We start from the raw sequence: 67,802 nt of genomic DNA on the forward strand, positions 1-67,802 counted from the left end.
ATTTAAATGATTCTGCTTGTTTCGAAATTACTTTTTTTTTTTGAGTGCGAGAAATGTGTCATCGTGGTGACCGATACGAGATCGCGCCCTGGCCGGAATCGGGGGAGAATTTCACGGGGCAAAGCTCTGAGCTCGTGTTTAACTCGTTAAAATTCCAATAATAATGACAAGGTAAAAGACAAGTAATAACACAAAAGGCAAGTGGTAACATGTAAAAAAAAAAAAAATAATAATAATACTAAAGGAACGATAATCGTACATCGTACGCCATATTTGTAAAATAAAAGAATTAATCGTGATGGGTGAATCTAGACAGATAATCTTTCATTTCAATTCAGCTGTAAGAGCAATAATTTTTTATTTCAATTCACGCGCGCGGCGCGGACTGCCCAATGCTCGTGAACGTTACCGTTAATCCGACAAGTCGTTTACTCGCGATAACGCGCAAGCACGTGATGTTCCGCCGACGCGCGGTCGTTTTCATCGAATGGTCATTAATCATTCGGAATATGCTGGCCACAGCCGAGCGTGTTATAGATTCCTCGCGTGCGCACGCGATTAGGCACGACCTTCATGACCATTCATGAATTAGGCGTCGGTCGTACACGCACGCGTTCATTCTCTCGCTCGCTCATATGGTAACCGTTATTATAGTCGCCGTAAACGGTTTAACCGGGACACTGAAGTCGGGCTTCCGATATCGTTTCGTTAACGAGACCGACCGCCAGTCAACCGGAATCGTTCTAATTCGTCGACGCCAGGCCAACAGTGGCCCGCGGGCGAAAGGCCGGCTCGCGAAACATCTCAGCAAGAAGCAGCACGGCGGAAAGAAGTGCTGAGTTTTGCATAAGATGCATGTGCGTATATGTTCACGTCATGCCTCGTGGCGGAAATGAATCGCCTTCTTGTGCCATTTGCAGGAGCCGAGAGCGTTGCTGAATTACGCCGTAAATGATAACGCAACTGATCGAGCTTCGTTCTTTTTCTCTGTCTCTCTCTCTCTCTCTCTCTCTCTGTCTCTCTCTTTGCTTCCCACTTGTTTTGATCGCGTCGTCGTGCACGACAGTAATTTAATCCAACTTAATTTCACTGTTTGTGCAATTTGCATAATCATCGCGCGCGATGATATTTCGCGCCGATAAGCGTGTATTCGCGATCTAAAGTATTTTATCGTTAATTGCGCGCTATTCGCGGAGTAAAGTCTCATTGGGCGAGATGATGGCTGTCCGGAAGTGTGAGGAACTGCTCTCTCGGTCGGGAATACGGTTAAGAGGAAATTTCGTACAGCGCTTTCAGAGCAGCTATCACAGAATCGCCTCTCGTTTGAAATTGCATGCAGGCTAACAGGCTGGCTAATGGGGTCATCACCTGAGTGACGAGTCGCGGGTCACCGAGGCTATCGCTAGTTATCACTTAGACCTCGGAAGCTAATGTAATCATACCGAGCGACCCTGACTCAGTCGCGTATGCTCCTTTCAAGCTCAACAGCCGAGACTCGAGAATTTAAATAATAACAATAATAATAATAAAATTTCGTGATCGAGTCCGGAAATACTTGACAATTTCGCGAGCGGACCTCAACAATGAAAAAAGGGTAGAGAATTAACAATTTCCTAACGCAGCTCAAGAATAGACATGGACTATCGTTGTGGATGATGGTGTATCATCGGACTATCAACAGCCGTTGGGACACTTTCGCGCATCAAGGCACATTACGCTGGGAAGAAGCGCGGCCGATCGAGACAGAAATTCCCGACTGGTTTTCGCGCGGCTGCGAAAAATCGCTAACGCCGAGACGAATCGGCCGAGGCGGTGTAATCTGGAATTTCCGATTAATCCTGGGGACGCGTTTACAACGCGCGATATTGTGGCGCGTCGATTCGTCTCGTGTAACGAGATATAAATCGTCAACGCCTCTCTCTCTCTCTCTCTCTCTCACCCCTTTCTCTCTCTCGCTCTCTTCCACAATTTCCTACTCACGCTCGCGACTAATGCTATTATCGTCCGCGTGTGTTATTAAAACGGTACCGCGTGAAATTACACCCCGAAACAAATCGATCACAAGGCGCATCTCGCTCGGGCTCGGAGAATCGTTTGAATAACCTTCTTATCTTCTCGCGTTCACTCAGACGCGTATTGCCGCGGCGGCCGCGTCGGACCGATCGACGACCCGAGCCATGTTCACGGCGGTCTCGATTACATAAGCCGGGATATAATTAGCAGCCGCACACGCGTCGGCCTGCGGACGTGCCTCCTGATAAGCACGCCATTTTATCGCGCTGAGAGTACCTCCGACCCGTTAGACCGCGCTCATTGCAAACTAGACTAGACCGGGTCCAGAAAAGAGCTCGTCGATAAGGGCCCCAGCGTCGGTCCTCGTCAAAGAGCCCCGTGAAACCCTCATCCCCGCCCGCGATCGCTCCGTCCTTTTTTGTATATATATTAGGTCAGTCGGAAAGTTCCGTACGTTTTTTTGCAAAACGTATGGCTTTATTTAAGAAACAAAATGAAAAAATACATCAATCCAAATATTGTCCATCGTTAGCGATGATTTTTTTCCATCTTTTGGTCAGCAAGCGAATTCCGCGGCGAAAGAATGACTCATCTTTGGAGGTTATCAGTCAGAGACCCATTTTTCGACGTCTTCATAAGAATTGAAGCATTCGTCAGCAAGTGCGTGTGCCATCGACCGAAACAAGTGGTAGTCGGAAGGGGCACAGTCTGGTGAATAAGCCGCATGGGGTAACACTTCCCAGCGAAATGCTTCTAACGTTTCCTCGACAGATTTTGTGACGTGAGGCCGAGTGTTGTCATGAAGCAAAGTCACTTTATGCTGTCTCGTTCATATTCTAGACGTTTTTCGTGCAATGCTCGACTCAAACGGATCATTTGTTCTCTGTAGAGATCCTCTGTGACTGTTTGACCACTTTTCAACAGCTGATGGTACAGCACACCCTTCTGATCCCATCAAATACGGAGCATTGCCTTCTTTCCGTAGATATTCCGCTTTGGCGTCGATGTTGAGGGTTGGCCGGGATCGCAAATAGTTTTTCGACGTTTGGGGTTGTCAAAATAAATCCATTTTTCATCCCCAGTGATGATACGATGTAAAAACCCTTTTCTTTGTTGCCTAGCAAGCAGAATTTCGCAGGTGGTTTTTCACCTTTCAATGTCTCTGGGCTTCAGTTCATATGGGATCCATTTTCCTTCCTAGTAAACTTTCCTAGTAAACTTTTCCTAAGGTTTTCAAACGATCGGAAATGACAGATTGAGCACAATTTAATGCTTCCGCAAGTTGCTTTTGCGTTTGACATCTTCGTCCACCAATGCCTGCAATTCTTCGTCTTCGAATACTCTTGGACGTCCAGAACGCTCTTTGTCCTCTGCATCAAAATCACCACTTTTAAAACATCGAAACCATTCTCTGCATGTTTTATCGGAAGGAGCATTATCACCATAAACTTCTACAAGTATTCGATGAGCTTCAGCTGCAGTTTTCCTCCAATTGAAGCAAAAGATTAACACTTTGCGCAAATGACGCTTATTTGGCTCAAATTTCGACATTTTCGATGCAGTAAAAAACAATGTTATTGATCCAAACGTACACCTTTATGTACTGAATGTTATTGACAGATGTTCAAACAAACCATTAAGCTTCGTCTAGACATTAGAGGTTTACGACAGTTCTAGCTATGGCTACTTGCCGCTAGATGGACGGAACTTTTCGATTTACCTAATATATATATATATATTTTTATATTTTCAACACTCGCAGGTGCGAGCGAGCGACCGCAAAGTCAATCGCCTAATCGCGGTTTTCTGCGCGCCTCCGTCGCGCGGTCGGGACAAAAGGAACACCGAGGGGCATCTATCGGGCGTACCGATCGCGGCGCGCGTCGTTATGTGGAACGGCTGCGATATTGCGGTACAGTTACCTTGACACAGGAGAGAGCACAGCTTCGCGGCCGCGCGTGAATCGAGGATGAAAACGGGGCCGTGAATGCGAGCGCGCGCCCGCGCCGCGAGCCGTCCGGCGAAGTTGTAAGTTGAGGTGCCGCGTGAACGCGAGAACGCCGTGAATTGTATGACGCGGTGGATCGCCGCGCAGGATGCGTCCTGCGGAAGGATAGCTCGGGTGATCGTGTGATTTTGCATTTGCATGGCGCATCGCATCCCAGATGAGAAGCGCGAGAAACGCGGGTAGCGCGTACGTAACGTGCGTGAATGTGTCTCGGGAAGAGAGAGAGAGAGAGAGAGAGAGAGAGAGAGAGAGAGGGGGGGGAGAGAGCAAATGAGCGTAATGAGGATTCGTGGCAGCGACGGTTTTAGCAAACAGAGCGTGTCCGCGGAGAAAAAGGCGAACTGTCGCGCGAGACTTCCGAGACGATCGATTCCGATCGATCGCGGCCGAATTCGAGCTCACGACTCGAATTCGCGGCGGGAAAGCAATAACGAGGCGAAACCTAATCTTGAGCAGATGCGCTCGTTGCGAATCTGTGTTCTCGTGATATTACTTTGTGTCAGCTTGATCAAACGAGCCGCGCGCTACGCTCGAGCAATCTGGAACGCGCATGTGCGCAGAAAAGATTTGTTTCCTTTTTCCGGCGGGCACCCGCGCGCGTTGAGCAATTTATGCGGGTACTATTACTGCGATTACGGTGATGTTCGCGAAAATTAACTCAATAAGCGCAACGGGGGTTTCAGGCAGCCTGCTGTCATAATCGCGACGGCGGTAGCTCGTGATCTTCTCGTATAATCGTGGGTGATTGATGTCGAGCGATCAAAGTGCGAAACGCGTCTTGTCTTGGTTCTGAAAATTCGAACTTTGTAGGGACACGCATGTGCCAACTCGATCGGCAATGACGATAAAATTGCGCGCTATATTTTATTTTACTAATTTAGCAGAAATATACCCAAAGAAAAGTATTCTATTTGTAAAGCAATTTTGCCCATAGTCTCATATTCTAAGCGAAGTCTTTTACAGAAAAAGGATTCCTCTTTCGATAAAGCGATGAAAGTGAATCATTCATCTAGGATTTATTAGATATTATTCTAACTGTTTTCCTCTTATTTCAAGAGGATTTCCTCTTATATCAATCAACTTTCCTCTTATAAGAAGAGGAATATGTTGACTTGAATGTCGGCTTCTTTTGTCCAGTCATGTTTTACCTCCAGACAAGAACGAAAAAATAACTATATGCTCATGGATTAGAATATTCGGAACGTTTTTTAAAAAAAAAAGTATGAGTGTCTGTGACGAGCGTAATAACGAAGATAATTTACCCATATTTGGTCAAATACAGTTTATAATATATGCAAGAAGTTGATTAATATATTTCTTTCTTTTAGTTATGTTTCATACAATTGGCTATGATGAACATCTTTATAGCTATAAAGTCCGCGAGAAAACTGATTGGAAATTTATTTGTTATGATAATCTTATTTCATTCGTGCCTACTTATGGTAGAACTGAAGGTAAAAGTACATCTATATACGAGAGTAGTCTCAGAAGTACCTGACCTAATAAAGAAAACACAAAAAATTTGGGAAAAAATATCTTTATTTCTCTACATAGTCTCCTCATAGCTCAATACACTTTTCTCAGCGATGTTCAATAGCTTCGATACCCTGTTTATAGTGGGAATCGTCGAGCTCCTCAAAATAGCCATTAAGACACCTTGATCCATTGTTTTGACTGTTCCTTCGTCTCAGGTGTGAAGTGATGGACCCATGTTTCATCCATAGTTATGAATCGACGCAAAAACTCGGTTTTATTGCTGTGAAACTTCGCCAAACACTCGATTGAAACATCCTAACGGCGCTGGTTTTGTTCCATTGTGAGTAATCGCGGCACCCATCTTGCGCTTTCTCATGTCCAAATTTTCAGTCAATATGCGATGCACAGCACTTTTGGAAATGCCTACCATGTCTGCTAACTCGCGCACTTTCAGTCGACGGTCATCCAATACCATTTTGTGGATTTTCTTCACCATTTCTGGCGTGGTCGACCTCATTTGGTCGACCACTGCGATGTTCGTCTTGGCAGCTCGTACGGCAGCTCGTTTAAACTCTGCCATCCAATATTTTACTGTTGTAAACGAAGGAGCAGACTTCCTCAGAGTAGAATCTAGCTCCGCTTTGATATTGGTTAGACTGGGGCCTTTTAAATGAAAGTACTGTATCACATAACGATGACCAATTTTTTCCATGTTTACAAATTCACTGAGAGCGTTCACTATTGATGGCTGCCAAACAAATACTAAACAACGTAGCGTCGTCAAACTTCAAACTTAAGCTTTATAAGGTTGGTACTTTCTACCATAGTCATTCTTTTCAAACAACAACCGCCATCTATACGTCAGGTCAGGTACTTCTGGGACTACCCTCGTATATATCAAGTTTTCCAAAAGTAACGGACCCCTCCCTATCTCAGAATCTATGTAATATAGAGAAAAATAACTCGAACAAAAGTTTTAGGGTTCATAAAGTTCTATTTTTTTGTGATCTCAAATTTGACCTCGACCTCGACCTTTCAAGGTCATTTGAAAGTCAACTTGCGTTTTTTAAACATATTTTATATTTTAAATAAAATTTAATGATTTTGAAATTTCCAAAAGTCGGTAAGTTAAGAAAAGTCAGGGCGCTATTATAACAATATATTCTTGAGATTAAATAGAGCAGAAAAGTCTGGTACCACTTTTTCTTCCGACAAATAGTTACCGAGATATCGTAAGTTAAATATTGAAAAAATTATCAAATTTTCTTCAAATAGCTCAAAAAATATTAGGTAAATGAAAAAATGTTTCAGACAAAACTTGTTCAAATTAATTAGTAAAAAAAATAGTAATTAGTAAAAAAAATGAAAAACAGGGGTTCCCATTAAAAAATCGCAAGTTAACTTTCAAATGACCTTCAAGGTCGAGGTCAAGGTCAAATTTGAGGTCACAAAAAGAACAGAACTTTATGAATCCTAAAACTTTTGTTCGAGTCATTTTTCCCTATAACACATAGATTCTGAGATAGAGGGAGGGTCCGTTACTTTTGGAGAATTTGGTATACGATTATTGTATATTATTTTTCGCCATACATTATAATAATTTTTCAAATTAACTAATATAACCAGTAAGAATAAAGTACAGTAAGAATAAAATACAGTAAGAATAAATAATAATCCTCGTAAAAAAATATTAAATAATCTGTATATGAGAGGAAATTTATATTAAAATCAATAAAATGCATTATACATATATATATATATATATATATATATATAACATATAATCTTTTTAACTTTAAGAATAATATGTTTATAACATTTTACTCTGAATCTTAGAGGAATCCTCTTAAGGCCGTAAAAAGGCTATAAGAATAAAATTCTCTAAAGTTTATGTGATTCCGCTTGTTCTGAAATTACTTTTTTTTGGATGTACAAAATTCCTTCAAAAGTATCGCACACAGAACTGCGACGAGAATCTCAGCAAAACTGCCGATAAGCGCCTATCGACAAATGGATTCTTTTCACTCAATCGAGCAAATTCGTGAGTGAATCGTCAACGTGGCTGAAAAATCGGCGGAACACGATGGCGACCACGTGTACACAAAGCTCGGAATAAATCGCTCGAAATAAATAGATCGATCTGCCGCGGTCGTCTCTCCCGACACTCGCTGACGTTTCGTTCCCGTCAGTCTGATTCGACACGACTCCATCAGCGCGGCTCGTCCGGTAAGCTATTTGACGTTTTTACTGAAAATATCTTCCTACCGCGGGGTGTCGGCCGCGCGAGAAGCTGCGGCGGGGCGTTCTCTTTCGACGTGCAAAATAAGTGGATGTGGCACGGCTATGACGAGCGAGCGAGCGAGCGAGCGAGGGGCGGCGAGGGGCCCGACAAGAAACCAAACCGAGTAAGACGAACCGGGAATCGAGACGAGATTCAATCTCAACGGGTGAATCCACCGTGAAACGTCGCGATTCCCCGCCGCGCGCGCCGGCGTTTTCACGCGGCCTTCTCGCCCATCGCTCTCACCATTTTCTCGCATCATCCACTTCTCGCCGCTCTTCTTCGCGGATTTTTCTCTCCTTGTACCACTCCTCCCTCCCTCTCTCTTTCTCTCTCTCTCTCTCTCTCTTTCTCTCTCTCTCTTTGCTGTTTTCCCAATTCGCAACGCCTGCGGCTTACTTTCGGCACAAATGCTCTACGCTACAGGGGCGGCCCGGTAGCTTTTTTCCGATCTTTCTGCCGACGCAGGAATCGTATCGCGACTCACGCAGGATGCCGTTATGACAAAATAAGGGTCTTCGTTTCTCGATTTAAATATATCGCTCGTGGACGCGCTGCGCGCACCACCGTCAACGTCGCCGCCATCGACGTCGTCGTCGTCGTCGAGCGCGCGCATGTCGGTGCGCTCCCTATGTTTAAGCTCGGTCATTACTGGAACTACTGTAATCAGTACTAATACACGGCTGGTCGGTACTAAGAATTAACAATTTCCGCCAACCTAGGGCTCCTAGTGCCGACTTGGCGCGCGTTGGCGAGGCAGTGCGGTCGGTGCGCCGCGGCCGCAGCCGCGCCGGGCCGCGGTAAATCAATAAAATCGTAAATAGGGGCCGCGATGAGTTCTAGGGTGGGCGCGGGGAGGGGGGGAAGCAGTGATACGTGTGGAAGAAGCTATTTACCACGATGATAATTTAGCGCGGGCAAGACGCGCGGCCGGCCGCCCGCGCGACCTAGGAAGCGCGTGATTAAATCGTTGTATATCGCAGTAAACCGCAAAGTGTAATACACGGTAATGACGTACCGCATTCTCCCGAGCGCGGCAAGAAGCAAAATTACTCTATCAGCGTGGACGTCAATTTTAATTGCAGCGACCGATCGCCGGTTAATAACACGACGCGCGTCAAATGCAATACCGAGATGCAGACGTTGCGTACGCCGGACTTTTTTCTCTTTTTCGTGTCAGCCAACACCGTCACGTACGTCGCGTCGTGTATTCCGCTCTATCCGGAGGATCGACGAGATTCAATTAGAGAAGCGCGCTCCGGCGATGTTGAAGGAAACATGGATATGTTACGTGTAATATAAAAAAAGATATGCATACATTTCTTTACCTTCTCGATCTTTCTGCCCGCATCTGCCCTCATTCGCGCAACGAAGAGGTAAAGAGGACAACATCGTGTACGTGTAAATCGTGGCTATTAAGGAGAACATGCGGCGCACTAACGCGGCGTAAATTTCCTAAATGACCGAGGTATTCGTGAGACGCATGACTTTGTCATGCGTGAATAAAAGTAGGCGAGTCTCGAGTTGAAGTTTTGCTTCGACAGTGAAACGACTTCGGTGTCGATTGCTTATGTTAACCTAACTTAACCTGCAAGTTCCGTCAAATTCGAAGGATATCATGCGTGAATGAAAGTAGGCGAGTCTCGAGTTGAAGTTTTGCTTCGACAGTGAAACGACTTCGGTGTCGATTGCTTATGTTAACCTAACCTAACCTGCAAGTTCCGTCAAATTCGAAGGATATCATGCGTGAATGAAAGTAGGCGAGTCTCGAGTTGAAGTTTTGCTTCGACAGTGAAACGACTTCGGTGTCGATTGCTTATGTTAACCTAACCTAACCTGCAAGTTCCGTCAAATTCGAAGGATATCATGCGTGAATGAAAGTAGGCGAGTCCCGAGTTGAAGTTTTACTTCGACAGTAAAACGACTTCGGTGTCGATTGCTACGTTAACCTAACCTAACCTGCAAGTTCCGTCAAACTCGAAGGGTCAATGGAGAAGTTTGGGAAAATTGTAAACAGATTGTTGTGTCACTTTGATGCTACGAACGTTTGATCGCCGCGTTTTTTGCGTATAAATATTTCGCCGAAGCATTTGTAAGATACGGATAATCAGAATTATTTAACATTCGTAAGAGCTTACCCAAATCGCAAATTGATTCATATCGCTCACGATACGAAATATGAGCAAAGTTCAAGGAGATTCATGTAATTACTTTTCGAATAATAATAATTACTTATCGATACGTCGATCTTGCAGAAAATTCTAAATTTCGATTCGGTTGTCGGTGTTGTCTGATTCGCAGTGAGCTCATCACTAGAAATCGAAAATAGGTACGCACCAAAAGTTTCGCCCGTGCCGCTCGACGATCGATTATCGATTAATGTGCGATCGTTGATTAACGCTGCACTTTCGATCGATTTGTACCTTGGCGTGGGATCATTGAGTGTCTCGCCAATCAGGCCGCAACTAGGAGCTGCACTTCATCTTTTTTTCTCTTTCTAAATCTGCAAAAACAAAATAAAAAAAATTTTCAACACCTGTTTTTATTAGAATGTCGAGTGAAATGTGACGTTGAAAATGGGACGTTGAATAATAATAAATATAGTAGAAATGTAAATATTTGTCGCTTCATTTCCGTGTGCGCGCATTTGCTCATTATTATTTATTAATATTTATTAAATTATTTAATATTTGTTTATGACGTGTATATATACTATGTCCGCAGTTAAATTAGTTACGCGATTAATGTATAATTAATATGATATACATGATACATTGATTAACGAGATAAAAAATGACATACAAGGCGGGTAAAATAACAAGATAATTAAATATTAAATAATTATTAATAACGATATTATTAATAATAATAAGTATTACTAAATAATAATTTATAACCTGAAAATGGAGAAAACGGTAGGAGATAACCGTTTATACAGCATCGAGGGACAATAACCTGCGTAGCGTAATAAAAAATTCTTCATTGACCCTTCGAGTGTGATTAAATTTGCAAGTTTAATATAAGACTAGATTTTCAACTGGACATCTTATGAAGTCCAGGTTGCACATCGACCAGCATCACTTGAACGAGCGCTGAACGATGCTGCTAGTTTACACTCTATTCGACTGTCCGGTTGCCTACTTGGACGATTGCCGTTTAAAGACCTCGTATAATGTATCTCCTCCATCGTCGAGGAGCTGGATGGAATCCGTCTGTGGACAGGCGACACCAACGGTATCCACTGCTCACAGCCACGAACGGCGTTCCGCTCGACGACGTCGGGTGCTCGACGAAGTCGTCGTGCATGCCAAGATAAACCCGTCGAGACAAGTGGTACACCCTAATGCACATTTGTATACTTCGCGACGTCTGCATACTCGGTAAACAATTGCAGCGCTGGCTTGGTTTATTTGTTTTGTGGACATACCACTAAAGATTCGCGCGTTTCATGGAATATAAATAGCTTTCGTCTTCGTCAACGATCGACATACATAAAGTTTGCGGATAAAATTGCATATGAATATAAAATGCGCAAAAATATAAAATAATATCGAATAAAAAAAATCGAATAACTGTTTTAATAAAAAAAAAAAAAACAAAAAAGATACTTGTCAGAAGTGGGATTCGAACCCACGCCCACAGAAGTGGACTGCGACCTGAACGCAGCGCCTTAGACCGCTCGGCCATCCTGACTTGTGAACCGTCCTCGTATAAACTGTAGAAGACTCCGCTTCATATACTAAATATAGAATATTTTTTTCCAACTCGATTAGATTATTATTAGAGCATACTGTTACGTAAGGTTAATGTCCGCGGACGGGTAGATAATAAAAATTCTCTCAAATTAATAAAAAAAATGTATTGTGAAAAAATCATCGTTGGGTCATGCTAGTTGTGAGTATTACAATTTGTTAATTTGTTAATTTTTTTAAATAATTTATCGCAAGGAGATGAACATTGCGAAACGGCGCGTGTGTGTGTGCAGAATCGTACATGAACAGTCTTCCGGAGAAGATATCGCCTCGATAAAAATATGATGATTACAAAATCAATCGAATGTAAATTATATATATATTACAATTTTTAATAATAATTTATAAATTTTCCGCCTCTCCAGCGGAAACATTTGCAGCGCCTCCTCGTAAGATCTCGCAGAGCTCGCACGTGTTTTACCGACGAAGAAAACGTCACATGCGCTAGGAATTCGCTCTACCGACCACTGTTCAGACAGTTTTGTCCAGCCGGACGTCGGTCAAAAGAAAATCCCGTGGAGGCGCGCTTGTGAAACAGCGAGAAAAGCTTTTCCCTCAACACACACGGACTTTCACTTCCGTATGTAAAGACTCGGCGTACTACACGTGCGTTCCGCATTGTTACCACGTAACACTCCGACCAAACATGTGACCGAGTTGCTTAACGTTCTCTCCCGCGAGTTCCCCGACATACGCCGGAGTACTACAGATAATTACAACAACGTGCTCTCTTAATTATCCCCTCTGAAACGCTGAGGATCACCCAGATTGCAAAACGAAACGCGTAACACGTGGCTAACGCGCGCCAGTCTTTTATCACGTGCTTCTCAAAATTTTTTTGTTTACACGTGCCATAAATTCTTCCTCTCCTTCTTCTTCTTCTTCTTCTTCTTCTTCTTCTTCTTCTTCTTTTCCTTCTTCGATACTTGGGATCTCGATATCTAATCTCGAGTGAGCGTAAACGCTGCCGCCGCCGCTCAGAGATTATCGATCTTACGCGCGAAATGTGCGATAAATTCGCGCATGAAGTATAGCCGATTCCCCGGAGCGCTACTTATCTTCGAGATATCGCAGATTCTCCTTAATTTATAGTATCCGTGATACTCCTTGATCATCTGCGGTTATTCAAAATTCTGCTCCCCGCTTACTTCGCGAGCTCTTACATCAGTTTAATGACATTTTCCGTGACACCCGAGAAATATATATCGCACGTCGGCGAGGAAATCTATATTCCCCTTCGGAGATCCAGAGAACATCTCGAGCGATTCATCGACGGCACGTAATCTCGTCAATCGTATAGAATTATACGGAAAAGAATGTCACATAGACACGCATGAGGGGAACGTGATATGAGGATTTACGGAGAAGGAGCGGTCGCGCAATTGTCGTCGGCGATCTTCGGTCAAATTCGGATGAAACGTTCCGAGGTGTGTGGTCGAACATATGGTTATCACGTCGACTTAACGATAATCATTTGTTAACGACAACATCGACGGCTTCAACGGAAAAGAAAAGAAAGAGAGAAGGAGAGAGTGAGCGAGGTAGAAAGGGAGAGAGGCGCGAAAGAAAGAAAGAAAGCGTTCGCTCAATGTCATCGCGCCGGCGCTGCAAATACTTTCGCGAAGCATCGAAAGCAAGGAGAGCAAAAGTTCGAGACCGATCTCCCGCTTCCTGAGAGCGAGGACCGGTTGGTAGCCGCGTGCGCGTGGCCGATCGCGTAGAAAGCTCTCTCGGTTGCATAAGCTGCAACCGGATCTCGCTGCAGCAGACGTTGTTTCCGAGAAAGGGAAGGAGATGAGAGAGTGAAGAGCACCCGGAAGGACGTTTCTGAGAGATTCGGAGAAACTGTGAGCTTCGGTGAACCGCACTTGCGTGCATGATCGCGGCGATCGGCATACCGGCGGCAGCTGGGAGAGAGGGAGAGAAATCGTGCAACGCGAAAAGTCCCTTGCAATAATTTGACGCGTGTTGACCTTACGTAAACGTGAACAAAAGTATTCTAACAAAAAGTATTCTATTTGTAAAGTGACTTTTCCCATATTCTATGCGAAGCCTCTTACAGAAAAAGAATTCCTCTTTCGATAAAGCGATTAAAGTGAACCATTCATCTAAGATTTAGAATTTATTAGATATTATTCTAACTGTTTTTCTCTTATTTCAAGAGCATTTTCTCTTATATAAATTAATTTTTCTCTTATATGAAGAGGAATATGTTGATTTGAATATCGGCTTCTTTTGTTCACGCATGCTTTACCTCCAGACATGAACGAAAAAATAACTATATGCTCATGGATCAGAATTGAAACGCTTTTTGAAAAAAGATACGTGTGTCGCTGTAACATATGACGAAGATAATTTACCCATATTTGGTCAAATACAGTTTATAATTTATTGCAAGAAGTTGAATAATATATTCTTTCTTTTGACTATGTTTCATACAATTGGTTATGATGAACGTCTTTATAGCTACAAAGTCCACAACAAAACTGATTAGAAATTTATTATTATTATTTGTTATGATAATATTATTTCATTCGTGCCTATACTTATTGTGTGTAGAATTGGAGCCAGAAGTACATCTATATATTTAAATTACTTTCCGCTATACATTATAATAATTTTTTCAAAGTAACTAGTATAACCAGTAAGAATAAAGTACAGTGAGTATAAATAATAATCCTCTTGAAAAAAGAGGATTAAATAATCTGTGTATAAGAGGAAGTTTATATCAAAATCAATAAGATTTACATTATACATGTAACATATAACCCCTCTAGCTTTAAGAATAGTGCGTTTATAATATTTTCCTCTTAATCTTAAAGAAATCCTCTTGAGATTATATGTAAGAATAAGGTTCTCTAAAATACACTGATCAAAAGAAATATGGTATAGATAATTTATTGCCGAAAATTGGCCAGCTTTGACTGCCGATTACTTCGCGAAAAATTATTGTAGACTAATGAATATTTTTTCAAAATGAAGCTTGAAGCCTCTACTTTAAGAATGTATTTCCATTTCTTGCATGCGATGCACTCCTACCCCTGTAACCCCTGACATCTGAGGGCATGTTTGGTATATTGAAAATTGCGAAGTTTGACGAAATGCACGGCCGTGGACAATTTTTTTTCAGGGACGCCGTTTGCACCGTCATAAAGTTCAAATCTTCCCCTTCAATTTGGAAAAAAAATGGAGTCAATAATTACTATACTAAGTGACGAGCCATAGGATCCTTATCTCTTCTGTCACGGACGCACATACACATGTGTGCGCACTTGGCCGAAGACTAAAAACAACGATATTTTTGAAGAGCTGTAACTTGGCGAAAAAAAATTGTAGCGACTCCATTCTGTTTTCAAATTGAAGGGGGAGATTTGAACTTTATGACGATGCAAACGGCGTCCCCGAAAAAAAATTGTCCATGTCCATGCAATTTTCAGTATACCAAACATGCCCTCAGATATCAGGGTTTGCAGGGGTAGGGGTGCATCGTATGCAAAAAATGGAGATACATTCTTAAAGTAGAGACTTCAAGCTTCATTTTGAAGGAATAATCATTGGTCTACAATAATTTTTCGCGAAGTAATCGCCAGTCAAAAGTGGCCAATTTTCGGCAATAAATTATCCATGCCATAATTCTTCCGAGCAGTGTATGTAGATGATTCCGCTTGTTCTGAAATTACAATTTTTCTGGGTGAAATAAAAGTGAAAATAAATCCGTAAAACGCACCAGGGGATTGCTCAATTTTCGCCGGATCGAAGCTTTTCGCGGCTGCTCCCGCAACATTTCAAATAGCGCTTGTATTACGAGTGCGAGCCACGAAGGAGATTATTAATGTTGCAACCCAGGAGCGGCAGAGGGGACGGGGGAGGGTGTAATGGAGAGTTTAAAAGAGTATTTGCCGAGTGCGGCCGGTTTATGGCCGGCGCGGCGCGTTCGAAACTTTCCGGAGCGAGACGGATATAAACTTTCGAGCATGCACGCGCACACGCGACGCATCGCGCTAGAAAGTTGTCGGATTTGTCGTTACCGCGGCCGCGGCATAATCGATAAGGGTCGACTTATGCTTATCCCGCTGTGAAACAGAGTAGCGGCTGGGGGAGGGGATATTCGCACTTTCGGAGTCGCGCGACTCGAGCCGAGGACCGATTTGCGAAGCGTCGCCGCGTATTTTACGCTCGCCGCATTCGAGACACGAGCCATGGCCGCCCTCTCTCATCGATTCCTCGCCGCGACGCGAGGAGCAGAATAAAAGTCGCGCGCAAAGCTCGCGTACCGCGCACGGTAGGGACGGCTTATCGCCGTAGGCATGATGATTGTGCGCTCGAAATTATTCCCCTCGTCGTGCATCCCTCCGTCGCGCGCGACTCTCTTCCGCCGGTCTCTTCTCTGCGACGAGGAGCGCAAAGTGCTGCATGCGGTACATATGCGGGTACATACGGTACATACGGAATATACGCTACGTACAGTTACACATATGGAACACACGATACGTACAGCGGTACATCTGTCTCGTCGATTCCCGCCCACTCGGCGTGTTCCTATTTCTCGCCAATCTCCCCGCCGCCGGGATCAATCATTCTCACCCTTCATTATGTCCATTATTTCAGACGAGGAAGACCTCGGCGACTGAAGAAGCTGTACGCGAGCCCGCACCGTGGCCGAGGACCTTCTTTCAAAACTCCCTTTCTTTCTCTTACCTTCGCGAGATTGAAATTTGACCGTCGTGCAGAAGGAGGACGAAGAGGAAGAGATCGCCCGCTCGACATTACTGCGCGTTCTATGCGAATTCTCTCGCTTTCTGAGCATATAAATATTAAAATTTCTCGCTAGCCGCTCGCTCACCGAGCGATTTCAATTTCTGACGCGTTGAGACATATTGCAAGACGTAACACGTTGTTAACGAACCGACGACTTGCAGATAACGCGGTGGACGCAACGACTGGTACAATTAAGTGATAAAAATGAGGTAATAACAACATTATCGGACTGGCTATAATTGCACCGCGCGCGGGCGAAGACCTCTCTCTCTCTCTCTCTCTCTCTCTCTCTCTCTCTCTCTCTCTCTCTCTCTCTCTCTGCGTGGCGCACGGTAACAGGTAGATAGCTGGTACCTGGCGCATAGTAACATATAAATAACTCCCGAGCGGCTAATACGCGCCAAGAATGTAGTCAATGCGATCCTTTTGCCAATTAGCCGTCCCTCTAATTAGCGCGCGTGCGATGCGCGCTGACAGATCGCCGTCTGTTTTCTCTAACGCGCTCCATTCTCTAGCACGTTTATCTAATAATGTAATACAAAAAAGGGGGAGAAAAATGGACGGAGGAAAGTCCAACGAAAAAGGCTCTCGCCTCGCGCATGAACGCCTCTGTCCGAAATCATTCTCGTCACGCGCGCGGCTCGACGGCGAGCGAGCGAGCGAGCGAGCGCTAAAAGCTGCATTCTTCATGCCGGCGAGATTTTCGGAAAAATAACGCCGCTGCCTTTACGTAAACAGCGCCGCCACTGTGTCGGTGGTTGCGCCCAACGACCCGTTGGCGCAACAGCACCAATTGCAATTGCGGTTACGTAACCGCCGTCCTTTGTTATTACCGTTCGATTAATTACCACGTTCGATTGATAAATCGCAAATGGAGCGTGTCCGAGATCGTAGGGAGTTTTTCGCGAAGTCGCGAAAATCGTACGATCGTCGACCGGCGGCGATCCGTGAAAAGTGTCGTTCTCGTTAAAAATGAAAGTGGCTGGACGGGAGAAATAACATGCGTGTCGTATCGATGCGTCTCGTCGCGGAGAGAGGGGGAGGGAGGGAGAGAGAGAGAGAGAGAGAGAGAAGGGGGGGAGATTAAGTAACGACAGCGTCTCTCCGATACGTATTGCTAATGATCCGTTATCGGTGCGGCGCGTGCGGTGTTATCGACACGACTACGGCGAGTCGGCCGAGCCGACCCAGGTCTTCCAGCGGCGGAGCGGTGGAAAAACCGGTAGCGCCACGACATTTCTTCGCGACCCGGAGGAGGAAATGCATTTACGGCGGTAAAGTGCATCGCCGAGAGAAAGGGGAACCTATTATCCGCCGGTGAACGCCGCCGCGGACTTTATTCGCTTCATTCAGTGCGTGATTCTTAGTCTCATATGTGCGGGCACCTTCCTCCTCGCTCGGCAGGAACTCTCCGCACCGCGATTCCGCTCCTCGCGCTCGTTAGTCAGTGATAAAGGAAGACAGGCGTGCGGGCGGACCGGCGAAGCTTCAGCCGCTTCGCGCGCGCGACGAAACTCGCGTCGCTCTTCTTCGTCGTCTGATCGGCATTTTAGCGGAACTCGAGAGTGAGGGAGAGAAAGTGAGAGAGAGCCGCGTCGCGCGTTTAACGACGAAGATTTCGACGAGCGAGCAACAATTCGCGAGAGTGCGAGACGGCAGAACTGACGTGTCGCGATCAAAGTATTCGGAATATATTTCTTCTCTCCCGAATTTTCGTCCACGCCGCTGACGACGCTGAACGCTGAAGCGACGTTCCGGCAAGTAACGAGTCGGCGATTTCCAAGCCGCGATTCTTCGCCGCGCTCGCTTTCGTCTAGATCGTCACGAGCCGCAGCGAGCACGTGCTACCGGCTCGTTGGCCAAAATCAGCAAGCATCCAGCGAGCATCCACGAGGGAGCGCGGTTTCCCGAGCGGTTCTCGGCATCGTTCGCATACCACCTGCGTATCTTTCGGAGCATGCTCGAGAATCCGCGCGAATAAATACCTGTCGGTTAAAGCGGCACTGTTGTTCCGCCGCGGAGGAGTTGCATCGTGAGCTGCTAAGATGACGGTCGCTGGAAACCGCAGCGACAGAAACCGATGAGAGATCGAGATCCCCGGTCTCTCTATTGGACGGGATTCTAGTCGGTCGTTTCTCTGTTTCCCAAAGTGCGAGCGAACTCTTCTGCCGACGCGAGAGGTGATTGTCCCGACGACGCGACTAACGACGGGAACATGACGCGTACGTTGAACCGCCTGCTGGTGACGCTGTGCATCGTGCACGTGGCGATCGCCGAGAAGGAGTCCAACATTCTGAAGCTGAGCAGACCGCAAAAGATCAAGGCTACCACGACGGAGCTTAACGCGACCGAAGACGCGGAGGACAAGGACGAGTCGAGGAAACGAGCGTCTCCGCTCGGCTTCAGCAGAAACAATCCGGAACTCGACTGGAAGAATTACTTGAAGACGTTGGACGGAAGCGAGGAGATGCACCGGGACTTCGACGTGGATTTCATGAAGGAGAAGCTCGAAAGAACGGCCAACAGTATACAGTGGCTCGCCGATCTTTACGATCCTCTCAGGTGGGCCAGAGTGCCGGGGAAAGTTCGGGACGAGTGCAGGAGGGATATGGAGAGCTTCCTCGGCGCGCTGAGGGACGGGAAACTCTGGGCCGCGAAGAGTAAGTGAGCGATTGATTAAAATGCAAACTTCCGAGCTTCCCCTTCGCCCCTTCTGTGCGAGCGTAGTTACGCTCAAATCGGAATCAAATCATCTTTCGCATCGCGTTTGGACGCTTCGACTGACTGGGACGCGACCAAGACTTGACTGGGTCAAGTCTCATGACTCGACTATCAAAGATCATTTCAATTCCTTCGAGAGATTACTCGAAACTCTTGGTCGAGGATAATTTAAGCTTATTATTCTGACAGGTCCCGGGGTGAAGAATTTTAACGCGATGAATCCGAGCACGGCGAAAGAGTGATTGCGGACTGCGAACAATAGCTCGCTTGATTAAAAGAAATTCGTTCGGAGGGTAGATGAGCCGGTCTGACTCTTCGGGACAAGTCGCTGATTAACCGCGCGTTATCGAGAATATATGTGTGGTTGATGAATATGGAGGAGGAGGAGGAGGAGGAGGAAGGAGAAGGAGTCTGGAAGCGTTTATGATCGGTCGGTTGGGCCCGCGGTTGTTCAGTCGAGCGAATTGCTGAAGACGTCATTATTCCATGGAACCTCACAATTTCCCTCGTAATGGTCAAAACGCCCTGACCCAGTTCCCGGTTTTGATTGAATATACCACCTGACACTTTATGGCGATGCACGAGACTTTACTTTACGTGATACCCGCGGATGTTGCATTACCGAGATGGATTTTGGTCGCTGTTATTTTCAAGATGATGCTCGGCAGGAGAAGAAGAGTCAAGAGCGAAGACGCGCAAAGAGCGAGTCGCACGAGCTGAGATATTAACATAATACGGAGCGACGTCTCGCTGGTGCATGAGATGCGAAAACGCCGCTGTTATCGCAATTTGGAATTTATGCCGGAGAAAGGGAGGAAGAGAGAGAATGTTGAGTAGAGGAACAAAGAAAGAGAGAGAGAGAAAGAGAGAGAGAGAGAGAGAGAGAGAGAGAGAGAGAGAGAGAGAGAGAGAAAGAGAGAGCTCTCGATGTTGATCGCGGAATATTATCTTGTTCTCTCTGCAAACTTCCACACTTGTTTACGTTTCATTTTTACGCCGTCACGCTACGTGAGTTTCCCGATAATTTGCCCACGGGATTAGGACTTTTCCATACGGGCGCGAATTTGAGAGTAAGCCTTTCCTCTTTCTGCCTGCCCCCAAATTACCCCGCGAACAAATGCGCGCGGATCGTAGGTCGGAAAAGCGCAGAGAGGGATGAGCAGATATTTACTACGCGCTGCTTGGAGCCTCTCTTCCTTTCTCTCTCTCTCTCTCTCTCTCTCTCTCTCTCTCTCTCTCTCTCTCTCTCTCTCTCTCTCTTAGTTCAAACGCAATATAGTCGTTCAAAAACGCATTATACGAGCGCCTCGTCGAGAAGTCCAATATGAGCCTGCTATAATAATAGTATAAAATATAGTACTGGCGACCGTCTTCACTCCCCCCCCCCTGACTGCCTAATTATTACTCTATTACTTTATATTACTCTATAATTATTTTAATCTATTATTATTTATACCACTATTCCTTATATGATTTTTTGTATTTTATTTTATATTATTCCACTACTTGTTTATACTTACCTTGCATATTCTTTCAACTAATGTGTAACTCAAAATTTTTTCTATCATTTTTTACTTCCTTGCGCTTGAAGGGATACCGTCGCAGCGGCGCGATTCTTTAACTCGTTATTGGAGTTAACGAAAGTGTCGTTAGCTCTAATAACGAGTTAAAGAATCGCGCCGCAGAGCGCTTAATAAATAACGCTCTCTCTCTCTCTCTCTCTCTCTCTCTCTCTCTCTCTCTCTCTCTCTCTCTTTCTCTCTCTTTCTCTCTTGCTCTCGCTCTCGCTCTCTCGTCCTCTCTCTCCTTCTAATAACCCAACGAACCGGGCTGAGCAGAATTTCCCTTACGACATCTCGCGGTGCAGATTCCGCTTCCTTCGGAAGCGGAAGCTCCTTTCGCGGTTCAACGATACCGTTGATTCAACGAGATCATTGTTTGCTTCCATCCGAATGGATTTTATACGGACGGGAACATGGGACGCGGTATTTTACAGTGAAACTAACGAACGATGTATGTATACAGCCCGATCTACCAATCACAAGCGGCTTGCATGATTAACTTTCCTCATTTCCGCCTCCCCCCCTCTCCCCACGTAATTAACACGATCGACGATCGAGCGAGGACGCAACGATAAATTAGGACCGCCACGCTGGCCGTGACACAGAAAACGAAGCTGGGAAAGCGGCCGACAGATTCGGCAGGGAGGAGACGAGCCGGATGCGCAGCCGCACGTCGCCAAGTCATATCCGCGGTGTGCGGGGATTTACGGTAATTTCCGGTCATGCGGCTCGTCCGCATGATCGATGCCCGCAGTAATAACTCCGGCGGATGTGTCGCGGCGGCCAATTGCCGCGCGCTGTCGCAGCGGTGAAAATTGCAATACTGCGATCGCAGTCGCGCGACACGCGACGGCCGTCGCCTCCTCCTCGTCGTCTCCGCGCCGCTGATCTCCAGGACGAAGCGCGCAACGCGTGTGCGCGGACTCGAGGACCCGGGGACCCCCGCCCGGGGTCCCTTTGCGGGGCGTGTAATTGCACTTAGAAAGCGGCGCTAATTGTCGGAAGTAATTTTTCATCGCCGACGCTATTAACGGCACGCTCGCGCCGCGCCGCGATAATGACGCCGTTAGGCGCGTTTAGGGAAAAAACCTTCGCAAGAAGCGTCGATTTTTTGCCCGTTTGCTCGTTTTTTCCTCGATTTTGGAATCGAATTTTATGCCAAAAGATAGTTTCATGATGAGACATTAATTGCAGAACAGTTTTACGTTGAGCATACGATTGGTTTCAAAGATGTAGATATAGAGGGTCAAAGTGGTCACTATCTACTAAAAAAGTATGACACTAATAACGCTTTATCGCGCGAATTTTTGCAAAATCCGCTATCTATGGGTTCTTTGAGTTGCTGATTATGAATCTGATGTCAGATTTAAAAAATTCAAGATGGCAGGTGCAACACATGGCGTACACGCATAGTGAAACAATCATTTACTTTTATTGGAACTTTATTATGTTGTGGTTTTTTTTTGGCTAGCTGATTGCGAATTTTCTATTAGGTTTTCGAAAGTAATTTTTTCAACGACAATTTTTGAGTGGAAAAAGTATTTTTTTTATTGTTTTTTTATAAAAAAGAATATCAAATTCAAACTAATACATTACATGACGCATGAAGAATAACGTGATAGTTTTATTTGTTATATTTAGAAGCTTTTTCATTGCAGTAAATGCAGTAAAGGTAAATGTAAATCTAATAGAAAATTCGCAATCAGCTAGCCGAAAAAAACCACAACGTAACAGTTCTGATAAAAGTAAATAATTGTTTCACTATTATTGTGTCCGCTATATTACATCCGCCATCTTGAATTTTTTTAATCTGACATCGAATTCGTAAACAACTCAAAGAACCCATAGATACTGAATTTCGCAAAAATTTGTGCGATAAAACGTTATTAGTGTCAAACTTCCTTAATAAGTAGTGGCCACTTTGACCCTCTATATTTATCTATGAAACCAATCGTATGCTCAATGTAAAACTTTTTTGTGATTAATATCTTACCACGAGCTGTCATTTCGTATAAAATTTAATTTAAAAATCGGGGACTGAGAAACGGGCACTTTTCGCGGAGGTTCTTTCGAAGGGCGACGATCGCGCGCCGACGATTCGCGGAGAGAAAAATGCGTCCGGGATTATTGGCGGATGCGAGTCCGTCCGCGCGGTACGGTAATTAACGAAACTTGGGCAATTATCGGGCAGCCGGTGGGAAAAAGTCGCATCGACTCGATTTCGCGCGGCCGCGACAACCTCGGCGAGGTTGTTTCTAAACGCGCCGCGCGGGACGCATTGTGCAAGCCCTTTCGCCGCCGCGTCGGTCGATCTCGCGGCTATTATAACGTAACACCAAGTCATTATATTCGTAGAGCCGGGCTATACCATTAATCAGTCGGACGCGTTACGCCATTGTCGCAAATTCCAACGGCGATGAAGCCGCGGCTTTTACAGCGGCCGAACAATATCGCGCGGCCGCGCTGCGGCTACATGTATGTGCCGTCATGCCTGTTCTCTCTCACCGCGAGAGGCTGCGATACATCACGCGAGCACGGGCGCAGATTGAAATCACGACGAGTGTCGCGAGCGAACTTTCGCCGTTCGCCGGCGGGAAGCCGTCCGATGGAAGCATCTTCGATATATCGCGTCCTCCGCGCGACTCGAGAGCGATCGATCGACGGGGCTGCCTGCCGATACGTTGCTCGCGAAAAATCCGCCTAATCGCCCGCCGGCTCTCTTCTCCCCTCCCCCTTCTCTCTTCCTGAGAAAGCCGAGGACTCTTCTGGACCGTTTCTGTCGTCTGTATTCCTTGCTTTTAAATCGCATGCTCTATAATTCTGCTTGTTTCTTCGCTTTTCACCGCAGAGCAAAGCGCGTCCAATCATATTCATCTTGGCTTCATGTATATCTGAAAGGCTATCACATCCCATGAGTTTAACCTTTTATATCCTGACGGTACTTAAAAGTACCGCTCATATCACAGGGTGTCCCATTTTAACTTTCGCATTAAAAAATCTCGAAAACTATGAAAGATATTAAAAAAGGCTAAAACACATTTCCCATGATTTCGAAGGGGAAAGAGAATGGCATTATCAGTTTTTTTATTTGGAGGGCATTTTCAAGGTCAGTTGAAGGTCAACTTAATTTTTTTTTTTTAATAGAAAGCCCAATTTTTTATTATATCTTCTTTTTCTACCTCTAATTAACAATTTAACAACTTTTGTCTCTGAAACATTTCTTTATTTGCCTAATATTTTTTGAAATATTTCAGGAAAACTTGGTAACTTTTTCAACATTTAACTTACTTACGATATCTCGCTAACTATTCGTCGAAAGAAAAATTAGTATTAGACTTTTGAACTTTTTGAACATTTTCTTCTGTCTTGCCTTGCATTCTTGTCGATGCTTACAAGTAGTACACCTTAAAATCATTAAATTGTTGCGGAATTTATTTTCTTATCAATCCTCCTATTAATAATTTTATGCATTTTATCGCAACTTTATGCAATTTTATCAATATATTAATAATATTAATGATATGCCAAGAGCCATTTATTACACAAAAATTTAGTAAGAAAGTCTTGGGTAAATTAATTCAGGATATAAAGGGTTGATCAATCGATTCGTCCATCTATCTCCGTAGCCGCGTCAGCGGCTCTCGGGTTTCGGCGCGGCGGAAAATCGGCCGCGTCCGTCGACGATCCGGCACGGCGTGTGGCCGCACGCGGCCTCTCCGACCGCGCTTTCTACTCTCGCGGTCAGCGCGAGCCGCTTTACGTAACTGACAATGAACCCTCCGCCGACGGCGCAGCCGTGCGATCGGCGCTTTCGGGGAACTCTCGAGACGATGAAACTTTAGCGCGCAGACGGCTGTAAAACGACGACGACGACGACGGGAGTGATGAACGAACAGGCAACGGCGAGGAAAATCGCAGCTCGCGGAGTAATTGCGTAAAGTGTATCTCTTACATTCATTCGCAGTGTCAGTTGCAAGCATACGCGGCGACGGCCGCAAAAGTCGGCTCGACGTGGACCGTCACAAGAGTGACCTCGATATGACCTCAAAGCAGGGAGGAAGTTTCCGCGACGGTTTCTCGGGTCCTGCCGAATGGCACTCCCACCCACCCGTTTGCGAAAGACGCGCGAAAAATTGCCGACCGTAGCTTTCCGTCCACGATTCGCACGATTGCACAACAGTTTGCACACGATTTCATCGGGAATATGGCCGATATCCAATGAGAGAGAACTTGCCTTTCGAGAGACGCGTTCTCCCATCGGACGTCGGCTGCCTGCCGAGCTTCATCGGGTAAAGCGCGTACAAATTGTTACGCTAACGACAAGACGCGGTCTCCGTACCTCTCACGCTTCCGATTGGCTGTCGCGAGGCATCGTCGTATTCGTAACGGTGCGAGTCGAGCCAATTCTTCGCCGATCATCGTTACGACGGACGTCGCTCGCACGACAGATGCAGATACGGCGGGCCGTAACGAGCCGCGCGGCGTCCGTCTCGCGACCTCGCGGGAGTACGCTTTCCCAGGAGAAGCGTGGGCGTTCGCGTGTCGCACGCGACGTGTGTCTCGGCGAATTCGTCGTCGTGTTTTACAGTCGGCAAAGCCTACGGTCGTCGCCGGCGCGAGCCGGCGGGAAAGAGACCGACGCTTTATCTTCCCTTTCGTTCCGTCCCGATGACCGACATTATTTTTCAGCCGTTTCACTTTGGCCTTTTCTTCCCAGTGTCAGACGCGAGCGGCCGCTACTCCTCGCAATTCCATTTTGGTAACGGCTTCTGGCTAGGCTCGAGTATCCTCTGCAGGGAGCTCAATGTCGCCCACGGAAAAAATACGAGGGAAATTGACGACGACGACGACGAGGCGGAGGGCGAAGAGAGGCCGGGAACAGGGGAGCCACCCTTTCCCTTGAGATTTCACGTCGCGAGGCTGTACCTAACGTTGCCGAAGGAGCTCGATTTTTCGGTGAGTCGCCAAACTACCCTCTTCCGCGAGACGACGAGAGAGTCTGGCTCCGTCAGGCGAGAGAGAGAGAGAGAGAGAGAGAGAGACGGCACTCGCGCGCGTCCGCCGACTGTAGACGCGTGTATGCGCCGAGGGAAAATGCGCGAATTCGCAGACCGCGAAAAGTCGGCGGTGCGACTGAATGATTGCCCGGCGGGGGGGGGCGGGGGGGGAGGTTTCTGCTCGGTCGACCGTCCTCGCTTATCTCGCGCGAGTTTTCACACAGCCGAGTGTGTCGAGACGAATATTCCCGGTATAACTGAGCGGCAACACAGATATCGCTCCTCGAGAGCTGTCACCTGCTCCCTGCCTCGGTCGCATGAACTGACCTCTTTTCTTCTGCGTGCGCGGGCCTGACGAATTTCGCCGTCTTGTGCTCTCGACGCGGCTCATCAATCGTCGCGCGACTCGGGTGCTTTGGGTAAAAGTACCGCTGTCGCGCCAATCTCCAGCCCTGGACATTCTTCTTGCTCCGCTTCGTAGATATGAATATTTAAATTTGCACAAACGGAGTGTGCGTATGCACACGTATGAAAAACATACGCGTTGAAATGTTTGTCGTGGCGTTTTACACGCTTTCCCGTTTTCGGAAACTTGTCCCGACGCTGCTACTTTTACCTCGCGTTCGTGCATTTTAGCGACGATGATAAAAGTCAGATTTCACTCGTTCCGGTTTGCTACTGCCGCCGCTGATTCCTCAAGCTGCTGGCTTCTCTCGCCGCTCGAATCAAGCGACAGTCCCGAATATATTTCACTCCCATCGCGATCGCTACACTTAGCTGCGTCGCTGTCGTCGCGATTCGTCCCTCACACACGGATCGCTACGTGGCGCATAATAGAAGCGCCGAGCGAGGCGCGAATTACCGCGCATTTTGCAGATTACTGCCGATTTAGCCCGACGAGAGTAGAGTTTCATCATCCCGGCAGAGAACTCGCGGCGCGCCGCGTGCGATTATGCACCGGCGAGAGAATTAATTAAACGCGCGCGCTCGCGGGAGACGACATGGCGCGTTAGCCACACACGTCCATCGGATTATTCACGAACCATTTGTTTCTGTATATCATTGGATATCTGTCAAAGCGGATATCTGACGGAGTCCCGCGCGCCGCCATGACGACAGCCGCGCGAGATTGACGAGGCACGCGCGCGATCGTCCGCAACGACCGCGAATACATTGCCGGTCTTTATTAGTCGCTTCGTCGCACGCGTAAGATTGATGCTCACAAGATGACCGTTGCGCAAATCCATTGTCGCGAGCGCGCTCAACTAGCTCTTCGCGCTTCGTCCAGTTGCTCGCGAGGAGATGAGCATGCCTCTTGCCGCGAAAATCGAGAAAACGTCGGAAAGACGCGCAGACTGAAAAGTACACACGGAGAGAATTTGTATCGGATAATGCGGGTATAGTGTGTTATTCAATAAAAATTCTCTACGTACTGTATGTACTGGCGTATCTAAAATATATTCACACCGAAGCCGAAAATTTCGATGTAAGGTAAACGTCTCAATGGCCGGACACGTCCCGGTATTCGACCACTTAAAAAAAAATATTTACTATTTATTTTAACAATATTTATTTTAATAATAATGGAAATAATAATTATTGTGGGAAAAACTCCAATACTTGACGGTTGGAGGAGTTGGGAAAAAGTATATACCCAATTTGATACTTTTGTATTAAAATAAAAATTAATTAAATAAGTACGTACCTATGGTTTGGCAAAATAATGGCCAATCGTTCATCAAAATAAATTCATCAAAAGATAATATATATATTTATATTATTCCCCGTTACCCACATACTAATTTTCTAATTGCGGTCAGACATTGGGACAAATTATATCCGAACATTGGACCAAAACCTATTTCAACTGTCCGATCACTGGTACATTAATGCGCTTCATTACTTGTGTAAATATTTCACACTAATTATATATTATTATTTTACATTAATAATATATATATATTCTTTTTTGTATATACCATATATATATATATATATATATACATTTTTCTCTACTTGAGAGAATCTTAAATTTTCAAATAAATGCAAATATTTATGTCAAAACTATTCTTAATATTATATATTGCATTTTTTGTGACGACCTACGCTTAAACGTCCGGTAATTTTCTAGGACATTTACCTTACGATGATTATCAATACTTTTTATCAGATATCTCTTCGTGAAGCGAAGAGTTTGTCAACCTCCACGAGCTGCCAGACTCGCCAAGACGCGCGAATAATTCGCCCGTCGTTTCAATTCATCGAGAAAAGACACCGAGAGAGAGAGAGAGAGAGAGAGAGAGAGAGGGGACACCGTACGCGTCCGAGCCGACGGTCGTTTTTGTCAAGTCGGCAGACTCGCAACAGCTGGCGGAGTGGTTAAACGTCCGCTAGGGATAGAAGTTTCGGCAATCGCACAAATAAGATTACCCTGACTTGAATCCCAATGTTATCTTCCTCTCTCTTTCTCTCTCTCTCTCTTTCTCTCTCTCTCTCTCTCTCTCTCCCCCCCTTGTCTTGCGGTTAGTTCCGTTTCAAGCACTGAAGTGCCCCCACCTGTCGTACCATTGTATTACCCAATTGTATTACCCAGCCGAATTCGGGCGATATCATTATTTATTAATTAATCGCGTTTGCCGAAGTAAATTGCGACTTGCGGCCGGCTGCCTCCGAGGGCTCGTAAGATCGGGGTTGTCGCTAAATAATGAACAAAGGCGTCGAGGGCCAAGACTAGCCTATAAATTCAATCCGATCGATGTCGCGCGGCTGCAGAAAGGAAAGAAAGGAGGTTCTCCTCTCTCTCTCTCTCTCTCTCTCTCTCTCTCTCTCTCTCTGTCGGTCCGCCGCTAGTGTGACGCGCGTGCAAAACGGGTGAGAGAGGAAGGGGGAGGAGAGAGTCAACGGAAAGGTTGGAATATTGTTTTTTTCCGCGGCTGCGGCCACAGCTTCGTTCCAATCGCTGGCGCGATCGATACGTCGACGCGGCCAGACAGGGATCATAAATCGCGATTGTCGAACAGCCTTCGCCGTCGCCGATGCATTTTTGCGCACGAAATTTGCGCGATCCTTTGATCCGCCGTAGATTACCGGATCCGGCTCACGCATGTCCCGGAAATGAGCTCAAACTGGCTCCGGTTTGCCGCCGCTTTTTCGCAAAGTGTGCACGAGCGCGAAAACAGCGCGCGTAGTACAAGTAACATTGTAAAATCGCCGGCTGTTTTTCAACGGCGCGTATTTTCCCGCCGCGAGTTTTCCTCCTTTCTACCAAACGAGCTGTATCTTCCTTTCTCTCCCGTTAAATTAGCATTGTCCCGGATGACCGGCGGGCGGGCCGGGATATCGAGGGAGAAAAAAGAGGGAGCGAGAAAAAGAGAGAGAGAGAGAGAGAGAGAGAGAGAGAGGGGGGGGGGGAGAAATACCCGTCCGCCTCGCGGGGGTTTATTAGCGAAGCGGCTTCCGCAGAGGATACAGAACACGCATTAACGACATACCGTCTCATTCTCTTTCCAGACACGTCAGGTGTTTTTGGGTCTCTGCCTGCCGAGTACGTGCGACCGCGCATCTCTGACCTCGATGCTAAGGGCCAGCGCCGATAGGGTCGAGCGCGAGGGCAATTCGACCTATCGATCGAGCGGCCCGAAGATTCACGTGGTTACGGTGAAGCCCGTGCCGTCCAGCAATTACTGCGCTTGGCGGGATCCCAAATTTTACGTGCTCTCGTGAGTAAATCTAAAAATCCGCTTACGACGTCGGGGCAACGTAAATTGTCCCGCCCGCCCGTCCGGCCGCCCCGGACAAGAGCTCTTCCGACACGGTAGACTCTCGCGGCCGATATGACTTCCATGCGGCGTCCGCGATATCAGCGTCAATTCCGCAGAAATTTCCGCGGAAAACGACAGACCGCTTTCGTTTCCCGGCTCGCGCTTTCCCGCCGCGAGCCGGAGCGACGATGACGCTCCCGCCCCCGCCCCCCCGGCCCGGCCGATCGCAGCGCTAGGAAAAAATTATTCATGCGAGTTTCCGAGTGAGACAAGCACTTGGGTCACCTAACGGCGCGACTTGGAAAACTTGATTCTGGGACACGACGCTACGGCGGAACTCGCTTACTCATCGCGCTTTCGGTAAACGCCGTTATACTTCCCCTCCTCCCTCGTCTGCTCTCCCCCCCCCCTCCCCACCTCTTTCTCCGGCTCGGATTCGTGAACATCAAAGTTGATATTGCTGCGATATTGAAGAGGGACCTCGAGATACAGCAAACCGAGAGAGCAGTCGATTTCTCGCGCGCAGATCGATGCGTCTCGACGCTGCAGTTAATTTAAACGCAACTTTGCCCGACGTGGCGAGCATTTCCAGGCGCGTGTCGCTTCGAGGTAGAAAGGGAGGGAGGGAGAACAATTCGCGGATATCAAACTAAACGACGCGTGCAATTCTCCACATCGACGACGAGCGAGTCTGTTCCACGAAGGACGCGATATTCCGAAGCGTCCACGGGCCACACGTTAACGATCCGAGTTGAAATTGCCTGCCGAAAACTTTAAACGACTCGACGCGACGCAACGCTACACGCTGCCATTTTATTCAGGCTTTTTACGAGGCGCGTTTTCGACTTCCTGGCATTAAATTTACGTGTGATGGGGTAGACGGAAGATCGCTCTGCGCTGGTCGATATCAACGACCGCGTTAATAACCGCGGCAGGCAGTCGCACATTTTGCGTAATGCACGTTTTATTTTGATAAACAAACGTGGAACTGTGCACGAGAAAGAGAAAGATAGAGAGAGAGAGAGAGAGAGAAAGAGAGAGAGAGAGAGAGAGAGAGAGAGAGAGAGAGAGAGAGAGAGAGAGAGAGAGAGAGAGAGAGAGAGAGAGAGAGAGAGAGAGAGAGAGAGAGAGCGAGAGAAGAGGAGGAAAGACATAATTATATATTCGAAATACGTTCGAATTACGTTCGAAAAGATGCGAAAAGAAGAAATGGCAAGATGCAATTGCCAACACGCGGAAATTCTGCAATCGCTCGCTACGTAACGCGAAACGCAAAGCGCGGGAAACACAAAACACGAAACGAGAGGGTTCATTTTCCCGAGTAATCCCCATGCATCGCCCGTCTCTCTTGTAAATTTGGATCCTTTTTAATTCGATACAGGCGACGCGGGCGCGCGCAAAGGAGAAATACGACGTGATTAAACGCGCGCCCCCGTGACGAGGTTTAACGTAACGGTAATTAATTACGACCGCACTCATAACTCGCGCAGCGGGCTGTAAACAAAGAGCGAGCGCGATTGCGATCGCGTGGCGACAATAATTCTGAAAAGTGTCGCCGGCCCGGTAAATTCCAAATAACCGCGCGGCGACGGAAATTTCCTCGTTCCGCGCGAACAAAGGTCGCCGTTCGCGCGTGTGCTTAATCCTCTGTTGTACGTTTTTTTCTAATGAATCTAATTTCGTGAAACTTGTTACTCGGGAGCTTTTAAGGTCGCTGAATACAAATCCAATGTGAAAGATACAAAATTCGAAATGGCGGATCCAAACTTTTCAAAATCAGCCGAATTCGCTTGAAATGTGCTATTTCGGGGCTTTCGAGGTTGCTAATTACAAATTCGTTATCGAAAATTCGAGAGAATGATGGATATATACGACACGGTTCGATTGATACCGGTCAAGTTGTCCGGTTCTCAAGCGCAGTCAGTTATAGCGAAACTGCTTTCATTTCTATAATTATATTCGCTATATGAGATTCGTCATTTTGAATTTTATATTTTTACACCGGATTCGTATTCAGCGACTTCAAAAATCCCCGAGTAACAAGTTTCAAGCAAATTGGCTCCGTCATTTTGAATTTTGTATTTTTCACTCCGAATTTGTATTCAGCGACCCCAAAAACCCCCAGATAATGATTTTGAAGTACATGTTATTGTTTAAAATTTCATGTAAACGAATTTATTCTCTGAAAACGATAGTTTTGTTCACGATATATGCTTATTGATAACAAATTACTTATTTGAAATGACTCTAAAAGTTGACGTACTAGTTAGAGGGACATTTTAGTAATCCAACAATATGCTAAAGAAATATGTGAAAAATTTAAATGATTGGACAAACAAGCTTGGATGAAAAGTGGCACTCTGGGAGGGCCACTATGCAGCGAAGGATTAAACGATATATCGCCGTTGCGCGGCGAGGGAACTTTTCCGATGAATCTTTCATATGCGCTCGCAGGAGACTAATAGTCGGTAGCGCTATTACGACTATACGCCTTACGTCGGCGGTACAAACGCAGGTTGAATTAATGGAAATATTCCGAAGGAAATTAAATCTCACGGAGGAGTCGGAGTAAAGTAGCCATCTGCACTGCCAACTGCACTCCTGAATCTACGACTTGAAATTTGTTTAAGCTCCCTGTCTCTCATTTCTCTTTCATCCTTCCCCCCTTCTCTCTCTCTCTCTCTCTCTCTCTCTCTCTCTCTCTCTCTCTCTCTCGATTTCTTGCGCGCACGTGCGGCTTAAATGTTAGAAACTACGAGAAGTCTGAAGATGTACTGCAGGTAGATGTACTACAGTTACGGCTTTCGAAAAGCTCGATTCGGGGGCGACAGAAGTTCTATCGTTCGACTTTGTCTCTGACGTACGTCGGGAAAACGAGAAGAGTTGGAAGAGAGATAGGAGGAGGAAGACACGGAGGAAGAGGAGGAGGACGCATGGGGCTGAGGAGGAAAACAGATTCGACAGAGGAGTCGGCTAATTTTCACCGCGAATTACGGCCGAACTTCGCACAGCCGAAGTTTCCCAGCATCATTAGCGGAGAAACAAAGGGAGGGAGGGAGATGGGTAGAGAGAGAGAGAGAGAGAGAGAGACATGTAAGCGGATCCTATGGCCCTTCGTGCCCGGCCTGCTTCTTCCCGCGTTTGCGATGGAAAGTCTTTGGCTTTGGCCGACGCGGTTTTCCAATCGACGCGAGCGCGATCGCTGACACGCTCCATTACTTATTACGTGGCCGAGATACGCGAGCGAGAAACGCACTTATGCGCATCTGACGCGACCGGTTACATAAGTGCGTCGCTCCCGTGGAAGGAAAGTGCGCACGGAAAGTGTGTTACGCACGTGAACAGCTAGCGGATGCAGATTCGCGAGAGAGCAGGCAGTTCGTGGCTACGTCACACAGTGGGACCAGATGACATTCTTTGGTTGAAAATTCTCGAGAGACCTGAATTTCCAACCGATCGTCGACACCAATGGATGAGGTTGATCCTGAATAAATTCCGAAGGGATCTGTCTTGCCAAAATAAAAAAAAAGGTTTTTCTCGAATTACTAGCCCCAAAAGAGGAAAACTTATCGTTAAACGTGAGAAACTTGTGAAATACTCATTCTTCCACACTTATTTCTATCTAATAGCGTATTCAGCGGATTGAAGCTATGAAACAGACACCTCGGGATTTATCGATCTTGAAGCAGAAATCCATTAACCTAAAACTCATATGCCCAAAATACAAAAACAAAAAATCAAATATAGACCCGTTGAGCACAAAACCGAGGGATTTTGAGTCTTAAACCCATCAATTTAGGAAATCTAGGAATCTATCGATCCGAGAACTTTTTAGCTCGTGAATGCATGAAGCCGTATATATTAAGAGCCCCAAATAGTCCAAGAACCCAATCTAGTCATAGCTCGAGAACCTCGACGTTGGATATTCAGCTAAAACATTAAGTTCGAGCCTAGAAATGCTGAATGACAATGTTCTCTATGTTTTTACTTATTAGGTCCATATGGCTTAATTCCTTCTTAATGTGGACTGAAATGATGAGCTTTGAAATTCTGAGTTTTCTAAAAGGTGATTATAAGTTCTGGGGTCTCGCATTTAGTATCCATAGGCCCATTGAGGTCGAACCCAAGACACTGTACTTTAAACGATGAACTTTTAGGACAAACCCTAAGACTAAACCCATGAACCCTGGAGCGATAATTTTTTCAAAATTTCGGCTGGACAAATCTCTTCGGAATTTATTCAGGATCAAGCTCATCCATTGGTGTCGACGATCGGTTGGAAATTCAGGTCTCCAGAGAATTTTCAACCAAAAAATGTCATCTGTGCGTTCACTGTGCGTCGTCTCGACGCGCGCGATTCTGTGAATGAGCGGATGTATGCCCGCAATTTTCCGCGCACCATGCGATCTTGAACCGCGAGAAGCGGCGCAGACAGATCGCGATGCGTAATCGCCCCACGTGGAGTTGCACTCTCAGTCGCTCTCAGCCGACGAGATCGATGATACTTGGCGATTAACGCGAAGAGCGAAGAAGCCGCACGCGTCCTTCTCGCGCCGGCGAGCTATCGCTTCGCCGAGACCGTATACGTGTGCACACGCACACATGCACCCGGCGCAAGCCGAATACACGCCAAAGCCAACCGACAACTCGGCGCAATTTCAGCGAGAGCCCGGGTTACTCGTCCGGGTAAACGCTTTCGGGATTAACTTGACTTATCCGTTAAGTAACTTCGTGGGGCGTTCACTCGACTTGATCAGCAAGCCCTCGATATTTCGCGAGGAGCTCCGAGCGCAGCCCGAGAAAGCAAAGTTCGCACCGCGTCGTACCGCCGTAAGTGTCATCCAACACGGCGATGGGGCAGCGGATGTCTCCCGAAGGGAAGAGAGTCATCCACGTCTGTGTGATGACAGCGACGTCCGAGGATTCGCGTTTCTCCGCGGGAAAACGTCACTAGCAAGCGTCGCGCTGCCGCGCGTCGTACTTTCGCGAGATTGCGTGGTTTCACTCTCGCGGTGGTCCCTCTCGGCGTGATCGTCGCCGATCGGCCTCGGCCACGGGACGAGGGGATTCGCAACCGCCGCGACCGTCGCGTCGGTCGTTGCACAACGCGCCAGCTGCCGCAAACAACGCGGACAGCCGAGCGTCGCCGCGACGCGACGCGACGCGACGGTGTCGCATGAGCGCGTAATTGAGTAAGTGTCGTTGCGCGCACGACGCGCCTCGCTCGAGGATGTCACAGTTAATCCTTGCTAACCCGCGGCCTCGCCGCCCGCCTGGCTCCTCCTGACACGTTAGCGCAATGCTCGCTCGTACGAGAGCCGTCTCGTAATGAACGTTATGCAAATTGTGTAACTCTTCCTCTCTCTCTCTCTCTCTCTCTCTCTCTCTCTCGCTCTCTCTCTCTCTCTCTCTTCCCCCCTGCTCTTTCTCTGTCTCTATTGGAAAGGCGACTACGTCTAACGAGAACGGGATATTTAACGTTATCGCGATCCTATATGTTGCATAAATTGCCCGCGCGATATGTCAACGCTCCCCGCACTTGCGAGACGCGCTTCACGGCCGTGCGTTTGGAAGAAATGCGTACGCCATTGATTCACCGTCATTATCCTCGATCCTTTGCTGCATAGTGGTCCTCCCAGAGTGCCACCTATCATCTCTAAGCTTGTTTTTGCAATAATTTAAATTTTTCACATATTTCTTCATTCAGCATATTGTTGGACTACTAAAATGTCTCTCTTATTAATACATCAACTTTTAGAGTTATTTCGAATAAGTAATTTGTTATTAATAAGCATATATTGAACAAAATTGTCGTTTCAGGAGAATAAATTTATTTATATGAAATTTTAAATAATAACATGTACAGTCTGTAAAGTAAGAGCGTATACGGCATAAATGGCAGTTGGCTTCAAATATCGTTCTAGTTTTTTTGTGAGCCGATAGATGAAATCTTTGTCGTGAATGCTTTGTCACAAAAGATTCGCGCTACGAGGCTGTGTTTCTTTGTGTTCCCACCCCAAAGGACCAAAAATGTCATATGCAGTGGCTGCTAAATACATGGGAAAGTCAAAATCGTTCGTCGCTAAGTGGGTTCAGCAATATAAGAAGATAAAAAATGTCGATGACTTGCCAGAACGTGGCGCTCGATAGGCAAAGTGACGCCGAATATGGAAAAAAAATAGTGAATTTGCGGATAAGCGGAACCCGACCTTAATGCTTAAAATTCATGAGAAGTGTTTGTTGCCGACTGCTGAACGATGCTTCATAAAAAAAAAACGAGGACTGGATCTTACAGGAAGACAACGAGCCAAAACACCGGAGCAAGCTTTGCACCGAGTGGAAAGAGCAGTCTGGCATCGTCACACTTGATTGGCCATCGCAGTCGCCAAATGCAAATCCCATTGAAAAGTTGTGGGCATATCTCAAGCACAAGCTTCGAGGAAAAAGAGTGTGCACTTTGAAGCAGCTGACACGACAAATTCGTCTCATTTGGAGATCTTTACCGAACGAATACGCAGTCAACTTAGTGGAAAGTATGCCTCGGAGATGCCAGGCAATTATCAATGCCGGTGGTGGCCGCTAGACTCGTTATTAATGGTACAGCATTTTTCTGCTCATGGAGTACAACAAATCCATGTACTTAAAAATCATTAAAAATAAATTTTCCTACACATTAACCCGTGCACGCTCTTACTTTACAGACTGTACTTCAAAATTTCATTATCTCGAGGCTTTTGGGCTCGCTGAATACAAATCTGTGTGTGAAAAATACAAAATTCGAAATGACGGATCTCATATGGCGACGATCAACATACGAGGGTAGTCCCAGAAGTACCTGACCTGACGCATAGATGGCGGTTGTTGTTTGAAAAGAATGACTATGGTAGAAGGTACCAACCTCATAAAGCTTAAGTTTGAAATTTGACGACGCTACGTTGTTTAGTATTTGTTTGGCAGTCATCAATAGTGAACGCTCTCAGTGAATTTATAAACATGGAAAAAATTGGTCATCGTTATGTGATACAATACTTCCATTTGAAAGGCCTCAGTCCAACCAATATGAAAGCGGAGCTACATTCTACTTTGGAGGAGTCTGCTCCTTCGTTTACAACAGTAAAATATTGGATGGCAGAGTTTAAACGAGCTGCCGTACGAGCTGTCAAGACGAACATCGCAGTGGTCGACCAAATGAGGTCGACCACGCCAGAAATGGTGAAGAAAATCCACAAAATGGTATTGGATGACCGTCGACTGAAAGTACGCGAGTTAGTAGACATGGTAGGCATTTCCAAAAGTGCTGTACATCGAATATTGACTGAAAATTTGGACATGAGAAAGCTGTGCGCAAAATAGGTGCCGCGATTGGAACAAAAACAGCGTCGTGAGGATATTTCAATCGAGTGTTTGGCGAAGTTTCGCAGCAATAAAGCCGAGTTTTTGCGTCGATTCATAACCATGGATGAAACATGGGTCCATTACTTCACATCCGAGACGAAGGAACAGTCAAAATGGATTGGAAGGGGAGAATCGGCTCCAAAGAAGGCGAAGACAGTTCCATCTGCAGACAAGGTCATGGCGTCAGTTTTTTGGGATGCGCGTAGGATAATTTTCATTGATTATCTTCAGAAAGGAAAAACAATCAACGGCGAGTATTATGCGAGCTTGTTGCAGCGTTTGAGTGATGAAATCAAGAAAAACCGGCCGCATTTGGCGAAAAAGAAAGTCTTGTTTCATCAAGACAATGTACCAGTTCACACATCCGTTATCGCGATGACCAAAATCAATGAGCTAAAGTTCGAATTGCTTCCTCACGCACCCTATTCGCCAGATTTAGCCCCCTCGAATTATTTTCTGTTTCCAAACTTGAAGAAATGGCTCGGTGGTAAAAGATTTGTCGACAATGAAGAGGTGGAGTCTGCGGTTGATGGCTATTTTGAGGAGCTCGACGATTCCCACTATAAACAGGGTATCGAAGCTATTGAACATCGCTGGGAAAAGTGTATTGAGCTATGAGGAGACTATGTAGAGAAATAAAGATATTTCTTTCCAAATTTTTTGTGTTTTCTTTGTTAGGTCAGGTGCGCTTCAGGGACTACCCTCGTAACTGGAGAAATGAAAGCGAGCTGACTGCGCTTGAGAATCGGGCAACCCGACCGGTATCAATCGAGTCTTGCCGTATATATCCGTCACAACCCTGACATTTCGAATTTTCGATAATGAATTTGTAATTAGCAAACCTCGAAAACCCTGAGAAGTAACAAAAATTCAAACGAATTCGGCTGATTTTGAAGATCTCGTCCGTCGCATTGGATCCGCCATTTTTTGAATTTCATATTTTTCACACCGGATTTGTATTCAGCGGCCCTAAAAACCCTCGAGTGGCAAGTTTCACAAAATTATATGCATTAGAAAAAAATGTGCAACAAAGGATTAATCCCGCTCGCGCCTTCGCTCCCTTCTCTCCCCGCCGCCGTGTTTGTGTGGAAATAAGACGCTGTCGAGCACGAAGCTTCACTCGCGCGTCGCTGTCATTGCCGTTCATTCATAAATGCCTGTCTTTATCGCGACCGCTTGTAACCGGCTTTGCAAACAGCGCGCGCGAGCAATCGCCGAATGCATACGCGCACACACGCAATTATAGAAACAGTTGCTAATTAATCACAAAGAGCTAATAGGAATTCTGGGGCGCGGGCGAGAACGAGCGAGGCGGGATTAGATTAAACTCTCCTCGGGGAGAAATCGCGCGGCGAGCGATAGCGCAATTGTACGGTATTTCTCGAGCGCATACAGCGCGCGCCGCGGTAAGTCGGTTTATTTTTGTGACATTATTGCGTTAAATTGCGCGATATTGCAATGTATATATATGTATGTATGTATATATACAGCGTCGCTCGGTCAGTCGGTTGCATAACATGGGCGGGACAATGTTGCAACAGCCGTGAACGGTACGCGGTCACTTAGCAGAACAGTGTGAGTCGCACTAATCAAGCGCGAGATATACGAGAAAGCAAAGATCTTTTTCCCTCCCCTCTTTCTCATTGCCCTCCCTCTCCTCTGCCTGTCGCCGGATCCGAGCAATCTTCTCGACAGCGCGGAACGTTAATCGCCGTATTTGCCCGCCTCGAGGGGGACGCGCGTTGCACAATTCGAAATTGTGCGCATTACAAAGCATCCGCGTCGGCCAACATGGCGTCGATCGGCGCCGAAGGGAGAGCAAAAAAATCGGCTTCCGGTCGATCAATTTTGCCGCGTTGGCACACTACCCGCGCGTATTGCATATTACGTTACGCCACGACGTTACTCCTGGCGAAACGAGAACGCGTCGTCGGCCGCCGAGAGTTCGCAGCAGCTGACGAGGGTCCGTCCCTTCGCGACGAGCCACGGACTCGCGACATTTTTCACGAAGCCGAGCGACACGTCTGTGAGTGACTCCGTCGCTCCGTCGGCTCGCGGCCACCTTGCGAGCCGCAAGGAGCCCTGCACCCTCGCCGAGAACGCGGCGATTCCGCGGCGATTGTGTCAAGATCCCATCGCCGTTGATTAATTCAACGGAAGGGACTCGGTGAATTTTCAGCAGCGCGTCGGTCTCCGACAGCTGCGCTCCCCCTTTTGCCGCCAAACGAAGAGAGAAAGAGAGAGAGAGAGAGAGAGAGAGAGAGCCTTCGACCGCGAGTTTCGATATTCGAGCTCGGTCGACGATCCGCTGGTTGCTGTCCCACTTCGCGGCCGCACTATCGTCGAGCGACGCGACGCGTCCTTGCGCGTAATGCACAACGATGAAATAACGAGAACGCGACGACGCAACGCGCAATTGTCCGGCGGAGCAATTGCATGGGTTCAACTTCCAAGGAGAGTTACAATCTAATGGTTCGATTTCACGGCTCGGACTTTGTTAAAAAGTCGATTTATAGAGCGACAGAGGCGCGACGAGAGAGAGAGAGAGAGAGAGAGAGAGAGAGAGAGAGAGAGAGAGGTGGAGGGAGAGAAGAGGTCCAGCAGAAATTTCGCGGCTTTCCGATACGCGCGGCCGCACGGCCGACACGCGTTCCCGGCAGCGAATTCCGAACGCGCGCAGCGCAGCGCGGACATTCGGCGAATTCAGCGTGAAGTAACAGACGCGCGCGAATTCGAGTCCGAAACGCGACGCACCGCGTTGCGAACGCGGACGGCGAGGCTAATAGCCGGCGCGCTTAAACTACCACCACCGAGAGATGTTGGCTCGCATTTATTATTGAGCCGTGAAATATCCCCGACGCAATTTCGCTGGCAGCGTAGCGGCGAGACGAAAAATATCACGGTAGTTATCTGGATGCCGTCTGCCGAGACGACGACGCTGATAAATCAAGCGCGATAAATAAGGCTTCACGCAGCGACGTGACGCGTTAAAGTTACTATGGCCTTAAATTACCGCTGAATCGATGATAGTCGCTTCGCCCCTCGCGCGATGGGGCCTCTCTCTTTCTATCTCCCTCTGCCCCCCTCTCTCTCTCTCTCTCTCTCTCTCTCACTCTCTCACTCTTGCTTTTCCTCTCGCCATGATCCATAATGCCGAGTGCGGTCCATGAAAACCGCGCTCGGCAATGTTAAAACGCGATATTCTCCCGGCGATTGTCCCGATACTCCGGACGATAAAAGGACGTGCCGTTTGAACCGCCAATTATTTCCACTAACGAGCTGCGCTAAATGATGATTCCATTTGCCACCGGAGCCGAGCGTGAAATCCGGCCGGATAGAAATAAGAACCTCCGGAGTGGAAGTGGCGAAAAACAATATTATCGAGTCGCGCAAAGGCAAGCGTCGAGCAAATCCTCAGCGTTTCCGCCTCCGCGCGTTGGCGCCGTATATCCCGAGTAAATATCAGATTAAACGTACATTATGTTTCCGGTATCCGGGGGGGGGGGGGGAGTCGCAACGACATATTGCGACCTGAATTTCAAGATAACTGGAAGCTCTCTAGCCTCTCGTCCTTCTTACCCCGCTCTCTCTCTCTCTCACTCTCAGTTTACCGAGTCGCTTAGTCGCGGCAAGAAAGCGCGCCGGTCGTAAATAATCCGTCCCGGCTCGCGCGATACATCGAGGAACTCGACGCGCAATTCCTCAAAAAATCGCAGCGCGTTACACCGATCGTAGATCGCGCGGCGCGCTCGGGCAGCCCCGGGCTCGCGATCAATCTCTCGTTACGGCGATGCCTTAAATTCCGTGCCCGGAGCACATTCTAAGCGATATCCATCGCTGTTCGCCCGGCCGCTACAACGCGAGAGCCCCGGGATAATATTTACGCGATTACGTTCGGTTGCACGGTCGGCAAACAAGCCACGCGCGCATGGAAAGCGCTTATGTTTCTCGACACGGCAAATTCTAAATACCCGTCGACGCTCGAGCGTCGAACAAAACCTGAAACACTCATGCGACACTCGCGCAGAACGCCGGGCAGCCGGGCTGTCAGCCAATTTCCCATCGTCCGTGTCATTTTTTCGCGGCTCGTCTCGGCTCGTCGAATTCACTTCAAACCATCGATCGTGTCCGGTCGACAACTCGTTCTGGGAGCTCAGCGCGTCCCGCTCGATTGTTCCCGCTGGAGGATTCGAAAGGAAATTGCAGCTGACCCTCGAGAGAGTCGCGCGAGATGCGACGTCCGACTTGCGTCGGCTTGTGCAATTACGCGTCGCGCGCGCGCGCGCGCGCGCGCATTTGCACACGCATTTGCGGACTTATTGCGTAAGATCATAGAGAAAGCCCGTCGCTCTACGCGTGAAAGTGTCCGTGCGCCGTCGTCTGCATTCCGACGGAGTGCGGGTCCTAGCGGATGCAAATCATGTCCGGAGTGCGCGGATCGGCCGATCAAATTGTTTACGGAAACGCGGAGCGCGCGCGTGCGCGCGGAGCGAGATGACGAGTATCGATCGATTGAAAAACGGGAAGGAAAAGGGAACGGACTGCCTCGGATTTGCGTCAATACGCGCGATCTTTGGCCGACCGCGCGATTAGCATATCGTGTGGGGGATTGCGAGGTGAAACGATCACTCAGCGCGCGTGCGCGCGATTGCGAAGCCACGCGATAGCGATAAATACTCTCGCGCTTTCCTGCCGCGGCCGAGAGAGCGCGATAGACAGACAGACAGACGCGATAAATGCGAAAGGAGATCAGAACGGGAGCAAGGAAACGCGATTAAATCGCGTGAATGCGGCTCTCGGCTCTCTCGGTGACATGGAACGGAGCGAGACGAAAGCCTCGCGGCCAAACCGGACGCGCGCGGAAATCGCTGCGAATTCGGTACATTCGGCTGACTCATCAGCGAAATCGACAGCTTGGACCAGATAAAAAACAGAAGGTAAAACTTTAGAACAGAGCCTTTTCCGAATTTTGATATTTATTTGCTACTCTCATGGTAAAAATCTTTGTTGTGACTCCGACGATGATAATCAATCGGGGGAGCCCGAAAAAAAATGTCACCTATTTATTTTTTAGACAATTTTTTTGGTAAATATTCAGAAGTACTGTTATATCAAAAACTAAGTTTTCTTGTTCGGTAATGTACAAAACTAGCTGTAAAGAAACAGGTATACAAAGTTTTACATATATATTAAGGGAGAGGAAGGAGGGCTAAGATCTTTGTGGGAAAAAACATGAAAATTTTATTCCATATATTTAAAATTTTTAATATTGATTTTATACTGATTGAATACCGCTCACAGTTGTTACTCGAATTTTTCGCCTTAAACTAAACAGATGAGTCTACGATATACTAAAAATGGATATTGAAAAGATTAGCAAGAGCCCTACACAAGATAGGACGTATCATAAATTACAAGCAAAATAAGGCAGAGCATTCATTATTCATAATCATGCTCTGCTTTAATCAAAAGCACAAATTTATATTATAAAGTCTAAATTATAGCGGAGAATAGTTTATGTCTTTGGCTTATTAAAGTTCATTGAGTTTTTTATACTTTTATTCAATAGTTTAAATTTGGTGCATTTTTCCTTCAGACTTTTATAAGATCCGAAAAAACTTGAAAAAAATAGGTCGGTAACATTTTCTTCGGGCTCCCTCCATTGATTATCATTGTCGTAGTCACAACAAAGATTTTTATCCAGCAAGTAGCAACAATATATCCAAATTCGGAGAAGGCTCTATTCTGATGTTTTACCAAACAAAAAAACGCGATTATGAGCTGATCAAGCGAGAGGGGAAGAGCTGCAATTTGTATTCCAGCGCAAAAACCGCCACGTAGCGCGAACCGCCGGCGAGGAGATTCGACGCCTCCGTCCGGAATCGATTTATTCCGTCACGCGTTCGAAACTCCGATCGGAGAAAAAGAGGGGGGAGAAAAAAGAGTAGCTTCTTTCGAGGAAGCGGGTGGATGAGTCGCGAGCGGCGACGGTGGCCAAAGGATTAAATCAGAACGGCGGAAATACGGGACACGGGAGGGCGTGGAGAGACGCGAGGAGGCGACCGGCGCAGGAAGGGGCCGAAGGAAAAAGTCGCGACAGGACTTCGTCCCGACGAAACTTTTGTTTCCTCGCTTCTTCATCGATAGCTTCAGCCCGCGCCGTCAGACCGCCCCGTTAAAATGGGTCGAGTGTGAAAAAAGAAACAGACGGGGGAGAGGGGGAGGAAGAAAGGAAACGTCTCGCTATTCCACATTTTGCGCAACCAGCAGCGTTTGAGCCGAAAGCCGCAAATGCGCCGCCGCCGGCGGAAAGAGGAAACTCGCGCGCGAGACTCGGCGACTCACCCCCGGCCGACTCCTGGAAGAATAATATTTTAAAGCCGACAAGGAAATATAAAGCGGAATTTCCTTCGCGGCCGTTAGCCGCGAAAATAAGCGCGCGGCCCGAAACTGTGCGGAATTCATTGTCTGATTCTCCCCGCGTTTTACCGCTCCGCTCCTCGATATATTTCCTTGTGTTTTCGTCGTCGGCGGTCGGTGACGCGCGAGCCTCGCCGAGATACACCAGCGACAACTATAGCTATTGTTTTCCGCGATCATACGTGCAGCGTTAATGAACGCGCAGACATGAAAGAGAGAAAGAGAGAGAGAGAGAGAGAGAGAGAGAGAGAGAGAGAGAGAGAGACAGACACATAGACAAAGAGGGAGAGCGAGGAGCAACGAGAACGGGGAGCGCTTTTCATTTTAATTTGACGTCGACGCGTCAAAGAGGGTTCCTGATATCGCGCTGCGCTGTCAATAAACGATCGATCGAGATCGCTCGGCGGGCGCTACATAATAGCGGCGACGATCGATCGGTCGGTCGGCCGGTCGGAGCGAAAATCGATCGGCAAACGCTCGTAAATGATAAAATATGGAGATGCTATTAAATTCTCATTTAATTAGCCGACAGCACGCCTGTCCGGCTAATTATAAATTCCAGCCGTGCGTTAATCTCCAGCTCTCGGGAAAACTCGATATTCATGTCCGGCATAGTTCCGCGACGAAGCCCGGGGACGTTAATTTTTCACCGCGGGAAACTGTTGTCGGTCAGATTTTATTCCGATCGCGCGACTAATCGAGTCGATGTTCGATGCAGATTTCCCGTCGTAATTCGGAGAACCGAAGAACCGCGAAGTTGCGGTGATCCACCGTTCTTCATTTTCCTTTCCTTTCCCCTCCCCGCCCCTGTCCTGCCCCGTCCGTGGGCGATGAAATTCCGCGAGAAGAACCGAGGACGGAGACTCGAGACCGCGCACAATTTAGTACGAATAATTACGGTGCGGTTTGTCCGAAATTCGCTCGGCATTCGCTCAGCGATACGAGCGTAAACACAGCTGCGCTAATCTCATTATGCGTTCTATCTTCACATTCCTCGCGAAAGAGAAGTCCATCTTGCGTTCGTCGGGCACGCGCTCGTGCACGACGCCTGCGCAGAGAACGCGGGTCTTTCATAATACTTTCCATAATATATATATATTCAGCACTCTCAGCACATTTAATAACACAAACATACGCGGTGGAAGCGCACACGTGGCTCTCACCTTCTCTCCCCCCCCCCTCCCACTCTCTCTCTCTCCCTCCCTCTGTCTCTCTCTCTTTCTTCTTTCTACCTCTCTTTTTCTCTAATCGTAGCTAATGCGCTCGTTAATTAATAAACGTTCTTAATTTCAACGGAAAAAGGGCGAGAAGGGGAGAGAGGGCGAGAGGCCGAGAGGGGGAGAAATTAAATTGAGGAACGAGGGGCGAAAATTGCGCGGTCAGTTTTTCCGAGCTTAATTTCTCGAAATACACACACACACACACACACACACACACACACACAAAGCCGCGGTAGCCGGTTGCGCCGTCCGGCCGGAAATTGAAAAAATTGGCATACTTATTGCCTCGGTAATGTTTGATTATTAAAACGCGGTGCGAGAGGAGAGGAGAGGGGGATATGAGCGCGGCGCGGCTCATGTGCAGGTGCAATCCGTTTCCTGCCGTCGCGCAATTTTTCCGAGGCCGATGCGCGTTCAGCGTTCGCAACACGTGAACAACGCATATCCCGGAACTCCTGGTCGCGTCAGCATCAACATCTCAACGCGCATCCCCCCTGCCCCCCTCTCTCTCTCTCTCTCTCTCTCTCTCGCTCTCTCTCTTTGTAGTATACAATGCACGAGCGCGGTGAATGCAGAAGTTAGTATTGTTAGCGGTGGACAAAAGCGCGCGTGCGCGCGCGAACGGCTATGTAAAGGACTTCTTGCGTTTCTCGAGTTTATGAGCAGAGTGCAAAACCGTGGCTAAACGCGCCTACTCCCCTCTGAAGACCCGGCCGCCGCGCCGCCGTTAGTCGTTAGTCGGCCCGTTTAATCTTTTGACTTGTGACGCGGGCGCGCCCGGTTAAACGCATTAATTCCGCGGCCCCTTCCGGTATTTTGCGATGACGACTTGATTCCCGCGTCAGTCAAGTTGCGTCGCAGCGGAGAGCAAGAGAGAGTTCTCCTCTATTTAGAGGAGAGATAATACCATCACGGCTGGCGCACACGCTCTCGAGGCGCCCGCCCGGGCCGAGGATCGTTTGACGATCGACCGCGGTCGCCTCCGTTCGTACACATAATGGAACTTGCCGTCGACTCTTCGCGCGACGCCCAGCCGTCGGGTGGGATTTTCAGCTGGCAATACTTGTAAATTCCCTTTACAGGAAAGAAGATAAAAGACAAGGGAGACAATGGGTGCGTCCACGACACTCAACGGTTGTGCAACTGTTGGTTGAGTGATATCGTCCTGAACGCTACTGAGCGATGCGCTCACTCGCAACATGTTGAGTGAGCGGGCGCCATTTGTCTCATCATAAGTATTCGTCGCTACCTTTACTGATCAGTCTCCGATCCAACATGGCGCAGCCTATGAATAAAGAAAATAACAAGGAAAATAGTCATATAAATTCAAATATATACAGGGTGCTGAATTCCAAACGTAACAGATAAAAAATCTCGGAAACTATGAAAAATATTAAAAAAAGCTAAAGCACGTGTTCCATGATTTCGAAGGGGAAAGAGAATGGCATTATCAGTTTTTTATTTGGAGGGAATTTTCAAGGTCAGTTGAAGGTCAACTTAATTTTTTTTTTAATAGAAAGCCCAATTTTTTATTATATCTTTCTTTTTCTACCAATTAATTTTAACAACTTTTGTCTCTGAAACATTTCTTTATTTGCCTAATATTTTTTGAAATATTTCAGGAAAACTTGGTAACTTTTTCAACATTTAACTTACTTACGATATCTCGCTGCACTATTCGTCGAAAGGAAAAATAGTATTAGACTCTTTTACTTTATTTATTATCAAGAATATATTACTGTAATAGTACCCTAACTTTTGTTAATTTATCGACCTTTGGAAATTTCAAAATTATTAAATTAAGTGTAACGAGGAATGTCAAGGATGATGTAGAATACATTCTAACAGACACATATGAATTATATTTATAAAAATACTTAATAATTACAAAATACATAAGCGTGTAGACGGGCCGTAATATTTAGTACGTTTATGTGACATTTTTTCCGCGCAACAAAATCGAGCAGAACTCTGATCAATTGCAATTCAGTGTACATTTCTATTGCTCACTCATCGGATGCTCAACTGTTGTGCAACTGTTGAGCTTCGTGAACGCTTCCAATGACAGGGCCGAGAGACGCTTGTCATCCGCCGGAGATGGGTCCGAGAATTGCGGCCGCTGATATATACGCACGGGGCGAGGATTAACCCTCCGCGAGGAGCTGCGACGACCCCTCGTATTTCATTCGAATCAGTCTTATAAATCGCCTGTCTTGTCTCGTGTGTCGGCAATCTTTACACGCTGCTCACTGCGTACTCGGTATGCAAGCGTATTATTTCACGTAAGAGCGTGTCCTCGCATTGATCGAACGTTGAAATATCCGGCCGCTGGCCGGAAGTGCCGGAGACTCGAAACTCGAAAAATACGCCGGCGGCCGGCCGGTACGGAGGGTTGATTTCGCGGCGGTTATCGTTTTTCTCCGTGTCTTTTGCACCGCCGCGCATTTCTCACCGGAGGTCGACTGTTATTTCAGAGCCATCGGCGGCGCGATACTGTTGCTGATGGTCTGCGCGACCGCATACGAGTACAGGTCGTTACCTCCGCCGAAGGACATAGAGTCCTCGAGCGCGTCGAATAACAACGACAAGACCAACGAGGACAAGAATCTGAACGACGACCGCGGGAGCGCGCTGGGCCTGGAAAACGGTCAGGAGCTGATCGAGAAGGGGACCAAGCGTCCGCAAAAAGAGGGCCCGATCCAGAAGAAGGACCCGCACCGGGAAGGTCGTTAATATACGCGTCTCAGTCCGTCGCACAATGGGGCCAGATGGCATTCTTTGGTTGAAAATTCTCTAGAGACCTGAATTCCCAACCGATCATCGACACCAATGGATGAGGTTGATCCTGAATAAATTCCGAAGAGATCTGTCTTGCCAAAATTAAAGAAAAAATTTTTTCTCAAATCACTAGCCCCAAAAGAGGAAAAATTATCGTTAAACGCGAAAAAACTTGTGAAATACTCAGCATTCGATATTTATTTCTATCTAATAGCGTATTCAGCGGATTGAGACTATGAAACCAATCAACAGACACCTCAAGATTTATCGATTTTGAAGCAGAAACCCATTAACCCAAAACTCATATGCCCAAAATACAAAAACATTAAATATAGACCCGTTAAGTACAAAACCGAGGGATTTTGAGTCTTAAACCCATCAATCTAGGAATCTAGATCAATCCGAGAACTTTTTAGCTCATGGATGCATGAAGCCGTATATATTAAGAGCCCGAAATAGTCCAAGAACCCAATCTAGCCATAGCTCGAGAACCTAATAATACTCGACGTTGAGTATTCAGCTATAAAACATTAAGTTCGAGCCTCGAAACTTTTAAGACAAACCCTAAACCTATGAACCCTGAACCGATAATTTTTTCAAAATTTTGGCTAGACGGATCTTTTTGGAATTTATTCAGGATCAACCTCATCCATTGGTGTCGATGATCGGTTGAAAAGGATCAGGCCTCTAGGGGAATTTTCAACCAAAAAATGTCGTCTGGCCCCATTGTGCGTCGGCGCTTTCTTACGTCGAAGATACCCTTAATCCCATTCTCAGAGCCCTTCATCGGCTTTTGTCGTTCTTTCAGGATTCTGGCTGAGGTGCCTGCTCGCGTTCAGCCCCACTGTCAACGGCAGCAAGATCATTAGCACGGAGCCCGCAGCCAAGGATAATCTCACCTGCCTGCACGGTCTCCGAGTGCTCTCACTGGGATGGGTCGTCATGGTGCACACGTACCTTCAAGTCTTCTCTATTGCCGGTAATGTCGCGAGAGTTTGCCAGACGTCGCGACAGAGAAGTAAATAAAAAACGAGAGACACAGAGAGAGAGAGAGAGAGAGAGAGAGAACACGCTCGACCACGTGCGCGGACCCGGAAGAGCAGGAGATAATGGCGCGGCAGTTGTTTCGTTAACGCGGCACTTGAAATTAATTGGATCGCTCTACTTTCTATAAATAGTTTACGATGCAATCGATACAGCCGCTCTATGATGCAATAGGCTGCATTGCGACTTTCTTGATGAGTACGCGGTAACCGCGGAGAGAGAGAGAAGGAGAGAGAGAGAGAGAGAGAGGGAGACTCGCGCGCAAATCGCGCGGAGCGATGTATCACTTTCACCGGCGACATTGCGTTTAAGTCTTTCCCTTCTTGCAGAGAACAAGATGCTGCGAACGGTCACCGAGAGGAATTTCATGTTCCAGACCATCAGCAACGCCACGTTCTCCGTCGACACTTTCTTCTTCATCAGGTGAGACCCGGCGCGGCGCGACGCGAGCAACCTTTGTTTCGCGATCGGGCAAAAGTGAGAGGCAAAAGTGAGATTCATTTAATTGTTAATAACCTTGCACAGCGGCCTACTGGTGACTATACTGTTCTACCGATCTCTGGGCAGCCTCGGCAGCGAGAAGGGCACCTACTTGAAGACAAGCTCCACAAAGTTTATTATAATGATCTTGTACCGATTCGTTAGGTAAGTTTCAGTTATATTACATAAATAACTTCCCCGGCAGAAGTTGCGAATATTCATTCAGTTTTGGATATTCGAAGAAAGAGAGAAAGAGAAAGAGAGAGAGGGAGAGAGAGAGAGAGAGAGAGAGAGAGAGAGACGGGGGAGTTTGAGCTCTCTTAATCGGAAATACGGGTCATTATTAATGATGGCGAATGAGATCGAATTCTATTGTGAGACATTTCGCACAGAAGTGGAGATTCGAGAGGAGAGAGAAGGAATTACTTATGATTCAGTCAGATCATTTAAACGGGATCATCGCGTGAAAAAAGCATTCTCTCTTCCCTTCCTCCCCTCTCCCCCCCCCCCGAATAATTCGATTCAGGTTGGATCAACTGTGGTATACACGAGTCTAATACTGACGCCTCCCTTTCACGCCAAGATTGACGCCGGCTTATCTCTTTGTGCTGGGGATGAACGAGATCGCCATAAAGCAAGCCCAGGCGAGAACAGTCTTTTCGCCAGCTGTTGTCGATCACCTGACCTGCGAGAAGTTCTGGTGGCGAAACGCACTTTACCTGAACTCGCTGTACCCCCGCACGGAAATGGTAAGATGATTTATACCTCGTTTACACGTAATTTTTTCCCTCGCCTCCCGCCGAGAGACTCTCGGCGAGCGAGATGAAATCGTGCGGTCTGCGCGTTCATTTTGCAACGGCATCCGTCGCAAGTGCGCGCCACGAGAGTCTTCGGAAAAATGTCGCGCAGAGACGAGAGAAGAAAGCTCGGGTGCCGCGAGCGTCGAGAGAAGCGCGTTTTCAAGAGAAAGAGGAAGAGAGAGAGAGAGAGAGAGAGAGAGAGAGAGAGAGAGAGAATGAGAAAGACAAAACGAAGAATTCCCCTGACATTTTCACCACCGAAACTCGGACACTCGATAATTAGAGACAATAACGCGGACGTATTGCAAAGTATTACGTAAGACTCGGTTACGTATTATGTAAGAGCGAGTTTTCATTAACGACGAACTTTCAACAAGCCACGAGAAGGGGGAAAGGCGTTTAGGGTCGGTCTTTGCGACGAAGCGATACTCGACGCCTTTCGCGAAAGCGTGAATTTTCCCGCTTGAGTTTCTTTTTTCTCAATCTTTTTCTCTCTTTCTCTCTCTCTCTCTCTCTCTTCCCCGCGACTTTCATAACTCTCGCGCACGCGCGCGCGCTCGCGCACCGTGCAATCTGCCGATCATAATGAATTCGCGACTACCGGATTAAAATACGTTTTCTAGTGCATGCTGTGGAGCTGGTACATGGCGAACGACACGCAGTTCTACGTCCTTGGGATATTCCTTCTTTTGCTGTCGGTGAAATATTTCAAGACCGCGATCGGCATCGTCTCGCTGCTGATCGCCTCTTCGTGGTTCACCACGTTCTCCATCGCCTACAGCAACGATTACATAGCGAGGTAACGCCCCGCTGCGCCGATTACGCCCGCATTATACAATTGGCGCTTCGTCCGGACACGGTCGGCGTCGCGCTTTCACGCGTAATTAATGCAAAAATCGCCGGAATAACCGCGACGCGCGCAGGAGCCGCGCGCGGATCGAGAATTCCACCGGCGAGGCGGAGCGAATCGCCTTCTCGGTCGAACGCTCCTCTCGGCTCCCTCTCGGATACTAAGTATTCGCGTGCTCGTCGCGAATAAAGTAGCGCGATCTCTTTATCGGGGGCCGGTTGAATACCGCGGGGGAAACAATGCTGCGGTGATACTCGCCGCACAGCACCGTCCGTAATTGAAAGCGGACTTTTATTCCAGCCAGCCAGCTAACATTCACGGTTAGGTACGCTCCGTTTATAACGACGCGGTACCGGTATTTAACGTTTACGCGGCCGCGCCGCGCAATTTCGCCGCGCGTGTTTTATTGCGCGTATACGCGCTCATATATAATTACTCTTGGCCAAACTCCTCTCGCGCAGAATCCAGGAGCCGTTCGCTCTGTTCGACGAGCTCTACGACAAGCCCTGGCTAAGAGCGGGACCGTACTTCATCGGCACGATCACCGGATACATCCTCTTCAAGACTAAATGCCAGCTCAAGCTGCCTCTGGTGAGTGAGTGAGTGAGAGCGTGCACGCGCGATTATTTGCCGCGCGACGCTTTTTCCGCTTTCCCGCGCCGCGTCGCGCCGACAGCTGCAGTCAATCGGCGAGACATTCTTGCGCGCGCGCGTTAAACGCGTTCTCGCTGAAGACGAAATTGCGCAAAATCCCGACGAACGTGCGCGCAATAGAAACGCGAATAATAACGATAATCACAAGGTGGCGGGCGCGCGAGCGTACGATAACGCGGCACGGCGCGGCGCGGCTAATGCCGACGTCGGCCGATGTCGGTAATTTGCGAACGATAAATGCACGAACGCGGAGCGGCCGATATTGAACGGCGCGCGCCGCTCGGATATTCGCTCGAGCGAACTTTTCGCTCCACTCGCCCTCCACTTCGCCGTTTTCGTTACAACCCGGCGCAAACCGGCCCGCAGCAAGTCGCAATGATCGTCAATTCACATCGCTGCCCTGCGATCTCGCTGCGTAATTATCTGGCCAGATCTCCGATTCTAAGCCCGACGGAACCGACAATTGGAATTATCAATTCAACAGGGAGCGGGCCTGATCGGCTGGATGTTGTCCGCGATGGTCATGTTCTCGGTGGTGTACGGCCTCTACCCCGGAAATCTCACGGTGCTAACGAGCTCCGTGTACGCAGCCTTGGGTCATACCGCGTGGGCAATGGCCGTGGCTTTTATCGTGATTCAATGTTGCACGGGCTCGGCACGAATGATCGACAGTTTGCTCTCACTTAGGCTAATGTATCCTCTCTCGCGGCTCACGTACTGCGCCTATCTGGTGCATCCCGTTATCATGATGGTCACGTGTGCGCAGATGGACGGGCCGCTGCATCTTCACAATGGGCTTGTGGTAAGACGGAAAGAGGAGGAGGTGGGGAAGGAGGGGAACGAGGGGAAGGAGGAGGATCGATCTTGGGATTGCGAAATTATTGGATCGAGTCACGAGCGATTGCCAATTCCTTCCTCTTTCCTTCTCTCTTTCTCTCTTCGAGTTTTCTCCCATGCGAAGTATTTCCCGACAGGATCCTTAACGCTACACCCCAGAAAAAGTATTCTACTTGTAAAGTGGTTTTTCTCATAGTCTCGTATTCTAAGCGAAGCCTTTTACAGAAAAAGGTTTCCTCTTTCGATAAAGCGATTAAAGTGAACCATTCATCTAAGACTTATTAGATTTTATTCTGTTTTCCTCTTGTGTCGAGAGGATTTCCTCTTATACATATCAATTAATTTTCCTCTTATAAGAAGAGGAATATATTGATTTGAATGTCGGCTTCTTTTGTTCAGTCACGCTCTACCTTCAAGCATGAACGAAGAAGTAACCATATGTTCATGGATCGGAATTTTTTCATGGATTTGGAATGCTTTTTGAAAAAAAGTATGTTGCTGTAACATGTAACGAAGATAATTTACCCATATTTGGTCAAATACAGTTTATAATCTATTGCAAGAAGTTGAATAACATATCCTTTCTCTCAACTATGTTTCATACAATCGGCTGTGATGAACATCTTTGTAGCTATAAAGTCCACGACAAAACTGATTGGAAATTTATTATTATTATTTGTTATGATAATCTTATTTCATTCGTGCCTACTTATTGTAGAATTGGAGCCACAAGTACATCCATATATAAATTGCTTTTCGCTGTATACTATATTTATATAATTCTTTTCAAATTAATCAATATAACCGGCAAGAATAAAGTACAGTAAGAATAAATAATAATCCTCTTAAAAACAGATTAAAACTATATGTATAAGAGGAAATTTATATTAAAATCAATAAGATTTGCATTATACATATAACATACAATCCCTCTAACTTTAAGAATAATGTGTTTATAATATTTTCCTTAATCTTATGATTAAGGAAAATATTGAAGTCGTATATAAGAATAAAATCCTCTAAAATTTAGATGATTCCACTTGTTCTGAAATTACTTTACTTTGGGTGTATCTCATTAACGCGTTTCTATTCCCGTCGCCGTTAATATTGACTGTCGTCTTTGCGACGGTAATGGAATGGTTTATCAACTCGATGATATTCGTGGTCCCGGATGCTTTCGACGCAATGGGCAACTTTGTCGTGAGGCGGACAAACAACGTTTCACGGCTCGATTCGTTTCAATTCTGGATGCGGAAGGACGTTAATATTGTACGCATGTTTCTCTTCCCAAGCTCATCCTCTACTTCGGTAACCTGGTGGCGTCGTACCTCCTGTCCTTCTGCGTCTCCCTCGCCCTCGAGGCGCCGGTGGTGAATTTGTTGAAAATTGCATTCACCTCGAAGAAGAGGGCGAGGTAGAATACGATCGCTGGCCTGATAGAAGGACAAATGCGATTATCTAGCGCGGTAAGTACGCCGCGGGAATTACGCGCGCGCGAGTTATCAGATCGATAGCGCCTGTTGTACCTCACCTGTACGTACCTGCACCACGCACTCGCACGTGCGCGCGCGCGCGCGCGCGGGCGCGTTATAATTAATAATCGCGCAGTTTAAGATAACATGATGAAATAACGATAAGACGGCCCTCGGCAGAAACGCCTCGCCTCTACTGACTGTCTCTTCGCAGGTAACGACGTTTCTCCCGCTTTCAATCTTGACGACGAGGGCAAGATGAGTATCGCCGGATAGCTTTCTAGGACGTATTAGTGGTCACAAGTCGCCGACGATCCAACGGATCGTGATAATGCGGCGATAAATCATCCGATTGGAGCGACCCTCTATAGCGTTGGAGTTCCTCCTCCCTCTCTCCCCAGCCACGCAAGCGCAGCAAGCTAAATTGCTCATAAATCGGTCACTGCGTCATGTCGCGTTATTAACGAGAGTGAGGTTGAAATTTTCCGAATGCGGCGGCGGCCGCTCGTTTTCGGACTACCTCGCTCGGTGCTCGCGGAGGAAACGCAACGCAACGAGCGCGAATGTTAGCCCGACACGCGAGTTAGCCTGTCCGTCGGTTTTAGCGCGATAAGGATCGCTGGCGCGCTGGACCAGCCGCGACCCGCTACTCTGCTGTAATCGTTTATTTACATAATGAATTAGAAAACGTTCTCTCGCCACGCCTGACGGAGATGCAAATCGCCGGTTACGGAAATCAAGCCGCATAGAATGTCGCAGAAGATTTTGCCCGCGCAGTTTTCACCGCGGGTATGTCGCGTCGTGTGTCCCCGAGCGTACGAGGAGGGGGAAATCTACGACTGTAACCGAGGAAACGCATCGAAATGGCGCGCGATAATGACGATGGCGAAAATGCTCATGCGTGTAAATCGGACCATGTTTTGTAACGGACATCTGTAATTTGTCCTCTTTCTCTGTGTAAAATAAAGAGACAGCCTGCGCGGCAATAACGAAGAGAGTTTCATTGCGCGTTCGGCGGTCGCGCTGCCCGAGTAAATAATAAATTCGGCCGCGATAACAACGCGGGAGGGTCGAGGACGAGAGAAAATCGTCGCCATCGTGATAGTGACGCCGTAGTAGCGGCTTTGTACATACGTACGTACGAATGCGCAGCGCGCGGCCAGAGATAGAGGGTGGCTCGATAACAAAAAACAAAAAAGGGAACGAGGTGAAAAAATAAAAATAACAAGTGTAAGCGAAAAATATGTTGCTACAGGTCGACGCAAAATAAGAATAGGTGGAAAAAAAATGCATTACTCTCTCACCGCGCGCGCGCGCGCGCACACAGCGCCGGCACGGAGCAGTTTCACCGAAGGGCCGATTCGCTCGCGCCAAACGAGAATATACAGGGTGTCCGGAATGTGATCATTAATATTTTGTGTACCGGTAGATTGGGTGTAGCCGAGAAGAAAAGTCATGTACCATAATGTCAAATTGGCAATAGTTATCGAGTTATTAATTGAAACATGTGAGCCAATGAGCGCGTAGAGAGCGCTGGGCGGCCGCCTCTTGTCGCTTGCGCTCGCTCGCTCCTCTTGTCGCCTCTTGTCGCTTACGGTTGTCTCCCGCCGCGCGAGGTAAGCCATCTTCTTACACACAGAGCCCGTCCTGTCGCATTCTCGTGCGCTCATTCGTTTACACATTTTAATTAATTACGGAATAAATATTGAAAAAATTGTAAAATGGCACAGGACTTTTTTAATTGTTTTAACGAGTTCTACCAGTACACAAAATATTAATGATCACATTCCGGACACTCCCCTGTATACTCCCAGCTTGCGCTGTTTCCCTTTGAAACGTTTTACAGGTCGCCACGTGGCTGCCGCGAGGTATCTGAAGTATCGTCCTGGGCTACGCACGCCGCAACGCCTCGCGCAACGATATATGTTTGTTCAACCTCGACACGCGGCGACGCCTTTTCTTTCTCTCTTTTCCTTTTCTTGTTATTTCAAGCGCTAATACAGCCTGACGACGAATTCGCCCTCACCGGTTTCGCACTAGCGAGTTCGCGGCTGACGCGGTGACGGCGCTTATCGCATATTCGGCTTCCCGGCGCGCACAGTCGCTCGGTGTTCTTTCTCGCTTTCAGCGAAACGGCGTAAAGCGGTGCGTGACGTGAAAGGAGGCGCATGTCGCAAATTGATTTTCGATGCTCGCCAGGCACCGCCGGGCGTACCGGCACACTGCGTTCGATCGCGTTATCTGTCTGCTGCAGACGCGAAAATAATTCCAAGTTTCCTCAAGACTTCAAGATAGCGACCCTCTGTGTCATCGTTTGCCGGCGACGGATGACTAATAACCGCGGGTAAAATACGCGGCGTCTCGCAGGTGCTTGATGGTCGATTGACATCGACGGGAACGTCTCAGAATCGTCAAATATATAGGTAAGTCTTAGGATAGATGGGCATAATCGTTTTTTTCTGATTGGAAATAACATATCTGTATTATCGCAATAAATGATCAACAACATATTAAACACACTCAGTAGAGGATAATGTTTAAGGTACAGAAGAATTCTTGTGAAAAGAAAAATATCCTGCGAGGGATAGATGGTCGTCATATGCGTGAAAGGACAGTTGGGCATGCCTACATTAATGTAGAAATTTGTTTATCTTTATTTATGTTTTTAGTATTTTACATCCTTTTATTAATCCTTTTATTAATTATTAATAAAATAAAACATTTCCACAAGTTTCTTATAAAGACCAAGGACAACATTGGAGAAAAGCGGTGGCAACACAGAGAAAGGCCCTGTGGGAAAACATTGTTTATTAAAGAGAGAAAAGAGAAAGAAATCTATTCGGCATCTTTAAACAAAACAAGAAGCTGTTTAAATTGTACTGAAGTTTTTAATGTTGGGTATCCAGGGAAAAATGATGGTCGAATAAATATCGGATCTTTTATGCGTCTAAAGTATCTAGAAAACGTCGATCCGATGTCCATAGCTTGCTATTTCTCGTTGAGCAGGCTGCCCATCTAACCCTGATAAAAATGAACCATCTGTCCCGTTTGGAGAGTTCGCGTAAAGATGCGTATACCGCGTGAAACGTAGACGTCGGTGACGAAGTTTGAGATTAAATATGCAAGTACGATGTTTTTTTAGTGGTTTAAGCCCAGGTCTAATGTTGTAACTGAAAATAAACCATATTCGCAAGATATTTCTCCGATCATTTTGGAGGTTAATAGAAATACAAAACATTTATTTACTCACAATAAAAGTGTTTTTGTGCATCTAGAAGAGACACACACTTACTCGTGATACATTCAACTCACTGACTGATCAGCGCTGACGCCTAGCATATGTTAACACAATTGATCATCTATTCCCTGTGCCCATCTATTCCGAACTTGCTCTATATATGTGCAAGAAGAGAGAGAGAGAGAGAGAGAGAGAGAGAGAGAGAGAGAGATTCAATTTGCTGCGTCAATCTAGTCGAATATTTAATCCCGTCGATGAAATGCATTGCGAGAAAAGCATCCGCTCTTACGGCGGATAACAATCGCGACAGTAATATCGCGCGGTGATGAAATTCAAATTGCGAAAAGCGAGTATTAAATATCGGGCGCAGAGAAGCCGCAGGATGAAATTTGGGAAAATTTCGCACCCCCTGCTGGCGAATAATCGCCAGCGTATTGCCCGCGGCTGGTGAGCGCGCAGTACCTTTTTCGATGATTCTCCTGGGTCCCGCGAGGTAAGCACATTTTCCAGCTTCATCTCAGCCTTATTGCGTCCACGTTACAGTGTCACATACGTGCGCGCTACATACGTACGTACGTGTAGAGCGGCGGCACACAGGAAGAAGAACGGAAAATAATACGAGGGCAAATGTTTGCGGAACATTTAAGCGACAGCATATCGTTATATGTGATGTACCGTGCAAATAGCGTTTGCCGTGAAAAATTCACGGCGTTCGCTCGGCCGCCGGGAGCGCGTGTTGCACGAGGCGAGCGCAGGAGCGACGAAAGATCCCTTTGAGATTCGCGAGTAAAACTCCGATGGAAAACAGTCACGCACCAGTCGCTTCGTCACTAATCGTCGGCTCTCGCCGCGCGAGAGCGTTTTTCGGCAAAAATGCGAGGGCCTCGGGCCTCCTATCGCGAGGGACCGCGCGCGCCAACGGCTGATGTGTTAATTAATCCGTCGATAAGAACGGGCACGTACGTCGACGGCGGCGCTCTAAAGCGTGCCGACTCGCGCGAGATAAGCCACGCTGCCGCGCGCGCGCGCCACGATTTACAGATCGGCGCGGAATTAGCTGGGTTATTAAGATGGCGAGCGAAATGAAGCGGCGATTTTTCGAGGCGGAAGCTCTCGCTCGCTCTCGCCGACGACGGTACTTTACGCGCACCCTATGGGCTTTAATCGAGACGAGCGTAGCTCGTCGGGTCTTGCGTTAATTAAAGCGCTCCGTCGTTCACCGTCGGTTGACGAGCTAATACAACAAAGTGCCGTCAGCGATACGCCTCTCTCTCTCTCTCTCTCTCTCTCTCGCTCTCTCTCTCTCTCTCTCTTTGTCTCTGTCGTTCCCTTGCTGACGATACAGAATTTCGCAGAGTGATAAATCTTGAGCTGACCGAAGTCTGACGCTATCCAGCATCTGGCGTTTGACACACACAGAGATACGCAAGAGAAATTAAAGTCGCCGTCAGATCAATATCCGCCTATTTCCAACGTTCTTACATCGTCCTCTCGTCAAACCTCTCGCTCATCCCTCCCCCCTCCCTACTCTCTCTCTCTCTCTCTCTCGACCGATATCTAAATCCGCTCATAATCTCGATGCGCCAGCACGAGTCTTGTAATCCAGCGCGCCGCGAATCCCGCTCGTTCGCGTTTCGCCGGCCGCGTACACGTCGTTACGTAAAGCGATGTATTAAATTCTCCTATACGCCGCGGTTTCTCGAGTCCGGCGAACACGTTCGAAAATCATCCGCGTCTGTCCACCGCGATTTTGCGGTCACGAAACACGACAGCCACGGCGTGCGCAACGCAACACCGGCCGCAACGACGACGGCCGGGCTGAGCCGGACGGACGGACGAGCCGGGCGCACGCATGCACGCGCACGCATGCACGAGGAAACATCGCGTTTGCGTGCGGCTGCGAGTGCACTTTCGTAGGATTAAGTCCACAAGGCAGCGAGCCGAGCAAAGGACCTGCGCGCGGGCGCGTGAGCGCGTGGCCGCGGGCCACGGCGCCTCATTAGGAAAATCGATATCACTTTAATTATTATACCGAGTCTTTCGAGCACACCGAGCGTAAACGCAGCAATTAGGCGAACAAAACCGTGCCGCCATTGAATGGTTCCAGGACACTGAACGTTTAATTAAAAGTCACTCTCACGGCTGTGCGTGCGCTTGACGTCACCACGTTTGCCAAAGTTTCCGGGGACGCCCGCTACGATAACGAATGTGTCTTAACACGGGTAAGATGCGGAAAACGCGACGCGAACGCACCGAGAGCTCGCGAGCTCCTCCCGCGTCTCTCACGTTTCTCATTTATCTCCTCCTTTTTTCAAGGAGGAAGAGCGCTCTCGCGCGCATATCGCTCCGTCGGCAATATTTTTAATTAGCTCGCTCTCAATTTCCCCGCCCCACGGCCCGCGTTCCCAATCGCGACACACTGGCACACAAGAGAGGGCTGTTTCGCGGCTTTCTGAACCGGAACGCGGACACGAACGCGAACGGGAAATTGCGCTCGAGGACCTAGAGCGACACGCGCACCATAAGCGCACAAAAGCGGCGAAGCTGCGCCGCCGCTTCGGGCTGACGAATTTTCTACATAAAAGCCTCTATTCATATGCGGACGTGTAACACGCGTTCGATCGCATTCGACACTTAGCCCGAGCGTCAGTTAGTCCGAACTAACGCTTTCAATTGTGCAACGTCGACGCTGCGTGCGCTGTCGTGCATCGGTAAGTGAGGACTGTGGTGAAAGAGCACCACGTAAGATTCACATGTGTTCCACGCGTCAGCACGATAGAGAGAAGAAGGGTAGAATAGGTGTGCGTCGGCAGATATTTATACAGGTTGTCCTAAACATACCGGAACCCCCGGATAACTTTGCAGGCTCAAGTTTTCATGAAAAACTTTAAATACAAAAGTTGCAGAAAATCGAGTAACGGACTTGATGCCTTGATCTTGGTCATGACCTTCAAGGTCATTTGGAGGTCAACTTGCGTTTTTTAAATGGGAACCCTTATTTTTTATTACACTGTTTTTCTTTTCTACCAATTAATTTGAACAACTTTTGTCTAAAACATGTTTTTATTCGCCTAATATCTTTTTTAAATGTTTGAGGAAAACTTGATAACTTTTTCAATATTTAACTTACGATATCTCTCGCTATTTGTCGAAAGAAAAAGTGGTACTAGACTTTCTTGCTTCATTTAGTCTCAAGAATATGTAGTTACAATAGTGCCTTGATTTTTGTTAATTTGATGATTTTGAAATTTCCAAAATGAAATTTCTAGGTCATGGCCAAGGTCAGATTCAAGGTCACCATCAAGTCCGTTACTCGATTTTCTGCAACTTTTGTATTTAAAGTTTTTCACGAAAACTTGACCCTGCAAAGTTATCCGGGAGTTCCGGTATTTTTAAGACACCCTGTATATCGGAATAGTGCTACAGAAATATGTTAGGTGTGTAAATGAATAATCCAAACTTTTCTAAGCGGCTAAGAAATTAAGTTTCAAATAATCAAGTTTTCTTGCTCTTTTACGGTTATGTAGCGTGTTGACATGTAGCTATTGGAAATTACATTTAGTATAACGGAAGGCTCGACATAACATCAAAAATTATTCAGTTCAATACGGTCCAAAATGGCAACAGATAACAGTGCATATCCGACACGGTGCATTCTTTATGAATTCCAACAAGGAAAAGATGCTACAAGAGCATGCGAATCGATTTGTTCCTTTCTCGGCGAAAGTGTTGCAAAGTACGATGTGTGTGCATTTTGGTTTAGACGGTTTAAAAGCGGCGATTTCAGTCCGAGTGACAAAGAACGTCCTGGAGGCCCTCGGAAGTGCGGCAGCAATGATTTGGAGCAAGTGCTCGCTGAGGATTCAGCACAAACACAAAAAGAGTTTGCAGAGCAGGAGTAACGCAACAAATTGTTTCCAAACGCCTACACGAGATGGGGAAGATTCAGAAAGAAGGAAAATGGGTTCCGCATAAACTCACTGAAGCTAACAAAAGTCAACGAGTGGCAGTGCGTCTTTCTCTTCTCAATAAGCAGCGTAAAAAGTCTTTCTTGCGGAAAATTGTTACGGGCGATGAGAAGTGGATACTCTATGACAATCTGAAACGCAGAAAGTCATGGATAAATGCCGGCGGACCATCAACATCGGTTGCAAAGCCAAAACACTTCGAAAAGAAGATTCTGCTCTGCATCTGATGGGATATATGAAGGGCGTGATTTATTATGAGCTATTAAAACCGAGTGAAAAACAATTACTGCGGACCGCTACCAACACCAATTAATTCATTTGAGTCAAGAATTAGAACGAAAACGCCCGTATAGTGGCGAAAGAGAACGTCCTGTGAAATTGTTGCATGACAACAATGTGCCAGGCCATACATTGCTTCTACGACAAAAGACATCATAATGAGTCTTGGCTGGGATCTCTTGCAGCACCCGGCATATTCATCAGACATCGCTACCGACTACCACTTCACTGCAAACCCGAGTGTGTTATTTTGACGCGTATAAGCCGAAGCTTCCTTTACGCGTATTTCGTCGTCTTAAATCACGTCGTTTAACGCGTTAAGGGGGAAACCTGGTTTATAGGGTCTAGATTTTCGAATTTTTTTTTTTGCTTAATCGATAGTTAAACTATTCAAGAATATACTCCCAAAGTTTCAGAGCCCAATTCAAAGTATTTTAAAAGTTATAGAATACATGGTGAGTCAGCGTCGCGCAAGTATACGAGCGCTCGGCCGGAGTGAGCCGCGCGCTCACCTGATACAGATACGTGCTATATGCCGGCACGATATTTGATTACACATTCCTATAGATTGTCACGTAGGTGTATGAGTGTATGCGTGTCTATGTGTGTGTGTGTGTGTGTGTACGTGTGTATAGTTTATAGTTTCAACGATCAGTCTTGCTCTGATTCTCGGCGAGTAAAGAGTTTCTATTTAGCAAAAGTCGTTTGACAGTTTTAAATATGTATCCAAAAGGCTCAAGAAGTACTTCGCAGCGCATTTCGAAACCGCCGAAAAGAAGATTTCGTGGCAACCAGCATTCCAAGAATGAAAGTGATAATTTAGACGAGAGCATCAGTGCGAAAAAATTAAGTACAGCGGGTACTGATAATATTATTATGAATCCATTACATTATTATAGAATCATAGAAAAAGAAAAACTTATAAGTCCATTTTGACTTTGAATCCGTATGGCGAAGATTGCCCCGTAAAAAAAAGTGAGTGCGTCGGACACGTTCAGAAGCGGATGGGGACGCGGCTTCGAAATATAAAAAAAAAGGAGAAGCTTGGCGCGGCAAGGGGAGATTGACCGATCTCGTCATAAAAAAATTAACCACTTACTGCGGTTTAGCCATAAGACGAAATGTAGATTCTGTGGGTGATATGAAAAGAAGCATAATGGCAACACTCTACTACTATTGCTCGACCGAAATGAAAAGCCGAAACATGGAAATTGCTCCGCAGGCGCCGACAGTTGGTGCGAGTGGCGCAAAGCTGAAGCCGCCGGTCAACTCGTAAACTATAAACATCCTGCTCCAGTTATAAAGCCTGATATTGAGAAACACCTTACTTCGATCTATGAAGATCTTTCCAATGAAGATCTTTTGACTAGATGTTTAGGCGGGCACACACAAAACTCCAACGAATCCTTCAATTCGACTGTGTGGCGTATCGCTCCCAAACACCTCAATTCGGGCTTCAAAATTGTTCAAATCGCTGCATATTTGGCTACTGGCATCTTCAATGAAGGCTACACTGCCATTTTATTAACAATGCAGTTATTAGAAATCAATATCGGCCAGCAATGCAAAATGTTCGCTGATAATTACGATGCGCAGCGAGTTACGAGAGGGGAGCGGCGCCGAAGCAGCACGACCGAGGAAGCTCGCACAGCTCGTAGACTGGAGCAAATGCAACGAAACGAGTTTTATGAAGAAGCTGAAGGCTTGCAGTATGGCCCTGGTATAGCTGATTAGCATAAGATTGCGGTAAGTCTCCAATAAATGATATTTTTTTGTACCACAAACTTTAAACGCGTTTTTCTCGAAATATCATTTTCGTACTTTCTTAAAATCTGCGGGAAAGATAGAGAAAAAATTACTAATTGATCAATCGACTTGATTCAAAGTGCGTTAGCTAGAGAATGAACAACCATTCTATGTGAACCTCAAACATTGGTAAAAACATTAATTTAAATAATTGTTATTGCATAAAACGGAGGAAATTTTTTCTCAAAACTGTCATCTTTTTGTTCAAGTGCTAAAAAGTTTTGTATTTTACGGTTTTTCAACCATGTTGTTGGTTCACATAGAATAAAAATACATGAAAATTAATAATCTTTTTGGTTTTTTTGTTTCAGATCAAAATTGCAGGCTACATTTTTCACGCAGATTGGCAACTCGGTTGGCGAGGCGCTTTGATTAGAGATACACCATGGCGCCATTTTGCAATTATTTTACAATATAAAAATTTTTTTTACATCTTCAAATAGGCAGTTAAATATTATAAAAGTTTTAGGAACCTCAACTGCATCATTGTCAATAAAAAAAATTCATAAAAATCTCCTTTTTTTAGCCTCTTAAACCAGGTTCCCCCCTTAAGTGATATCGAAATGCATCGAATGACGTGATTTCAGACGACAAGAAAAACGCGTGAAGAAAGCTTCAGCTTATACGTGTCAAAATAACACACTCGGGTTTGCAGTGTTGTTCCGATTGATGCATGCCTTGTCCGATACACACATCAAATTAGTGGATGAAATCCGAAAATGACTTGACGACTTTATCGTGTCCAAAGACACAACATTTTTCCGACATGGAATTCATCAGCTGCCTGAAAAACGGCTTCAAGTTGCAGAGAACAACGGCGAATACTTTGATTGACAAATTTATTTTACTTTCTTTTAAAATAAACCTTGAATTTAACTGAAAAATTTGGATTGTTTATTTGTACACCCAATATATATGCTGTACAATGTCGCGCCGAGCGATTCGCTGATAAATTAGCCCCAATTAGTTATTGAGCAACATATGCCTGCAGTTTTCCAAGCGCGCCGGCAGATACAGATGCAGCCGTGAGAGCCGTAAACTCGCCGCATTCGTTTTGACGAGTGCGTCCGCCTTTATTCTTAACCGGGCTTAACGTAACCTACTTTCCAGCGACGCAAGCCCGGCCTGCTCGCAATTAGTAAGCTGAACTGCATTTCACGAGTTTCGGCGACGTTGCGTCTCTTGAGGAAGGAATCTCTCGAAATACAAGATCCCCTCGTGTCTCTCGTTACGCCATCGACGCGCGCGCGCGAGAGAGAGAGAGAGAGAGAGACGTCGCCCTGAACGTGAATTTTATCCCATGGTTTCTTTGAACTTGGCGATTGCTTTCGAGAATTCCGCCGGCAAACGTAGCCACGGATCGCGGTGACCTTTAATCTTCCATTAATGAAAGCTATCACGTTATAAAGCTTCATACGACTCGACGGAGTAGACAACTAAGCTTAGTTAAATTAAAATAAGTTAAACTGGAAGTAACTCTAAATCAACTTAGACCGCGATTTTAATTGAGAAGTGAGCTCGCTTTGAAAAGATTAGCGAGTGACTTTGCTTAATTGGGAGAAGTAATTAAAAGTTCATTTCTATTTAAATGTCGTCGACAAAACGATAGATATTAGAATTTAAACGAACTCGGCGAGCATCTTGGTCCAAGGTTAAATATATTTCGACATAATTTATATAATGACACATTCGTTTGACGGTATTGTTGAATCAACAATGTGAAGATACTCTACTTTGTTGTTGAATTTTCCAGACTTTACCGATAATTCGCGAGAACGACCAATAGATTCTTTATTTGGCGTTGATGTTTTTTCACATCGAAACGATCTCGAGAAAGCATTCCCTTGTATCGGGAAGAAGTCATCTTAAAAAGTTATTAAAAATCTTCGAAAATTATTACGTCGGAATTTTGCTTGGAAATATGTTTGATTTTTGGTTTTTCAAATTCGCGTTCTTCCCGACTTCATAACCGTACGTAAATTGGAAATATTTGCATACAGTATTGCAATATTTCGAACTCGTCGTAAAATGGACCGATTGTGACGGTTTCCCTTTCCGGGGAAGTTATGGAGAGGAGTGTTCTTTCAATAAAAATGGAGGTGAAGCCCCCTAGGGGCTTGTGCGAATCCATGAAATACGACTTGATTAATTACCAACGATTCCAACGAAACGCGTCTCCGAAGGTGACGGCTTCAGCTCGAGTTTGACGAAATTTAATCAATTTGAAAACGGAGAATATTTACCCGTTTTTATACCGCGACCGTTGGGGTTTTGGTTACAGCGAAATTAATATGCATGATCTCAATCAATCTCCAGCATCACTTTCGCAATATTCTGCGTGTGAGTCCGTCACAGTAACTCTGCCGCAAAATTAAAAAACGTTATCAATATATCGCAGATTTGAATATGTGGAACGTGATTCTGATTTTATCAATTCTTTTCTCATTTCGACATGAAGACTACTAATCGCGAATATCATATTCGGTAACATTAAACAATTAAACAATTAGATTTCAATCAAATCTACAATCGAATGTACGAAGTAAATATATATAATCATTATTTGATTATAATCATCTCCAGAGAAATTCTTTTCCTTTTGGTCTCAGTCTACGAAATTCCAAATCACAATACAAGCTATAATAGCTAAATCTTTAAAAAATTCTAAACAAAAAACAACCGATGGGATAAAAAGATAAATTAAAGCAAAGATATATTAGTACACTCTAAAAAAAAGTAATGGCGTTTGTCGTTCGCAGAAGTTGAAGACCGACAAACTTTAAGGACTCTCAAAACAGCTACGAACAAATTCCTCACGAGCGAGTCAGCCGATGTAGCCTGTTTGATTAGGTCGCAATTTTTCTAGGCTTTCCATTAAAATCTCGTCTGATATCCGCGGTGGCACATGCGCGGATAACGAGGCGCGCGAGGTAGCCGCGTTTTCGGTCAGTCGGCCGAGAGCCGCCGAGGAAGTTGAATGTAACACGTAGATTTCGGTCGGCTACGACACACGCACGAGGTCTCTCCTCATCGACCATTGTCGAGGGTGGATGGAAGTAATCGCGTCGTCGTCGCGCGAAAAACGTCGCGCCTCTTTGTGTTCTCGCAGAATGCATTGATCGTCGCAAGAAACAGCAACGTTCGACGAATCTGCGTCACGTTGACCGAACGGATAGTTCGGCAATTTCATTCGGATTACACTTCCGACAAAGGAGACAGAGAGAGAGAGAGAGAGGCATAATTCCTGGAATTTTTTCACGCGGAAAATTTGCATGTGAAAGTGGGGCGTCGCATGAGCCAGTGATTAATCGCAAGTCGAAACGAAAAAGGGCCCAGCTTTGGAAGTTTGGCCGTGCTGAGGGATCTCCGAAGAGAACGCGGACGTGACTCGAATCTCGATAGAGTCTCGAGAACGACGAACTTGGAGTGAATTTCCAGCTGGGCGTCCGCGTGGTGCTGGTGACAGGGAGAAATCGGTCTTTAAGTATCTCCGGCAAACACCGGGATCATAAAAAGACAAGAGAGCGAGAGAGAAAGTGGCCAGCTGACTGAGAGGTTACATTTAATAATAATACGACGGCGTTTCGGCGCCTAACGCCGTTCTTCGCAAGGACCTCTCGCACCCCCGTGTGAATACACGGTTCACTGACAATCTCTCATTCGCCCGCGACGAATAAGCGCGAGAGCAAGCGACTTCTTCGCTGAGACTGTCGGGCTGCGATTTTTCCAAAACGACGGCTACGTACGCGATTAAAGTTGAGAAATATAGCCGAGCTCGAGACGGAGAAGCGTGCCTCCTTCGTGCAAGACGTGGGCGAGGGCGAGGGGGATCAGCGGGGGGGGGATCTCGCGGAGGGTCCGTGAAGGATTTTGCGTCGATGTGTCCAAGTATTTACCGCGCTCGCATGTGAAGCGCGACGCGTCCGACCGCCGAGTATCTTTGACTTAGTGTCGGTCACAAGTTAGTGCGCACTCGGGGTTGATGCTCGTGTCTCCCCGAGTAGAACGCCGTGGAGGATACGCGGGCTTAGCCGAGCATGAACAACGGGAGACCGGACGTTCCGCAAGCAGCAGCCGGGACTTATTTTCACAGGGCTCGCGCGTCACGAGGATTTCGCGTTCCTGCGAATTAATTGCCAGGTACGTTAATTGGCCGGCGTCGGACAACAACGGCGAATCGCATTGTTGGCACTCGGCCTCGAGCGGCAAGCGGGGCCGTGTTTCGCCCCGCAAATCGCAAATCGGCGTAAATTCAACGAAACGTGGGTATGACTGATCACACCGCGACTGACGTCGCGGCGATGTCAAAGTCAGCATTAATTAAGCCAAGTCAACCGCAATTTGCAGTTTACCGTTGTTTCGCCCGCGACGTGTGCCGCAATGTGTCCGTTAATACGCTCCGCCGTCGGCGCGTATTGTTTATTCAGGAGGCTACATTGTCGATGGATCGTATCTGGAAATCGAGTGACAGTAATCTGCGATTGGAAGGAGGAGGACCGACGTGAAAAATAGAACGGACGGTTGTATTTCTAGAATCGAAGTATTTCGATTTACCAATTTGTAACATTTGAATGATTACGCGTTCCTCGCTCTTCGTCGGACTAAATTACATATCGGTTCTCGTTGAAGCCGAAGATAAACGAATCGGGGCACGCTAAAGACGTGCAATTGTTCGCTCTCTAAAAGTACAGAGCGCCCCCGCATCATTACGTGTCTCCCGTAATTTATCACATTCGTCTGCTACTTGGCCATTGTCGAAATCGCGGGCAAAGGGATCGATAGAATAATCGATTAGCCCGGCCGCTTTGAGAGACGATAAAGCCAAAGAGACGTCGAATCATTTGCGCCCGGAAACGCTGCGGCGGCGGCGGCGGCGGCGGCGGACGGGCTTCGCATTCAAGGGACCTTACATTCGGCTCGTTATCCAAAAATTCCGCCAATTGTGCGAGTCCGTCGCTCGCATTTCCCGCGTGACGTATCGGCTTTCGATAGCCGTTCTACTCGCGACTGCGAAGTCTATTCGCGCACCTGCGTCACACGCCCGCCGCTTAACCTTTCAACGCCCGACTTTTTTATCAGGGTTTTAAGAATAAAATTTGAGTTTCTTTGAACCGAGACTATAAGTAGTGACCAACCAAAAAAAATATCAGAATTTTACATGTACGGGAAACAACCTTTCCGAGCAAAAACTACTCCCAGAAGCGAAAAATACGCCTGATCGCCTGAAATTTT

General features: G+C 46.8%; 3 protein-coding genes and 1 non-coding gene across 5 annotated transcripts in view; 2 read left to right on the forward strand and 2 right to left on the reverse strand.

Annotated features, from left to right (window-relative positions):
• tyn (trynity) overlaps positions 1-10,368 on the reverse strand; it is a 166,258-nt gene extending 155,890 nt beyond the window's left edge. Inside the window, exon 1 of the mRNA XM_025298701.1 lies at positions 10,116-10,368. The gene's annotated coding sequence lies outside the window, so the exon portion shown is untranslated. The remainder of the gene's footprint in view (positions 1-10,115) is intronic.
• Positions 10,369-11,387: 1,019 nt separating this feature from the next.
• On the reverse strand, positions 11,388-11,471 carry TRNAL-CAG (transfer RNA leucine (anticodon CAG)). Its single transcript has one exon. It is a non-coding gene; the product is annotated as a tRNA-Leu (tRNA).
• Positions 11,472-17,448: 5,977 nt separating this feature from the next.
• LOC105186838 (nose resistant to fluoxetine protein 6) lies at positions 17,449-54,669 on the forward strand. 2 transcript variants are annotated; one of them, XM_011147317.3, is made up of 13 exons: positions 17,451-18,948; positions 25,289-25,527; positions 29,079-29,287; positions 46,839-47,089; positions 47,951-48,121; positions 48,516-48,609; positions 48,712-48,831; positions 49,250-49,415; positions 50,090-50,265; positions 50,778-50,907; positions 51,455-51,772; positions 53,100-53,273; positions 53,494-54,665. In XM_011147317.3, the coding sequence occupies exons 1-12, from the start codon at positions 18,504-18,506 to the stop codon at positions 53,223-53,225; spliced, it is 2,445 nt and encodes an 814-aa protein (XP_011145619.1). In that variant the 5' UTR covers positions 17,451-18,503; the 3' UTR covers positions 53,226-53,273; positions 53,494-54,665. The 2 variants fall into 2 exon arrangements, with proteins under 2 accessions (XP_025154476.1, XP_011145619.1); XM_025298691.1 differs by lacking the exon at positions 51,455-51,772 and having other exon boundaries at positions 17,449-18,948; positions 53,494-54,669.
• Positions 54,670-65,530: 10,861 nt separating this feature from the next.
• LOC105186837 (uncharacterized) overlaps positions 65,531-67,802 on the forward strand; it is a 44,217-nt gene continuing 41,945 nt past the window's right edge. The window contains exon 1 of the mRNA XM_025298692.1: positions 65,531-66,710. The gene's annotated coding sequence lies outside the window, so the exon portion shown is untranslated. The remainder of the gene's footprint in view (positions 66,711-67,802) is intronic.

The sequence above is a fragment of the Harpegnathos saltator genome, unplaced genomic scaffold (genome assembly GCF_003227715.2).
Source record: "Harpegnathos saltator strain DR-91 unplaced genomic scaffold, Hsal_v8.6 scaffold235, whole genome shotgun sequence".
NCBI classification, from domain to species: Eukaryota; Metazoa; Arthropoda; class Insecta; order Hymenoptera; family Formicidae; genus Harpegnathos; species Harpegnathos saltator.

Coding starts and splice junctions, on each gene's coding strand:
- LOC105186838 (XM_011147317.3), top strand. CDS start 18,504: ATGACGCGTACGTTGAACCGCCTGCTGGTGACGCTGTGCATCGTGCAC. Junction 18,949..25,288: donor GAAACTCTGGGCCGCGAAGA/GTAAGTGAGCGA, acceptor TTTTCTTCCCAG/TGTCAGACGCGAGCGGCCGC. Junction 49,416..50,089: donor TGTACCCCCGCACGGAAATG/GTAAGATGATTT, acceptor TACGTTTTCTAG/TGCATGCTGTGGAGCTGGTA.